At 37.5% G+C, this 72089-nt stretch overlaps 1 long non-coding RNA gene across 1 annotated transcript; it reads left to right on the forward strand.

Moving 5' to 3' along the window:
* The first annotated feature begins 17730 nt into the window (after positions 1-17730).
* On the forward strand, positions 17731-49176 carry LOC131409805 (uncharacterized). The gene is made up of 3 exons (XR_009221023.1): positions 17731-17775; positions 26823-26965; positions 48978-49176. It is a non-coding gene; the product is annotated as an uncharacterized LOC131409805 (long non-coding RNA).
* The last annotated feature ends 22913 nt before the right edge of the window (positions 49177-72089 follow it).

Consider the following 72089-nt stretch of genomic DNA (forward strand, 5'->3'; position numbering starts at 1 on the left):
CTGGGAATTGGTCACCTTGCTTGGCAGTAAGGACTTTGCAGGTGCAATTAAATTAAAGATCTTAAGATGGGGAGCAAATCGTAGATGTAATCCCAGGGTCCTTACAAATGAACAAGGGGGGCAAAGAGTGTGAGGAGGTGTGACCAGGGAAGCAGAGGTTGGGGTGATGCGACTACAGGATTTGAAGAAGGAAGAGAGGCAGCCTCTAGAAACAGGAAAAAATGAGGAAAGGGAGGCTCCTCCAGAGCTGCCAGGAGGAACGCAGCCCTGCCAACAGCTTGATTTCAGCCCCAAGAGACCCATTCCGTACTTACAGTTCTGTACTCTCCAGAACTGTAGGACAACCAATGTGTGGTAATAAGTTTGTGGTAATTTGTTACAGCAGCTATAGAAAACTAATACCATTCGTTAAGTGCTATTTTAATTCACACATGAAATATCTTAAATTTTAATAGCTTTATTAAAGTAATTGTCTTTTAAATTGTTAATTGTTTTATTAATAAAGAACAAATCAACCAAATAACGATTATTAAACATCACATAATTATTACTCAAAATAATTTTGTCACAGATGAGACAGGATGTTAAAGATGTCAAGAATGTATGTACATCACAGAACTGATGCTCAAGTTCGAGATTTCTGTTAGCTCTTCCCTGTTCTATCACATTTATATGCTATATGCTCTGATTTATTAATTTTCAACCCATACTCCCTCTATATTATCTTTTCCACTTAGAACTCTGACTAAACACAATTTTTTAAAAATTTGTGTCCAGTATATTTATATTACAGGGGGAAAAGAGAAAAAGATAACTTGCTTCCATAAAATGAACATGCACTATTATTTCTTGGAGGGCAGAGACCACGCCTTATTCATCCTTCCTCCTGGCACCTAACACAGTGTCTGGCATACAACAGAACAATCAATAAAGTCTGATTAATAAATGAATAATAAAAAAAGCCTGTATTTTGAATGTCCCTGCTCCCCAGATATCTCCTATATAACTCCTAGGTGTCTTTTAACATTCTGCTTCAAAGCTATATGTTTATCAAAATTTTCCTAGGTACCCTCCACCGGGAACTAAGTTCTCTCTTCCCTGAATTGTCATGGCCTATTTGTATCACTATAAAGCTCTTATCATGGCCTGCCACACAGTAACTTTAATTACTTTTATTTCTCTGCTAAATTATAAGCTTTTAATGGTTAAGGTATGCAGTTTATTCACAGCTGTGGTCACCAAAGAACATACAGAATAATTTTCATATGTTACATGATCAATAAATCATCCTTCAGTTTAAGTTGAAGGCACTATCTCATCATTACCTATTTCATTTCTATCAGTTCATGTTTTTAAAGGTGTAAGAATGTCAAACATCTTTACATACACTTTAAAAGCCATACATGAAAGATTATACCTTTACCTCATTACTTTTACTTATTTTACCCTATAATGCATCAAATGAAGAAATTTCCTCCAGGGAACTGATTCTCTGAGATTTCAATAATATATTACACACATTGGTTCATGGCCCTGGATATAAATGACTTATTTTTCCTTTCCTTATCAAAACTGAACAGTTTAAATGAGTCTCTTTGATGTGAATGCATTTTCAACACATTTTCCCTCCTCCTTTAATCTCTCTAAATCTGCACCTTCCCCCTGCCCATATTATATTACTGCACGTCATAGCCTTATTCTCTCCATCTAAGTGGCCTGTTGAGATTTATGGAGACTAAACGGTAACGACTTTAATAAAAGATATGATGTGAAACTGCCTTTGCAATTTAAGAGTTTAGCTCCCACAGTCTTTCCTGGAAACTAAAATAATCTGGAGTCAACCTTATTTCTCCACATACCAAGGAGGCAGACAGTGGAATCTCAGTCAAACTGTCTATATTTCCCTCTGCTTCCAAGACACGCCAGGCTCAAAGCCAGCAACACTACCGCCTGCTTGTGACATGAACACAGTTATGCCCAAGGGCCCCAGGGAGGAGCAACTTTTCCAGAGTCTGTTGGAAAAACATCAACAGAACAACTGTCACAGAGAATAGTCTCCAGCTTGACTCTCTGACATTCCTGTCACAAATAATACACATTACAGTATCTCAGATAAACCAAGTCCAAGATGTTTTACAACAAGTATGTGCTAAATTTTTAAGAAACAGGAAAGGAGTTTTTAAAGCTAACATGAAAGGAATATTTGAGAAAAATGAATTTGGCTGGAGGATCCTGAGGAGAAGATAAGTTCTCTTAGATGAATCTACTCTCTGAAGAAAGAAAATAGTCTCAATGAAATGCAGAAAAGATATCATTAACAAGTATAAAACCTATGCATATATCTTGTCACAAAGTTTATTGTAAATACACACAGTGGTTAAGGAGGTGGTGTAACAGACTGTAAGGATTCATATATTTCAGAGGACATTTATAGATTATTTTTTCTAACGAAACATATGAGAAATAAGATATTTGGAGACTTGAATTGTCTATAAAGAAAACATCACATCTCTCTCCAGTTAATCAGAGTGGGAAGAGAAATAGTAACTCTTAGAGATAGCGGGAGAGACTGTGGTTTATAATACAGACTGTGGTGTGCTGCAGCCCGCTCACACTGGTTTGGGAGTATTAAGGAAATTCTGTAAATATTAAGGAATTTTGTTAAATCATTGGTAGCTTGAAATTATACCACAGAAATTATTTACGCATAATTATTTAGCATATGTTAACTTATGGAGCATTATTTAGCCTCGCGTGAGTTGTTTTCTATACCTGGAAGAAGAAAGTATGTATTTAACTAATTTAGATTAACTTACTTCTTGTTAGCTCTCATTGCAACGGTTTTACTACACAGGTTGGTAGTTGTTCTGTAAATGCTATCATGTGGCTTGCTGTGCCTCTGTTTTGTCTTCTCTACTAGCTTCTAAGGATCTCATAGTCAAGAACTATATTTCCTAGTCTATAGTCCTGTCTAAAAGACCTGCATGTACTACTAGCTGTAAGGCTACAGCTAATGCTTAATTGATGTCAGATAATTAGACACATATTTTTTAAAAATGGTTACTAATACTCTCAAGAAGCAAATAAATATATTATTTTGTGCATCTTGAGTCAAAACCTTAGTTTCAAAAGCAATGTTAATAAAAATGTGCTTTATTATTATATGAGATATACACATACAAACTTACTCTGTTTGGCACATAGCATCCTCATTTACCAGGCTGTTTCCCTCGAAGCAAGGCTGATATTTTGTCTTTTTGACAATTTTGTTTGCTAATCACCAAAGATGGTGCTTTGCTATATTTGTTTATCAATAACTGTTCACTAAATGACATATTAGCTCTCTCTTAATAGCCACAGCAAGAACAAGAGACCAAATATCTAAGTTCCTCAGTTGACATGGGCCGGTTTCTGTGTCCTCAGTTACGGTTTCTTGTTGCTTACTACTAGATCAGAAAAATACTAATAATATTTGTGTGATTTTTTGTATTCAGCAAGCTCTTTTTAGCTTTAATAGTTTATTGATTCTGTTGGGTTTTCTGATGATAGATAATCATATCATCTGAAAATAAGAAGTATTTTTCAGTCCGTGTATATTTTAGCCAGGATCTCCAAACCTGTATGTACAGTTGCAGTGCTAAAGGATGTTACTTTGTTCCTCTTCTTAAAAAAATGCATGTAGCATAATGTTTGCTTAAAATGCTTTAGTAAATACCATTTACCAAGTGAAATGTCCCTTCAGTTTATAATTTTTTGATAATACTTATTGTAAAATTGCTTTTGGACTTTATCACATGTGTTGAGGTAATCATATGATTTTAATAATTTACACCATTTATGCATTAAATTGCATTAACACATTTTCTGGTGAACATCTATGCATTCCAGAAATAAATCCTACTTGGTCACGATATATTGATTTTTAATCTGATGTTGTAGTTAGTTTTCTAATAATTCATTCAGGAATTGTCTGTTTTTAAGTTAAGTAGTCCTATATAGACTGCTCAGACTTTATTAGCTCCCTAGTCAGTATCAAACCCTACATCCTCTTTGCTAATAAAACTCCAATTTATTCAGTGCAGCAATCTTCCTAAGAATTCAAGGGTCTTGGGTAGTTTAAGCCAGCAGATTCCAAACCTTTTTTCTCGGGCCTTTTTCCATTTTTAAAAAGTATTGAGGACCCCGACAAGCTTTTATTTATGTAGGTTAAGTCTACTGAGAAATTTTTAAAACACAAAAATGCTTGAAGATACACTCCATAGCCACCAGATTATTAACATTATAATGGTCACATATCAGGTAGTCTGGAAACTCCACTGTACACTTGTGAAAAAAACGAGAGTGAAAGAGGTAAATAACATCTTAGTATTATTATGAAAATGGTTTTGACCTCTTAGAACTCTCAAAAAGGGGGAGTTCCCAGATCACACCTTGAGAATTGGTGATCAAAGTAAATCAAAATAGTCGTGTTCCTGGTTTTCTGAATCTCCTAGATGTGCCCCTGTGATCAGATTCTAGCCAACAGGAGTTAAGCGGGAGTCAGCTGAGGAGGTTTCTAAGAGAACTCTTATTCAGTGGCAGAGAAGAGGCATATGTCTAGTTTTCCCTTTCTCCTTTTCATTGTCTTAAAGGTGGTTGTGATATACGGAGCTGCAGCAGCCCACTTCCAGCCACGCAGTCACAAGGTGGAACAACCAGAAGATAGGTGTGATACTGTCTTGGAAAGTTTAGTTGATACTGCATGTTAGGTATTACATATAAAGCTGTCTGGATCTGGAGTCTGTTTGCACAGGGTGTCTTCTGATAAGCTTTTCCCCTTAAATTATATTCTTAGCATTTTAACTTCTTTAGAGTTTTCATATATTCAAGTGTTTATTTCTTCTCATACAAATTTTGACATATATTTTGGAAGAAATGTTTTCATTTTATGTAGTTTTAAAATTTATTGCTATTGATTTTTTATCGTGTTTCTTTGAACCTCATTATGTCTGGCATGCTTCTTTTAACCTCATTATATTAGTCCTTTTTTAACATTCTGTATCTTGTTTATTTACATTTTCTTTTTTCCTCATGTGTATTTCCATAGGGTTGCCTAACCTATGACTCTCTTCGTAAAACGAATTTCCAATTTTCTATATCTGTTCCACATTTTTCTCTATTTTATATTTTAGTTTATTTGGTTGCTATTTTCTCATTTCTGAAACATTTGGCTCTTTTGTTTTCAATCTTTCTAAACATAAAGCTGCAAATTTCCCTCTACATACTATTTTACCTGCATCTTATAACTTTTGACATATAGTGCTGTCAATATTATTCATTTTCAATATTTTTAATTTCCCATTTTCTTTAATCCCAAAGTTATTAGCTTTTTTTTCAGTTTCCAAATATATAATATGCTCTTTGTTATCACTTTTTATCTCCAGTTTTATTGTATTATGGATAAAAAAATATATAATATTTTGTCATTGTTTGAGACCTTACTTGCAACCTTAAATATGGTCACTTTTTTGACTAGGCTTTCTGCTTGAAATGAATATATATTTATCTGGTATAAAGATTTTATTAGATTTTTTTATAATTGCTACCCTAGATTTTCTTTGGAATGGTATTTGCCTGTTATGTCTTTTCCATATATTTATTTACAAAGGTATGCTGAATACACAATTTTACTGAACAGAGAATGGCCAAACATAAAAATTAATATATGACCAAGACTGAGGCAAAAGTCAAATATCTCCATCAAATAAAAAAAAGTAATAATCTAATATTTCATCCAAAAAATGACCATTTTATTACAATTTTATTTAATGGTTATATTTGAAAAGTTTAAATGTTTAATGTAGAAACAATCTCTCAGTGCTATTAGCACTTCTGTAGTTACAATACGGCACACTTGGGATACTGAAACAGATGTCTGTCCTCCACTGTGGCTCGTGGAGAAGCAAGAGTGTCTGATGGCAGGTTTTTTCAGCTGTTGATGGTAAAGTTGCCAACAAGTTAATTTACCAAAATAAAAACACATCACATTTTCAAATACAGGTTTAGACAAAGTGGTAACAATATAATTTATGCAATTTCACAAACATAGTTTTCATGCTCTTTTTGAATAAGATTCCTGAATATTTACAAATCTATATTTAATATTGCTGCATATAAAATGTAGGTAAATATGGGGCCGGCCTGGTGGTGCAAGCGGTTAGGTGCATGCACTCTGCTGTGGTGGCCCGGGGTTTGCCGGTTCGCATCCCGGCGTGCACCAATGCACTGCTTGGCAAGCCATGCTGTGGTGGAGCCCCATATAAAGTGGAGGAAGATGGGCACAGATGTTAGCCCGGGGCCAGTCTTCCTCAGCAAAAAAAGAGGAGGTTTGGCAGATGTTAGCACAGGGCTGATCTCCTCACACACACACACAAAAAAAGTAGGTAAATAGATGCTAGATAGATAGATTTAGTTTTTGTTAGTGCCCTTGAGTTGATTCTGACTCCTACTGCCCCTGTGTATAGCAGAGCGGAACCCTGCCTGGTCATTTTGCTGCATGCTCTCACCTTCCAGTGTTATATCAGACAAAGCTCTACTGCTGTTCATGGGGTTTTCATGGCTAATTTTTTGGGAAGTGGGTAGCCAGGTCCTCCTTCCTTGTCTGTCTTAGTCTGGAAGCTCCACTGAAACCTGTGCACCATGGGTGACACTGCTGGAGGATGAAATCCCAGTGGGATAGCTCTCAACATCACAGCAACATGCAGCTGCCACAATATGATAACTGACAGATGGGTGGTGTGGTTCCCTGACTGGGAAATGAACTTGGCTGTGGCAGGGAGAGCGCTGAATCTTACCCACTAGACCACCAAGATAAATAGACAGATGATAGAAAATAAAATCGACTCTGCATCTTCCGTGACATAAAACAACAAGAACACCTGTGCAGCTGGAATCATGACGAAGTAGCTGAACTATCAAGGTGGAGAAATTTCAGCAGATACCAAAAACCAAACTACTTTTTATGTAGGCAACAATTCATTGTTAATAAGTTCTGTCAGGCTAGCATTAAAGAACACATTTCCCTCAAGCAGTCTTTTAGATATGTAAAACGTGATATTTTATCTTGGTTGAAAATCTTATATAAATATATATCAAGACAGCTCCAAAATCTCCAAAATCACTTTCATGTCATGATAGAATTTTCACTCTAAGTTACATCCAGAGCGTCAAAGTGAATATTTACATTTAATAATAAATCTAGATGACATATCTTCTGGTATTTCTGAAATTGTTTTTCTGGGCAGATACAAAGGTAACATACACCATCACATGATCATTATACATGCGCAAGTTCTGGGATGGCAGAATGATACTGAAGTGAGCAGTCATTTATTTGCCCTTCCAGAGTCTGAGAAAAAACCCAATGTCAAATAACAAATTTTGAAAAAAATATCAGAGCTAAAGCTGAACTTAAGTTCATCCTTCATTTCCAGCCTCTCTTCTTCATCCTGTAATTTTAAGTCTGTCTCTCCTGATAAACATATTGTTGCATCCTGCTTTTGATTTAATATCCAATATGAGAGTCTCTGCTTTTTGATTGTTGAATCTAATTTGCATTTGTTTATTGTAATTATTGTTTTATTGGGATTTATTTTTGACATCTGATTTCATGTTTTCTTTTTACCTTTTGTTTTTATTTCTATTTTTCTCCTTTCCTCTCTCCTTTTAGAGATAACATTTGTTTACTAACAGTTTGAATTATACATTTGATTTGAATTCTTGTGATGGCTATTAATAACTTATTAATGCTCATATTTGTGTTTATTCTACCCTTAGTTTGTTGAGCTTTCTCTTCCCACAAAACAAGTATCTTTGCATAGTCTCACCTCCTTCTTTTTCTACCCTCCCTTCCCCCCATGCCCACATACGACTTGTGAATTCTTACTCTCTTATTCTACACTCCTATACCTGGATATTGACATTTTTGAGTCTATCTTCCATACCTTAAAAGGTATTCCTATCTTTCTATCCATTCCTAATGTTCCTAATGCTTTCTGTGAGAATTTCTCAACCTAATCTCCAAGTCACTAACTTCCTTTTAGGCTTTATCCATTCTTCTCAGTTTTTTTTTTTTTAAATAAGAATTTTATTTAGATATAATGCACATACCATACGATTTATTCTTTTTTTTTTTTTTTTTGCTAAGGAAGATTCATCCTGAGCTAACATCTGTTGCCAATCTTCCTCTTTTTGCTTGAGGAAGATCCACCCTGAGCTAACATGTGTGCCAATCTTCTTCTATTTTGTATGTGAGCTGCTGCCACAGCATGGCCACCAATGAGTGGTGTAGGTCCATGCCCAGGAACTAAACCTGGGCCACCAAAATGGAGCGTGCTAAACTTAACCACTAGGCCACAGGGCCAGCCCCACAATTCACCCTTTTAAAGTATACAATTCAACGGCTTTGAGTATGTTCACAGCTGTGCAACCATCACCACAATCTATTTTAAAACATTTTCGTCACCCCCAAAAAGAAACTCTATACCCATTAGAAGTCACTTTCAATTTCCCTCCAACTCCCCAGCCTAGGCATCCATTGAAGTATTTTCTGCCTCTATAGATTTGCCTGTTCTGGCATTTCATATAAATGAAATCATATATGTGGTCTTTTGTGATTGGCTTCTTTTACTTGGTATAATGTTTTCAAGGTTCGTGTTGTAAAATGTATTAATACTTCATTTCTTTTTATCACTGAATAGTATCCCATTGTGTGGGTATACCACATTTTACTTATCCATTCTTCAGTTGATAAGCATTTGTGTTGTTTCCACTTTTTGGCTATTATGAATAGTGCTGCTGTGAATATTCATGTCCAAATTTTTGTATGGACATGTGTGTTTATTTTTCTTAGATATATACCTAGGAGTAGATTGCTGGGCTATATGCAAACTCCGTGTTTAAATGGTCTGCCAGACTCTTGTCCAAAGTGACTCTACCTTTTACATTCCCACCAGCTAAAAATGATGATTCCAATATCTCCACATCCTTACCAATACTTATTATCTGTCTTTTTTATTATAGCATGCTAGTGTCTATGAAGTGGTATCTTGTGACTTTAATTTGCGTTTTCCTGATGTTTAATGATGTTAAGCATTCTTCATGTGCTTACTGGCCATTTGTATATCTTCTTTGGAAAAAAGTATATTTAGATCCTTTGCCCATTTTTTAACTTAGTTATTTGTCTTTGGTTATCGCATTTTAAGAGTTCTTTATATATTCTATCACATGTATGATTTAATAATTAGATATATGTTTTGCAAAAATTTTCTCCCATCCTGTGAGTTGTCTCTTCACTTTTTTGATGCTGTACTTTAACATGATAAACATGAATAAATATTTATTGGATAAATGCATTAACTCATGAACCTACCTAATTATTTATTTCAATTAACGCCTTCTTCATTCGTAAGCTACTATTTTCTTGTAGGCTTGTATTCCTCTGGGTGTATTAGCTACATTGACTGGTTACTAGTTACTTAGGGGAGGAGCCAAACATGGCACAGAGGTTTTGCCCCGACTGTGAGTTAGGGTGTGGATATGAGGAACCCATATCAGGGAAGAGAGTCTCCGCTATTACAATCTGCTCAACCACCTCTCGTCCACTCTTCCCACACTCGAGTCTCACAAGCAAAAATTTTACCCTGTCTCAAGCAAAAATTCCCATACCTTGACTAACATGATATTCTTCTATTAGATTCTATTTTGGTTACATTTAAAATCAATATCACAGCTTTTCTTGAATTGATATTTTCCCAGCATATCTTTTTTGATCCCTGGCATTGTTTTTTGCCCTGAGCTGCTTTTCTCAGTTAAACTTACATAGACAAAGAGTGAGAAGAAGAAAATTCTCAGGAGCTCACCCACTTATTTGCTCTGGGTACTATCTGTTCTCCACCTGAACTGGACCCCAACACTGTGCTGATGTTACCCTATCACTTCTGGCTGGTTCTGCTGTGGTACCATTGTTTTTCTGTCCTACAATAGTGTAGTTACAGGCAATTATTCCCCCAAGGTTAAGTAGGGGAGAGGGAAAGGCACAACTCTAAAGCACTCACCCAGGTGAGGCACCCAATCCACCTCTAACCTCAACTCTCCATGTCCCCACTGCAGATGTGGTCCCAAATGTCTTCTCTCTCCTCATTTGTCTTGGGTTATTGAATCCATCGGTGTCATTCTCTTTTCTATTTCTGGTTTTAGGTTTAAGGGGTAAGCCAGAAGCTGTGCTAGATCCTCTTGTCAGGAATCAGAAGCATTTTTCCTGTTAATTTGTAACCGGAAATTTCCTCATATTTAAAAGATTCTAACTCTGTATCACTGAGTATCCTTGCCACTTTCCCTAAAGGCTTAGTAACATTTAACTAGGTCTAGAAATAACCTTTAAAATACTGTTTTTAAGATGTCACCAGGGATTCACTGAAGACTTGCAATCTAAAATAATTTTATGAATAATGTAGGAGAGAGAGTAAGTGTGAAAAGGAAGGGCTTGGGAGAAAAGTGCGGAGAGAAAGAACAAAATTCGATCAAAGACAGTTTGTGGATAAAATTTTAACTTAAGGTAATATTTTAGGGACAAAGGAAAAAATTGGGGGAGGTAAGGACATTAGATCATAAAAGATTTTTCTGCAGGTTGCCCTTTCAATATACTTCAAATGTTGAGTGTTGCCTACTTTGTTTATGCAGAGTTCTAGTTCTGTTAATGCATTTAGACCAAGCTAGGCAATTATATCATATAAAAAAAAATGAAGCTTATTTCTAATAATTTTTCTTTTGTAGCTGTTTTAAGAATTTTGCAATCTGTAAAAAAATGTTTCAGTAGAAGAATAGGCATTTTCTCATTCAAGTTATAAGTAGTATTTTATGAGTTTATTCTTTCTAATATGTTTTTTAATTTGAAAAAGAGACAGAGTCTCCAGAGAAATCAATCCATCTCAGAGAAGTTTTGTTTTTTTTTCCCTTTCTTTCAATGGCATATAAGGTGCTTGTCAAGAAATTTTGATGCCATTAATATTGAGATAATAGGAACAGTTCTGTAGTTATTTATGTACCATGTTCAAGAAGAGAAGAGAGGGATCTGCCAATTAGAACTTCAGGTTGTCTTTGCCACAGTAGATGATAGATGAGTTTCAGGGCTGTGATTGAGTATTGATAAAACTGACTTAGAAACATCCTGGGGTTTAAAACATAGAATTAAATCTCCCTCTTGGTACAAAGTATACTTGGCTATTTCTATACCTCCCTACTAAGGCAGAATGATTTTCATTCATTGTAAAAACCTTCATGTGGAAGGCATTCATCTTTGGCATCCCTCATATGTTATTTCTGTGATTATTTTCATCTGCTATAAAGTGAACTAACAATCGAAGCTTAATTATAAGGTGAACATTTTGAAAATGGAAACCATTAGGATGTTCCACCCTAAACCACAATCAGTGTCTTTTATTCATATAAGCCAAACTTCTTAAATCTAGTTAACATAGAATAAAATCTTTACATTTTCCAAAACCATGAAATTGTAATAACATAGAAATTTCAAGTAATCTACACATTAAATTCAAGTTATTTTCATTCTTTCTAGCTCCAGATCTAAACATGAATATAAGCTGGTAATGCTGGTTTGTTAGTTGTTTGTTCATAAACTCAATAACTCCCATAAACTCAATAAAATGTTTTTTATTGAACTAGAAGTTCTTCCAAATTTTAAAGATTTGGTAGTGTATGAGACAGTTAGAAGGTCTCTTTCTCATGGAGCTTACATTTGAATGGGAGAGACCGACAATTAGCAAGTAAATAAATAAATGAGATAATTTCAGATCATGATCATAACAATGAAGAGATGAAAACAACAAAATGATATCTTGGTGGGGGTAGGCAGTGGAGTGAGTGGCATTAGATAAGGTATTCTAGGAAAGGGCTCTCTAAAAATGAAATATTACAGCTAAGATTTGAATGATAAGAAGGAGTCAGCCATGTGGAGATCTGAGAAAGAAACATACCAAGCAGTAGGAAAGGCAAGAACAAAAGAGAAGGAAATCAAAGAAAGCAAACAATTAAACAAAAACTTGACACATGATTGAATTCAGTAATTATCTCTTAGTCACAGAACACTGAAGGCATGATCATACGTGTGTGTTTGGCTGGAGAAATCTGTGTTTTTTTTGTGTGTGTGTGTGAGGAAGATCAGCCCTGAGCTAACATCCATGCCAATCCTCCTCTTTCTGCTGAGGAGGACGGGCTCTGAGCTAACATCTATTGCCAGTCTTCTTCCTTTTTTTTCCCCCCAAAGCCCCACTAGATAGTTGTATGTCATAGTTGCACATCCCTTTAGTTGCTGTATGTGGGACACCACCTCAGCATGGCTGGAGAAGCGGTGCGTCGGTGGGCGCCTGGGATCTGAACCCGGGCCGCCAGTAGCGGAGCACACGCACTTAACCGCTAAGCCACTGGGTGGCCCTGGAGCAATCTGTGTTTATGCATATTGCCCAAAAATAATTACTCATAGCTCACCCATTCACTCTTACAATGTTCTGCTTTCAAGAAGAAATGATGTGGTCACTCTGACTATAAATCTGAGATAATTGTAGCTATATATAGGACAATATTGGAAATTTTGAATATTAATTCTACTGTACTTATTAAACTCAGAACTCACAAAACTGCTTTCACTTATTACAATCTATTGTCTTAGGAAAATTCTTTGAATTCAGAACAATCCATTTTATTTATCATCTTTTTCTTGTGATCCTTATACTCTCCTCTGCTAATTATCTAGCTATGTACTCTAAAGCTGCAAAAAAATGAAAACAAAACTAAACACAAAAAAAGTCTTTAAATGCCTCCTACGTTTCTAAATTAGGTTTCCTTCATTATCATTGGTTTCCTCTTAGTCTTTGGAATGTACTTGGGAAGTATGACCATGAAAATAAGAGTGATGGATGAGATTTTTACCATGTTCCTTCATGTGTGCTCATCCATGGGTTTCTCTCCCCGTTTTCTGCAGTCTACACACAGAAAAGTCCTGCGTGGTCTGAAGACAGTTTGGAGGCTGACACCACAGACGTCCCAGGACTGAACACAGAGACGATCAGTTAAAAAGTAGAATGTTTGTCCAGCACAAATGTGCCAGAGGGGCAGTCTTTCAATTTTCAAGCTCTTTTAAACCCTGATTTTTAGGAGAAAAGTGTTGATTTTTTTTAAAAAAAGCATCGTTATATATTCTATATATGCATATAAATGCATATATTATATATATATGGAGTTTCTATCAGACCACAGGTGCAATAAAAGGTAAATGATATTAATTAATTATTTTTATGTTTAAAACACTCAACCATCCTTAGAAACCAAAAAGCATAAATGTTAGAAGACACAGGTCAAACAGGGGATGGGAAACAAAATGTTTCTTGTGGCATTTTAAGGTTTGATTTATATCACCAGCCAAAAAAGCATCACCCACATTTAAATTTTTTTATCTTCTTTTTTTCCCCAGAAAATTCAAGAAATTCAAAGGCACTCAAATGTGCACTTGGCTTAAAGATAGCAAAATCACATAATTTCATAACCTTTTAGCAATCCATTTGTGCATGTGCTGGATATTCAGAGGCTACCTTGAGAATAGGGAGGTGTAATTAATCTAAGAATATAATGTGTTTGTCAAAGGACTAATTGATCTTAGTCTGCATTGATTGAAGTACATTCATCAAAATAACAATTCCTTGAATTCTGGACACTACTGTTTAAGAGGAATATGAACATACAGGAAAAAAATTACTTGCAAAGAGATTTTAAAATATAGTATTTGAAATATTGAAAATATGGTATATAGTGTACTGGAAATACAGTGTGTATCTAAAATTAATCCTTCAGATTGTTCAGCATCTGCTATATATCGGATATTTTGGTTAGCACACTTCTTAAGTTCAATGCTATTCACATAGAGTTTACATATTAAGAAATTAGGAATGTCTTCCCTAGGAAATTAAAATTGTCTTAAACTATATAGAAGACTACTTATGGAAGAGGGATTATATTCACTATGTAATGTCTTAGAACAGAGAATAAGGATCAAGTGACCTAGGCCAGGACTGGAAGGAGGGGGTAAGAGGATCAGCCTGCATTTCACCTTCAGTATCAAGGGTTTGATGGACTCTGTGGAAAATATTACCATTTTTTCATTCATTCAACACACACTTCATTAGGCACTTATACATCAAGATCCTTGGTATATACTAGGAAAAATATTAATGTTCTCACAATTGAGGATTATCTAATTCTTATTTCTAAAATTATGTTCTTGGTTCCCACTAATAAACATCTGATACTAGCCGTGATTATTAGGCTGTGGGTGGTACAGAAGTACATATTTTTATGATCAGTTTTATATAAGCTTCTTGCTATAAATTCACTTTCTTAAAAGCAAAAATACTGAAGTAATGCATATCATCTTCAATTGCTGTGTTGCCCACATTAGAAGTGTCCATATTAAAAGCGTCAAAGGTCCACCAAAAATGAAACCTGTCCAAGAAGGAGCAGGAGGCACCTTGAGTGTTCCTGGGTGTGGCAATTTCTAGGGGCCATTGTTACTCTACCAGGAAGATGTGGTAAATTGGGGTTTCTGATGTGATTTGGTTCTTACCTATTTATCTAAATTACATTCTAAATTACTTAATACATTTCCAGAAATATAAAATCAATGCACTATCTATGCTTAAGCATAGCATTGCTAAATTGTTAATCATGCCCAAACCTAGCCCGTTACTTGACACTAGCAAGAATCAACAGAAAAAATAAGTAGAAAAAACCATTGTACTACCTGAATTGTTCACTAAAAATTACAGACATGCCTGTAGGACTCAAAAAAGTTTTTCCAAAGTCAAATGCTGTTTGGACACTGAGTCCAGCTCCAGGCCAAAATCACATGTGCGATCTTGCTCTTTCAGGGCCAGCTACAGGCCATTAATCACAAGGTTTTCCCTGCAGGCCTCACAGGATTGGGGGTGCAGGGGATAACTCAGCCCCCCTCAAACCCCCAGGGCCAGCCACGCTCATACCTTCATACGCATATCTGCATCCTGCCCAGGCTCCCCCATCAGGAGGGCTACATCTCCAGGGCCTCAGTTGAGCTACTTGTATCCACTTTGACTCAGCACTTTTCCACTCCCAGCCCGTCCCCTCTCCCTCTCCTGGCCCACAGGTCCTGGAAGGCAGGATTCTTTTGTTTGGGGCTCCTCAGCAGTGAGATGCCTTCCCCATCTGTGCTGCATCTACCTAACCTCCCCGCTGTGCTGTTCTATGGGGAAAAAGTGGAAGACCAAGGAGCCAGGAGCCGGTTATTTATTTATTTATTTCTAATTTTAGCAATTCTGATATGTGTTAGTGACATCTTATTGTGGGTTTAATTTGCATTTCCCTTCCCTAATGGCTAATGATTTTGAACATCTTTTCTTGTACCTATTTGCCATTTGTATATCCTCACGCTAACATGTCTCTTGGTGTCCTTTGCCCATTTTTTAATTGGATTGTTGGACTTTTTGTGGTTTCTTTTACTGTTGAGATTTGAGAATTCTTTATATATTCTAGATAATAGTCCTTTGTTAAATGTTTGATTTGCAAATATTTTCTCCCAGTCTGTAGCTTGCCTTCTCATTGTCTTAGCAAGGTCTTTTTCGGAGCAAATGTTTTTCATTTTGAAGCAGTTTATCATTTTTCCCTTTATGGATTCTGCTGAGTGTGTCTAAGATTTCTTTGTCTAGCCCTACATCCTAAAAATTTTCTCCTATTTTTTTTTTATGTTTTATACTTTTACATTTTACAGTTAAGTCTATGATCCATTTTGGGTTAATTTTTTGCATAAGATGTGAGACTTAGGTTAAGATTCCTCTATTTATTTGTGTATTTATTTAGTCTATGAATGTCCAACCGCTCCAGGACCATGTTTTGAAAGACAATCTTTTCTTCAATAAATTGTTTTTGCGCATTTCTCAAATATCAATTGGGCATATTTGTGTGGGGCTACTTAACGGATTTTCTGTTCTTTTCCATCCTTCTATGTGTCTATTTTTCTGCCAGTATAAGCAGTCTTGATTACTGTAGCTATTAATGTCTTTACATTGGGTAGTGATTCTTCCTACTTTATTCTTCTTTTTCAAAATTGTTTTATTCAAGTTCTTTTGTTTTTCCATATAAATTTTAGAATAATCTTGCCAATATCTACAAAAAAATCAAACTTGCTGGGATTTTGATAGGAATTGCCCTAAACCTGTATATCAATTTTCAGAGAACTGACATATTTAGTACTTTGAGTCTTCCAATCCACAAATACAATATGTCTCCTCACTTCTTAGATTTTCTTTGATTTCTTTCATCAGCCTTGGGTAGTTTTCAGGCTACAAGTCCTATACAAGTTTTGCTAGATTTACACCTAGGTATTTAATTTGGGGGCTGATTGTCAATGGAATTATACTGTTAATTTTGGTGTCCGCGTGCTCATTTCTATTATATGGAAATACAACTGATGTTTGTCTTGTTTGCTGTGACCCTACTGAACTCCCTTTATTAGTTGTAGGAGTTTTTTGTAGATTCTTTGGTGTTTTCTGTGTAGACAATCACGTCATCTGAAAATAGGGGCTGTAGCATTCGTCTCCTATCTGTATTATTTTTATTTTCTTTTTTGACTCTCTTACACTGGCTAGAACATCCAACATTATGTTGAATAAGAGTGGCAAAAGTGGACATCCTTGCCTTGTTCCTAATCTTAGAGGGAAAGCATTCGGTCTTTCCCTATTAAGTATAAGGTTAGCTGTAGTGAGTTTTTTTGTGTGCTTGTTTGTCTGTTTTGTAGAAGGACATCATCAAGTTGAGGAAGTTTTCCTATATACTTACTTTTCTGAGAGTTTTTAATCATGAATGGGTATTGAATTTTGTCTAATTATGTTTCTGCCTTAATTGCTATGATCATATAATTTTTCTTCTTTAGCCTGTTAATATAGTGGATTATATTGATTTATTTTTGCATGTTGAACCATCGTTGCATCTCTGGAATAAACCTCACTTGGTCATGACGTATAATGCTTTTTATGTGTTGCTGGATTATATTTGCAAATATTTTTAAGAATTTCTGCATTGATTTCCATGAGGGATATTGGTCTGTAGTTTTCTTTTTTATACTGTTACTCTCTGGTTTTGGTATCAGGGTAATACTAGCTTCATAGAGTGAATACCTTTTCTGTTTTCTGGAAAAGATTGTACAGAATTGTTGTTATTGCCTCTTTAAACTTTGGTAGAATTCTCCAGTGAAACCATCTGGGCATGAAGATTTCTATTTGGGAAATTTTAAAATAATGAATTACATTTCTTTATTGGTTATTGGGCTATACTGCTTTAGCTGTGTCACACAAATTCTAATATATTACGTTTTTATTTTCACTCAGTTCCATGTGTTTTTTGAGTCTTCTTCTTTGACTCATGGATTATTTACAAGTATGCTTAGTTTCCAAATATTTAGAAATTTTCCTATTATCTTTCTGTTACTAACTTCTGGTTTGATTTCATTGTGATCGGAAAACACATTCTGTATGATTCCATTCTTTAATTTTGGTGAAGTTTACTTCTGGGTTGCCAGCACCTTCTGCTCCAAGTCTGCAACACAAAAGGCAAAAAGAAAACCAAGGACATTCACCACTATGTTCTTCCTTAGGTCCTGAGGTCCCTAGCCAGTCTGCCTTCTTCCAGAAATGGAAGGTGAGCCCTTGTTTTATCAATGGCATTTGCTTAGTTATTTGGTTGTGGTGGTGGTGGTGGTGGTGGTGGTTGGCATAAGGAGGAAGTCAAATATGTGTATGTATTTGTGTTGGCTCATACCACTTAATAGATTCCTACATAAATTCCATATGTATTAATAAAGAATTAACTGGAAAAATTCAAAGGATAGCATATCATAAGAAAATATAAATTAACAGAAAATTACAGGATAGGTTAAGAACTTCTAAAAGTGTAAGTGATTGAAAAAATCATAAACAGAAATGTAGATAAATATTACTAGCATTAAAAAATATCTTTACTTTCTACAAAAGAAGCATACAGCGTTAAAAGCAAAAACTCATGTATATGTGTGTTTATAAATAATTATGAGAAGATTAGTAAGGCTTGAACAGACAATTCACAGAAGAGAAAGCATGCAAAGCAAATTATTAAATAATTAAATCTGTAAAAATAGAAATTAAACAACAATGATTTTCCAGATTATTTGTCTTTGAATATTTATTGTGTCACAGATACACTATGTACTATATACCTGATTGGAACTTAAATTAGGCACATTTGATAGAAATTTTACAACAATGATACAGTAACTTTATGACAAGAAATAGCTGTCCAGGTTCTCATTGCTGGGGACCACATTGCCAACATGGCAGTCAACAAGCTTATATATTTCCTTCATCATTTATGATTATTTGCAAGTAGATAAAATGGTTGTGCCCTTTCATATAAACTTCATATTTATTGTGAAGTGAGCCAAAATGTAGTGAAGGTCTATATCCTCTTTCTGAATAATGTTTCAGCCACCTCAGGTGTTGGCAAACTTGCCCTGAAATGCCAGATAGCAAATGTCTTAGGCTTTGTGGGCCACAGGATCTCTGTTGCAACTATTTGACATTGCATTTCTTGGGAAGGAAAAATTCCTCAACTCTCTGATATTCAGTACTTGGGCGCCTGTGAATTAAACTGACAAAAGACAGATTAACAAGAGATAAGAGAGCTCACAGAAAACACGGCTAAACGAGACAGAATTTGAAGCTTATATACCATCTTAATAGGGGAAAAGGTGGAGTAGAAAGGGTATTTATGGGAAAACAATTTACTTTTAGGAAAGATAAATTGGCCCTTAGGAGAATAGATGGGAGGTATGATAGTTTTGTAATAATTTCTGTTTAGCTGATTTCTTATCCCAGTGCAGATTTCTCATCTCTGTTAATAGAAATCCGTCTTCCCTGGTTGTGAACTCTGGGGAGAAGATTCATGACAACTGAATTCTTTTAGGAGGCTCTGCTTTTAGGCAGGTAAGGGTAGTTCAGAAAAAGTCTTTTTTTGCATCACTTGACTCTTAAATATCTTGATGCAAATATCCATAATCAATCCATAAATCAAAATTGGGGTGAGTTTATTATGAGCCAAATTTTGAGGACCATATACCCTGGGGCCTTCATTCCCTAAGGAGGGAAGGGCACCAAAGAAGTGGGGTGTACAGAGCAGTTGTATACCATCAAAGATCGTGTATCATATATGATTGCAATGTCCCTTTTACAATAGTCACAAGATCGCCCTGCCAGATTGCCCTGTCAGCATAGCGATGATGGACACAGCGGGTAGCAGGTCTGCTGTGTCCATGGGCATGGCTGGTGGCAGGTCTATTGTCTTTAGTTGGGTGGTCACAGGATGAGTGCAGCAATCAAATTGTAGCCTAGGGAGAAATGCTTATCCTTAAGGAAATGCCAATGTGGGGGAAGTCGCATCCATAGCTTAAGGGCATTTCTTCTTGTCTTTGGGACATGTTAATTGCTTAAAGCAGAAATACAATGAATGTTCAGAGGCCACAGGCCCCTTTTGGAAAAACAAGGTCAGGCCAAATTAGTTTTACACTAAATGGCTTCCTCATATACTCCAATATGTCCTATTGCTTGCCATTTATTTATCGTTTTCTCCCTTTTCATCTATAATCTTTTGATAGAAAGCATTGATGATCAAAATATTGTCCTTTGGTGCCAGGGTGGTTGCTGCCTGGCCTGAGTCCATCATGTCCCTTGGTGCCAGGCTTTTATCTCATTTATTTTCCCAGTCATCCACGTTGGGGGAAATTAATTGGATATAGTGGACAAGCATAGAGGTATATATATTAACAGAGGAAGCATTTCATGGGTTTTGGATTAATTTTAGGTTGTTGCACAAACATTGTACATGTTCTGTTTTTTCTTTTTTATGACTCCTTATTTTTACATTGTTTACAATTATAGAACAAGTACAGTAACAATGATAATAATTAAACATCTTTGGGGCCAGTCCGGTGGCGCAAGCAGTTAAGTGTGTGCGCTCCACTGCGGCAGCCCAAGGTTCGCTGGTTTGGATCCCGGGCGCACACCAACGCACCACTTGGCAAGCCATGCTGTGGCAGCATCCCATATAGAGTGGAGGAAGATGGGCACAGATGTTAGCCCAGGGCCAATCTTCCTCAGCAAAAAAAAAGAGGAGGATTGGCAGATGTTAGCACAGGACTGATCTTCCTCACACACAAAAAAACATAATAATAATAATAATTAAACATCCTTGAAAAGATTAGTTTAAAATGAGTCCTTAGGCATAGTCCTTATCAGAAAGGAAATTTGTCCAGGGTTATAAGGTCAATCGACCATCTCAAGTTTCATTGCTCCAGCTCACATGCCAGTCTTACAACACTGAGTAAAGAAAACAGCAATTAGTTTAAATATTATGACTAGTACAAGAATTCCAAGAAGTAATAGAAATAGGAATTGCAATCTGGATCAACAAAGGGAATCGATACCAGGAGGGAGGCAACCAAACAACTCAAGACCGGGTGCAGGACCGCTTGAAACATTCACCTGCCTTTTCACGGGCTTTAGCAGAGAGGACACACTGGAAGACTCGTCAGGTATAAATACAGCATTCTGTTTGAATGATTGTACATGTACCACGTTGGGATGCAGTTAAAAGATCTAAGGCCATTCTATTTTGAAGGACAGTCTTTTTCCTTAAAGACATTTTAGTATTTAATAAGGCAATTCCTGATTGACTGTCATTAAGGGCTTCTGTATGTGATATGACATCCTTTAGCCCCAAAGAAGGAAAAAATATAGCCAACTGCTCAGTGGTCATACCAGTGGAACACTGAATGAGCCTGTCTGGCCTTAAAGAGGGGAAGGTTGGCAGCAAGTGTCACAGTGAATCCTTCCCTGCATCCAAGAGAAGCATGGGGTGCAGTGTTTTAGCCAGCCAGCCAGTAGTCAAGGCCAGAGATTTGTTCCATATAACCACTGAGTTCTATTAGGAGCCACCCGGTAAATACCTGGCCTTCGAGATCAGTCTGTTCCAAATCAATCACTTTCTTTAAGTATGATAGTATTCTGAAAATCTTAAATGTAACAATTATAAAATAGGTATATAGTTTAAGCATAACAAAGGTTTAAATGAGGAGATATAAGGTTGGGAGTACAGGCCTGGTCCAGAGTCTTCGGACAGCTCTCTGCAACAGATGCCGTCTTCTCATCCTGGTTTAGAGATATTTGTATTGGCCAGTTGATGTCAGGTACCAGAAATAGGAACCGAAACCCACTCAGGTGGAAAAGCCTCTTCTTAAAACCAGAATTGTGAATCCATAAGTCTATGCCTTTTGATTCTGCAGCGCATGAATTGGTTAAAAGTACCTGGTATGGTCCTTTCCAACAGGGCTGTAAAGAGTATTTTTATTTGATGACTCTTCTGATACATAAATTTTCCAGGTTATAATCCTTAAGATCTGGGAGATCTCTGTAAAAAGAATCAGCTACCAACCTCTCATCATTTTTTTTTAAGTGTCTCAATGAGACCTTGACAATAATTAAGATATTTCCTTTAATCAAAGTTGGTTTATACATTTCTTTGTCTAATTGCGTAAGCTGTCCAGTTATTATCTCGAAGGGAGACAGCCGATGTTTACCAAAGGGTATAGATCTAAGACTGAAGAGCACTAGCGGAAGAGCTTTTGGCCATGAGAGATTGAATGCTTCTGAAAGCTTTGCCAGTTGAGTTTTGATTGTGCTGTTAGTTGTTTCCAGCAGTCCTGAGGATTGGGGATGGTAAGCGCAGTGGAAATCCTGCATCATTGGCCAAATATTGCAAATAGATTTAATTATTTGTCCAGTGAAATGAGTTCCCTGGCCACTATTTAACTCAGCAGGAATTCCCCAAACAGGAATTATTCTCTCTAGTAGTAATTTGTCTAAAGCCCACCCTCTTCTGCAAGGAAAGGCCTCAACCCAATGTGAGAACACACAGATCATTACAAGATATATTTATCCTTGAGATGGATATATCCTTGGATATATTTATCCTTGAGACTTTGTCTGAATGCCACACCTCAAAGGGTCCCTTAGTCAAGGGAAAGTGGCCTTGCAATTCATGAAGCAGTTTCCCTAGATTATATTTTGGGCATATAATACAACCAGTGTAGGCTTTATGAGCCACTGTGGGAGAAAGTTTCCAAAAGCATTGTTTTCCCCACAAAATTATCTTTTCAGGTGCCCACTGGGTTAATTGGTGTATATCCTGGAGCAGTGGCAATTGTGCTCCAATGGGTACTACGAGTTTCTTATTGGGCCCAAACCACATCTGTGAGTTGTTAAAAATTCCCCCTTTTGACTGCTGTATCTGTTTCTCTTCTTCCATGGTGATTTCTTGAGCCTGTAGAAGGAAGTCTTTTACTGGGTTAGCAGAGTTAGTGGGAATTAGCAGGCATTCTCGAGGCTGGACAGCATATCTAGCTTGATAATGTCTTGCTTATCGTTGAAGTAAGACCCATCTGTAAACCAAATTAAATAGAACACAGTCGTGGTCTTTCATCTTGTGATGTTGGAAGCAAGGTAGTAGGGTTAAAACAGTGAGTAATATTTACCTATGCAATATAACCTATAAAGGTTTATCACTTACTTGACAATGCTTCCCATGCATTTTAGCATACCAAACAAGCCTAATTAGTTAAGTACCTCTGTCTTTAGAGAAAATAAATTTCTTTGAGAATTGCCAGGGCCCTTTGAAAATTCTCAAAGAAGAAAGTCAAAAGAAAGATTTTATTTAGGAAATGAATTTTGGGGAGCTTGTCAAAAAATCAAAAGATTTTAAAACACTTGGTCAGACAGAATCAAGGGGTTGCTGACCTTGTTGCAGTGAAACAATGCTTAGTTATTCATTCAGAAAGTGACAACAGAAACAGTCAAGGACAAACAGCATTTAAACAGTCAAAAAACCTTATTAGAGAGGCCTTAGTCTTTTGAACATAGGAAATTACCTTAACAAAACATAGATCTCTGTCCTTTAGATAAAGTTACTCAAAGGTAAAGAAAAACCTTTTTACATAGTAATCTCCTTATCAAGAGCAGACTAAGAGTTTAAGAAAATTATCCTTTTAAAAGAAAGAGAAAACCGAATTATAATTTTTGGTACCAGCTTACTTCTGATATTAAAACTTATTCCCTTAATTAAATTTATTTTAATCCTAGCCAACTTGACCATGTATAAAACTCTTCCCTCAGGGTTCCTCTTCAACAAACTTTCTATAACTTACTTTTTATGTTCAGAATTTGTCCCCTGCTTTTCTTTTTCCTCCTAGTACTTTAGTACAAATTTATCTTTCTTAACCAAACAAAAATTTCCATTCTTCATATCTTGTGAAAACATACATCTTACTCTCCTTGAATACAAACATATTTTTCTTAATTTTTAGTAGCTTTAATCATGTATACTAATTAGACATTTTAACCCTTAGAAACCTTAATTTCTAAGTAAAAACTAAGTAAGCAATTATAAACTTTCTTTTACATTAGCATTTTGTGGCTTGGCAAATATATGAATATCTTTTGTAATTTTTAAAAATACGTTACTTCATAGTACATACTTAATAAAACACAAGACATGTTTACCAATAGAGCCAAAACACCTTTTAGTTTTCCTGTAATAAGAAGCCAAAAGTAGCTAAGCTTATATTTAGCAATCAATGTCTAATATCTTATTTGGAAATGATCTAGATACTCAATGAAGTTTTATCATTTAATTTAACCTAGGAAAACTTCAAAGTTGCATGCTACCAAAGAGATTTTGGAAGCTATTTTAAAAGTACATACACAATAACACATAATTATTGTTAAAAGTTCACTCAACACTCATCTTTTTTTACATCTATTTAGTTACTTGTTCTCAATAATTATTTAGATTGTCTACAAGACTTCATGAGACACTAGATAATATTAGCCATCATTTAAGTTATTATTTTTGTTAACCAGTTTTGTAGTAGAAATAACATCAGCTTATCTGACGAATAAAGGCTGCGTGTCTGCGTTATATCCGATGCTGAAAACCAACAAGCTTAACTAAGCTTTTATTTACCAAAGATTATTTCATATCACGTTAACTTGAAAAACATTTGGGTTAGCTTCATTTAGAAATAACTTTTGTAAGCGCTTACTTCAAGTAAATTGAATAGAGCTCTTAATTTTGACCATACCCTCTGGAAGTAAAAAATCACACATATATAACATACACATAGACACACACATAAAGAACAGACAGATGCCATAAAGATTTTATAGCCGCTGTTTTAGAAAATTCAGCAGTTTCCATCTGCAAAAGCTTCTTTCACCCCCCTTTTTATCAGTCTTAGGCCCCCTGTTGTTTTAAGCACTTGCACAAGTCTCTGGAGTTCAGAGGGGAGGCCGCCCAGCCAGGAACTGGTCGAGCAAGCTCGATTTCCTGCTTTTCTTTTAGTTTTGTTTTGCTAGAATGTCTGAACAGTTTCTAGGGACTGTGTAGTGGGTCAGAAGTGTGCTGCTTGTGAGTGTTACTCCCTAAAAAAGGGTTGTAATCACTCTCCTACATGCCTCAGTTTTTCCCTCCAGCAGCCTGGTACCACTGTGGGGGTTCAGAGCGCAGGTGACAAACCCTCATATGCGCATCCCCAGATGAACCTGTAATTAATTAACGTGAATGATAGTGGAGTTCCCTATGGGACCACTGCACGTCGTGAGGATCACCTCTGACACTCCCGCTGAGGTTTTTTGCAGTCACCTGAAAAACGACTTTTGGCTGGAAGGAGCAATGTCCCTTTGCTTTGGAGCTTAACAAATTCAGTCTTTCATTTCTCTATCAAGCAGTTTGTTCAGACGTTATAAACACAATTCTTTCTAATTTTAAAGCCAAATTAAAGCCTGCCTCATTCACTCCAAAAGTTGCCCCTAGGCTCCCCTGGCCTAGGAAATTCCCCCTAGGCTCCCCTGGCCTAGGAAATTCCCCCTAGGCTCCTCTGCCTTAGGAAATCCCCCCGTAGGTTCCTCTGACCTACGGTATGTACTGGTACCCCCTTAAGAGACCTAGTCTTAAGCCTTGAAAACAGCTCAAATAAACTCTAGACCATCGACTTAAAATAAGGAGGTCTGGGTTTCAGGAGAACTCACCAGGGGCACCTGAAGAATTCAGTGATCCAGGGGGGCTCAATGGGCCCCTATTTGTACCAAATACCGGTTCAGTGTAGATTCCAGGTGGTCTCCGGTGGGTTTCTCTGAAATCCTGCCACGACTACGCAAAGAAATGTCAACTCAAATAATCCATAATCAATCTATAAATCAAAATTGGCGTGAGTTTATTATGAGCCAAATTTTGAGGACCATATAGCCTGGGGCCTTCATTCCCCAAGGAAGGAAGGGCACCAAAGAAGTGGGGCATACAGAGTGGTTATATACCGTCAAAGAGCATGTATCACATGTGATTGCAATGTCTATTTTACAATAGTCACAGATTGCCCTGTTAGCATAGCGATGATGGACAGAGTGGGTAACAGGTCTGCTGTGTCCATAGGCGTGGCTGGTGGCAGGTCTATTGTCTCAAGTTGGGTGGTCACAGATGAAGGCAGCAATCAAATCCTAGCCTAGGGAGAAATGCTTATCCTTAAGGAAATGTCAATGTGGGGGAAGTTGCATCCATATCTTAAGGGCATTTGTTCTTGTCTTTGAGACATGTTAATTGCTTAAAGCAGATATACAATGACTGCTCAGAGGCCACAGGCCCCTTTTGGAAAAACAAGGTCAGGCTGAATTAGTTTTACACCAAATGGCTTCCTCATATGCTCCAATATATCCTATTGCTTGCCATTTATTTATCAAATGTCTTTAGCTCAAAATAATCCTTGCACCACAGTGGTATGTTCTGGAAACTTTTACAATTTTATCATGAAAGCAGTCATAGATAATATGTAAATGAACAGGGATCACCATGTTCCAATAAATCTTTATTTATAAAAAAAGGTATCAGCTAGGGGGCCAAAGTTTGCAGATCCTTGTTCTAGACTTCCTCTATAATTTCAGGACACACGCATTAAATATAGATAATGCAGTTAAGATGAGTTTTGTTAACAAAGAAGGAGCTTTACTTAATTTCCTATATTTAGTTTGTCAAGGGCCTACAACATTGTATTTCCATAGGATTTATGATGCCATTTTCAAAAGAGTGGAAAACAATAGCACATAATGTTTAGACAATTGGATAATAATTGTCTATTTGAAAGAACATGACTTCGAAAGCAGACGACATAGCTCAGATTACTGGCTCTGCCATTTACTAGTTGTGGGTCCAGGGAAAATAATGTTTCTAAGCCTCAGTTTCTTTATATATAAAAGAGAAAGAATAATATCTATTTAATAAGGTTATTGTGAAAATTAAATGGAAAATACATACAAGGAGTTAACACACTCCCCAGCATGTAGGCACCTTTAAATAACTAATGGCTAAGTTATGGTTTATTGTTTATTATTTATTATTAAATAGAAGTTTTATTGGACAGACAATGGAGAAATGGGCATTTGGGTTCTGCTAACATTCCTGTAATAGATTTGACATTTGCACCTTGAAGCATTCAGTTTTAATGATAGTAATTACCACTGAAAAACAACAAGCTGTAAATTTTATAACCAGAAATATATCCATATTATTTTGTTTAGGATTCTGAACAAAAAACTTCTTCTCAACTCTCTTAGATTCAGTCCTTAAGATGAAAGTACTGAAATGGTACTGATGAAATCAGCACAGTGACGCCGATTCTTCATGAGACAGGCGCAAGTGGCAGTTTGGAAACATCATCTGAAAGAAGCAGAAGAGTCTAAACCAGTGTCACCATAAGGTCAGGAGCGTGCGTCTTGTGTCCTTTTTCTGGACGGCTTGGTTTTATCTAGCGTGACTAGTGACCAAATAAGAAGACTGCATTAAGTAGATTACAATATAATGAATAAACTGCTATCAAGCGTGGGAGAAGCTGATGACATCACAGTCTCCAAACATCCTCTAACAGTCAAAAATGCTTTATTCATCCTTATCTCTCATCAGGGGGCCCTGACAACCCTAATGACATGTGGGTTTCTTTCAAACCAGTGGCTTTTGGACAGGGCTGAGAGGTTTTTTTCTCCAAATGGTTCACAGCTCCAGTTAGGAACAAAATTAGCCACTATTAGGGGATGGATGATTCTTTTCACAGAAGACTTCTTCTGAGTATATTTGAATTGCAAATGTCAAATCCCCTGAAGAAAATGAAGGCAAAAGAAATAAATAGTGCGAGTTTTCTTAAGAGCAGCAGTAATTCATTATCAAGCAATTAGCCTTGCAATAAACTTCCATTTCTCAGTTTAGAATATATCAGTCAATATTGGAAATGTAATTATGGTAAAGGTTGAAGACGCAGTGCAGTACTCAAATGTTAACCATTTACAAACAATTTGTCTTTAATGACAGACAGGAGAGCATCTAATTACATTCAGCTTTTCAAGACAGGTTGACTATTTGCCAAACAACACTCCATTTGATTGCCTTTAAAGTGCGGCCCTGGGATGAAAAAGGGAAAATAGGATTTTTGGCTTCAGGTAATTAATTTTCCTGCTGTTCCTTTCGTAGGCCCTGATGAAGACCCTCTGAAGTCTTCATTACCAATAGGTATTTGTCAAGGCCAAAAAATAACGCAGAGACCAAGTCCTTCAAATAGCAGTTTCCGTTATCGTTGCTCTGTGAAATCTTCGAAATGACTAATGATGGCCTGAAAGGTGCAGGGCAAAGCGCGCTGCCTGAAATGAGGCAAGCCACCAGCAGGCTGGCAGAGGACTGCCAGGAAGGAAAGCAACGCTGAACTGCAGGTGGAGAGACAGGGAGTGTTTGACAGACTCTCTCAACAAAGGCTCATTCTTCAAAGCTTTGTGGGAGAGTGTGAGGAAAAAAATGAAAGTATGAAAAGTAAAGATAAGTGAAAAAAAGTTATCGCATATTTTAAAATACATACATGACGATAGGAACTCATTGTTGACTGTGAATGGGCCCATATTTAGCAGCGTTTGCCTTGAAATACGAATAAGGTGAAATCAATCACGGAGTTGTCTGCTCTGTTTGTCTCAGAGATCAGTAGGTGTATTTCTTGCTCTTCTTTTTCTCCTAAGAGTCTATCATTTACAGAATCTATTCGAAGAGAACTCACAAGTGCGGCATTCATGGACTCTTGATAAGCTGTCTGAATCATGTGCCATTGTGCCTTGGATTCCCTCAAGCCCCTTCTTGTATTAAGGTGCATGAAGAGACTTGGAATTCCTGATTTGCCTTTGTGAAGACTTCTCTGCCCAGTTTCTACAGCGTCCTAGTCGAGACAAGTTTTCTTAGAGCTGGTAATGAGCTCTCTAATTCTGACACATTTTAGGGTCTCATATTCTTATATCTTTTTCAGAACATTCAGAAAAGAACCAGCATTAATGGAATGCTCACTGTGCGCTACATTATCATTTTCTCACTTTAACCCCCCAGCATTTATGATGGTGAAGGGATAATTTTAATTAGTCCTCTCTTGGTCTCAGTTCCTAGTAGTCTACACTTGGTTTACTTAAACCGTTACATAAACCACCCTCCCAGCAATGATTTTAACACTTGGTGCAAATATTCTTCCAGCAAACTCATTAGGCAAAATCGAGACCTTAGAGCAATGGAATCATCTGCTTTCTCCAGGGCCTCACTCTGCAGCTTATTCCGTCTGTGGTATGTTCAATCAATGTGTCTTAAAACTTGCTTAAAACTTTCTCCTCTTCTCAACATGCAAACACTCTACAGCCTCTGCCACTTATAATTGTTAAAAAAAAAAAACAACAAGACAACGGGCTCAAAATGGATTCATTTATGATAAGCCCCAATGTCACCAAACCAAGACTTAATTACAGTTTCAGGCCTCCCAGAAATGGAATCTTAAACCAGTCAACCAGGAGTTGCCTGATCAGCACTGGTTAGGTCATCTGCCTGATAGGACCCTGCCATCTCCTAAGGAAAGTAACCTTGCAATCATCAACCTGCTTTTTTGTCAAGTATAACTTCCTTGTTCCCACTCCCTTCTCTGTAAAAGTCTTTCATTTTGTACAGCTCCTCTGAGGTCCTTTCCATCTGCTGGATTGGATGCTGCCTGATTTGAATCAATTTTTGCTCAAATAAACTCTTAAAATTTTTAATATGGCTCAGTTTATCTTTTAACATAATAAACCTTCTTTGATCTTACATTCTCCTCTAACCATCATCTCATCTCTCCTTCCCCTAAAAGCCTATACATCAGGAAGAGTGTTAAACACTGTCACCAGTGCCTCACCTGCCATTTAATTAGCCCACTGAAATCTGATTCTGTGCCTCTCTATCACAGTGATTACAGCTCACATCATCTCTGACCTCCCAGTCACTAAATCCAACGGAGAGTTTTCATTCCTTGCTTCAGCTGACCTCTCTGCAGCTCTAAATAGCCCTTCTCTCTTGGGTTCCAAGATCCACTTTCTCCCTGTTTCCCAACCTTGATGGCGGTTCCATCTCAGTCTCCTCCTCTGGATGTTCTTTCTGCATTAATAACTTGCATTCTGATATTTCTTAAAATCAATCCTTGACTCTTCACTTTCCTTATTTTGACCTCTTCCTGAGATTTCCTATGTTCCCTAATGTCATCCATATCTATGATTGAAGCCAGGTCTCATTGGGGCTCCAGACACAGGTTTTAAACTTGAATTACAGACCCAGGAAATCTCTTCTTGGATTTCCTATTCTTCCCACCCTTCCCTCCAAAAACATTTTTCTCCTTTATTATTCACAAACCTGATTAATGGCACCATCATCTACCCGTGAGCTTGTCTGGTAATGGCTGAAAGCTTAGAGATGGTGATGACTTGGCTTGGCTTGTACTTTTCTCTGGTTTACTCATGAAGCCACGGTAGGAAGTGCAAAGGATACATGTGGTAGATATGGTTACTTATTTCTTCCCTGTTCTCATGAGAAGAAGTGCTCAAAGTTTGATGTTCTTGATGACCCACAGAGAAGAAGATGTCTGCCAGGTCAGAGAAACACAGAACTCTGGGCTCACCTACTGCTGCATCAGTATTCTGAAGCAAATTTTCATATAAGTCTGCTGAACCACCCAGGCCTTCAGGCCTTGAGACTGTTCCAGCACTAAATGATCCTCCTTGATTTATGCCTCTGCTACCAGGCCCAAGGAGCTTTCCCTTCTTGTCCTCTTAGGAGCTGTTTGTGGGCAAGCCTAGTCATGGCCCACCACAACCCAATTACCCAAGTCAGAAAATTTGGAGTTATCCTTGCTTTTTCCCTCTACCTCACCTCTTATATTCAAGTAATGATTAAGTCTGGCCACTTTTATTCATAAATTTCTTTTATCTCTCCATTCCTCTCTATTTCTAGTGCTATTGCCACCATCATCTCTCAGAGGAGATACTGCAAAATCTGCAACCTAGTCTCTAAAACGGTCAGCATTAGCATCCTACACTGTAAATACAGTACTGCCTCACTTCTCCTCACAAATCCTTCAAGGACTCCTCATGCATTCAGGATAAACTCCAACCTCCATAACATAGCAACAAGCCCAACGTAAGCTGAGTCCTATTGCGCTCTGAAATCTCCTTTATCATTTGTCTTTCTTCTCCTCCTCCTCCAAAGGATTTCCAATTCCTCAAGCGTGTACTGTTTTCGTAAAAGCCTCCATGCCTTCAAATAGGCGTGGAATACTGTCCTTTTCTCTCCCACCTTCACCACTCCCCTCTTCACCATGATGTTTACTCATCTGAAAAACTCAGTTCAGGTCTACCCACAGACCCCACCTGCAAATCTTGGATTCTATTTTCAGAACACATCCAGACTCCAACTGCTTCTCACACTAGTTCAAGTCACCGTGACCTTTCAAATAGATTACTGCAATCTCCATCTAACTAGTCCCTTGACTTCTGCCCTTGCTTGCCCTGTGGTGTATTCTCCCACAGAGCAGCGAGAAGGACACTTGAAATTCTCAAGATAATATTACTCCTCTGCTTATAACCAACCCATCAACAGGCTTACTCAGAGGAAAAGCAAAAATTCTCACAATGGCCTTCATAGCCTACATGATCTGGTCTCCAGTTACCTCTCTGATCTCACGTCACATGTTTCTCCCACTCTCTCATATTATGTAGGCAATACTGGCTCCTTTACTATTCCAAAAACACACTTTCACCTTAGGACATGTTTCCTTTGCCCAATCACTCTACTCTCAGATTATATATACATTATAATCTGAGAGTATATATAATATACTCTGTGTATATATCATCTCAGATTATATATACACATACATATATGTAAATATGTATAAATCTGATGTGTACACATATATATATATGATCCATAAGATCAATATATAAGGCTCATTCCCTTATTCCATTCAAATGCTACCTTATGGAAGACACGTCATCTGACGACCCCAACTAAAAGAACAACCTTCCTCCAACATTCTCCATCTTCTTATCCTACTTAATTATTTTTTTCATAACATCATCCAATATGTCCTATATTTTGTTTTTTCTGCTGTACCCCAATAGAATATAACCTCTGAGAGGAGGGACCTTCATTGTATTGTTCACTGCTATGTCCCTGAAACAGGGGATAATGAATAAATGAGTGAATAGGGCCGGCCCCGTGGCTTAGCGGTTAAGTGCGTGCGCTCCGCTGCTGGCGGCCCGGGTTCGGAACCCCAGGTGCACACCGATGCACCACTTCTCTGGCCATGCTGAGGCCACGTCCCACATACAGCAACTAGGATGATGTGCAGCTATGACATACAACTATCTACTGGGGCTTTGGGGGGAAAATAAATAAATAAAATTAAAATAAATAAATAAATGAATGAATAGATGGATAGATGAATCTATTGTCTTCCATTTTGTGTCCTCCAGTCACTATAGATTCCAAGAAAAATGTGTTATCACTTTTTTATGATTCTAAAGATAGTTTGCTCCCAATTTAGAGCATTTGGAACCGAAGGATATTGCATTCCCTAAATTACTATTACCCAGTAACTTGTAAATACATGTTCATTCATTCGTTTGTTCGCTTCAAAGAGCTTACATTTCAGGTGGATGCCATGTTGGGAGACCATTAACACCATATAGTACCTTGCAGAACAGAGGCAATCCTTAAATATCACATTTGCTTTTATTCTCTTGCGTAAACCAATTTCATTTTAGAGATAACTCTGAATAACAAAAATAAGACAGTTAAACATTCTAGTGTATTAGTTTCCTAGCACTGCTCTGACAAAGGACCACAAACTGGGTGGCTTAAAACAAAAGAAAATTATTCTCTCACAGTTCCGGGGGCTAAAAGTCTGAAATCAAGATGTTGGCAGTGCCATGCTCCCTCTGAAGCCCCTAGAGAAGGATCTTTCCTTGTCCTTTCCAGCTTCTGGTAGCTCCAGGTGTTCCTCGTCTTGTAGCAGCAAAACTCCAGTCTTTGCCTCTGCCTTCATGGCCATCTTCCCTCTGTATCTGTCTCTCCTCTTCTTATAAGGTTACCAGTCATATTGGATTAAGGGCCCACCCTACTCTGGCGTGATCTCACTTTAACCAATTACATCTGCAACAACCCTGTTTCCAAGCCCTGTTTCCATATTCTGAGGTATTGGGAGTCAGGACATGTTTTGGGGGACACAATTCCACCCATAGCACTAGGGAAACAAAACCTTATATTTCCTGCCTTGGAAGTTGCTACTTTATTCATTTCATAGACATTTATTCCGCAATTCTTTTTTGTTAGACACAGTGCTAGATTCTGAGCAATAACAATGCATTAGACCTAATTCTTACCTGAAAGGAGATATAGAAACTGTCAACCTACAAAACCAGAAACCAGTGTAAGAGGCAAACTGTTCATTTGGGATCAAGAATTATAATTCAGGGAGCACAGTTTCAGGTAGAAACCCAAATAGTTCTTGCTAGGGAGTAATAGTCAGGGGCTTTTAAGGGCAAAGAGGGAAGTAGTATTACAAAGAATTTTAATTGGAGTTGGAGGCAGAGAGTGAGTGTTGGCTAAACATTGATTGACTATTGATTCTATCTTTAGAAAGTCCACAATCATTGGTCTTTGTGGTCAGGATGTCCATTCTCCTGCTGACTTCTCAAAGAATCGCTCGTAAAACAATTGCCATTTTGGCCCAGTCCAAAGGTTTGGCCCAGCCCAAGGTTCAAGACAGCAAGGCAGTTCCTCTGGAAAGGCAGCTCTGACTGCATTTTACATTTGGTAATATGAACTTGAATTTCAAGTTTTTCTATGCATTATAAAAAATGTAATCTCCTTTTGAATTACTGGATTCTGTAGTAAGAAAGAATTGGGGGAAAATCCTTGTTTACCAGAGTCCACAGTTTTTACTAAACACAATATTTTCTCAAGATTCTGTTTGTCTCAAAGATATCTCAGAAATAATAGTTTTATATAAATGGACATGTGAAAACCATAAGGAATAAATTTATGTATACGTGAAAGTATACATGCTATAACTTTATCTTTTTAAATATATATATGTGAAATTCTATAATACATTGACCTCTAGAAGCCACCTAACAAACGGCAGAGAGAACTTTTGCTAAAATTGTTAAGCATAAGCATAAAATCCTGTCTTTGAGGAAAAACATTTCCTCTACCCTCTTAGGTTGAGCTCTTCTTGGATACTTGCAAATTAAAATGACACAAGACAGATTAGCAAGAGAAAAGACAGATTTTAATCACCTGTGTACGTAAGGGAGTTCACCAAGAAAGGTGACTCAAAGTGGTGGCTAGAATTTAGGGCACATGGGCGAAGGGGATGGGGAGAAAGACACTTATGGGAAAACGAATTATTAGAAGGGAGGCATAGAGAAAGGCACTTAGGGGAAAACAAATGACTTTTTAGTAAGATAAATGGGCTCTTAGGAGAACAGATGGGAGATCTGATAGTTTTGTGACAATGTCTTTTAGGTGTGCTGTCCACTTGTCATTGTGTGTCTCTGGTGTTAAGACTCATCTTCCCCAGTTGCCCTCAGGGAGAGGATTTATGACCATTGAGTTCCTTTGTGAGGCTCTGCTTTTAGGCAGATAAAGGATTTCAGGAACTCAAATGCCTTCAGCTCAAAATAATAGTTATGCCACAGTGGCATATTCTGGATCCCTTCAACAGGAGAATAGAAAGATGGGTACAGGGTCTTAACAGAAAAGCAGAGACAATGGGATCCTCACTCTGTGCTGAGCACCCTAAGGCTCAGAATAATCATCTAATCTTTCTGTGCTCTCCCTCTGTAATGGGGTGGCTACCACATCCAGAGGAGTGTTTAAGGATGGATAGGTTTCACCTCCAAGTTATAACTCAGAGAATAATGGGCGAGGAGCTTTTGTTCTTGCCTCTCTCTTCCTTTATTTCTCTTTGCTTTTCATAGGGAAGAATAATAACAGGCTTAAATTAGCCAAAATCCTCTTTGCCTCAGTTATTTTCTAACTAGCTTTGCAGTTCAAAAAAAATCTACTCCTGATAGTTAAGGAATTTTCATTAGGACTTTGAAATCCAAATACAACAATACAGCCTTTTGCGTGCTTAGGAACTAGGGAGACCCAGAGCATCCAGGGCGTCTGCAGTGAGCCAGGAGTATTAGGTCAGGAGAGGGATGGAGCACAAGGCGTTCACCTGGAGAGACTACCTCCAGTACCTCTGGACCGGAGGAGGGGGAGCCTTCAGACAAGGTGGCCACAGAGCCGGTGTGGCCAGTGGGGAGGGTGAAGGTGCCTGCACAATTGGTCATTACAGTCCCTCCTCACAGGCTGATTATGATACCGCTAATGTCAAACATTCTTTTAAGTTATCCATACTAAACATATGTGATGCAAATTGTAATCTGAAAGTTTTTTTCTATAAAATTATTAAAAATGCATTTCTCCTTCTTTCAATGCCATCTTGCTCTCTCTATTTCTAACATAAATCTGTGGTTGTAGCTTCTATTCACTTCTATTCTTTTCTATTTTTTACTCACTTTTATATACAGATGAGAGGTTTTAAAGGCATTTTCATTTGCTGGATATAAAAACTGAAGTGTAACTGAAATCCTTAGAAAAGCAAACTATGTCTATCACGCACCATTACGTTCTACATTGTTTGTGATTACTGGGCTCCGACTTAACAAAAGGCTTCTTTAGAAACCAAGGGCAAGGTCCCACCTTTTTGAGAGAATCTATTATACAAAACAAAACACATGCGAGTTGGAAAAAAAAAAAAAACCAAAGAAAGAAATATCTGACCCATTTTTAGCATGCTAACATAAAGCAGCAGCACCATCTCTCAGGAGATTTCAAACAATGGCACAAAGACAACCCAAATGTAAAGGTGATTTGAGGTGAACTGTTGGTGTGTCTCATAGCCTTTAATTAGTTAATTCATTAGTTATTGCCCAGTTTAAACTCAAAACACATTTCATGTATGCAAAATATACAAAATACACATGCAAGTGTGCATACGTGTGTGTGTGCATATACATATATACTCTGTAAGATGGGGTATACACAAGCGCACATAACGCACATACAATATAAAGCCATGTTAAGGTGAGTCTAAAAACACACATTAGAAGGACTTTTTCACATGCTAAGCATGGGCTCTCAGGTTTCTGATGGCAGCAAAGGAAATATGATCAGTTACAAGATTCACAGTGGCCAAGCGCTTATAAAGCTATTTCAATTAACGTATTATCTCTATTTTGAACAAACAAATAAATAACCTCATAGAGCCCATGACTAATCAGACTTGTACTGATTGTATTATCCAGCATATCCTGCAAGTTTCTATGTACTACCATTGAAATGGGAAGGCAGTGACTAAAAGTTAACGTGAGAATTACTGAGCATAAGCATGGATATATCCCGGCTGTTGTCGCAAATTCTAAAACGCTGATGATTGCAGTCTTCATTTGAGTCCTTTTCAGAAAATAGGGCTTTGCAAAAAAAGAATATATAACACATAAATATAATTATTTAACTTGTAATCTGGATTAAAATAAGAAGAATGGGGGGGTTGTTTGTTTTTACAAGCAAAACTTTTTGATATTATTGGTAATCTTACTTTTTCAGCAATCTCCTCTAAATGTCCGGTTTACATTTATCTCCTCAAAAAGACCTAGCATGAATGACTTCACAAAAATGATCCTTGACCCAGTCCCTTATGCTATCCTGGCCTATGTCAGTGTTTTAAAGATATGATTTTAGGTGACAAGAAATAAGTGAAAACTGACAACCCAAGCCAAAACATCCTATTTACACTACGTATGAACTTCCTCTTGTCGTAATTGTCCCCAGCATTTGGAAGAGGTGCCATTAGGACCACAGTCCAAAGAGTTACACTCTTAGTATAAATATGCTTAGCTGCTACAACATCTATTGTAGAGGCTGGTTAGAATCAGCACTATTAATTTTAGAGAAAGCACAAAACACAGTCCTTATTGTCTTGCTTTGGTTCTACATTAAAAGTGAGGTATTTTATTCAGCAATTTTCCATCTAGTCATGACACAACGGGACTCATGATGGGTGATGGACAGGTGGATGATTGAGTTGTTTTTGAGATCAGAACTGCTTAGCGGAAGAGTTATGGAGCAAAGCAGCCAATAAAACCGTCTACAAAGAATAATGGACAGTGATGACAGAGCTATAAGCACAGCAGGAAACATTTTTAGCTCCCTTTCCTGTCATGAGGCTGCACTTTCCTCTGCATTAGCAAGGGTTGGGTCAACACCTGCAATATAATGCATTTTAAATCTCAAATGCAAGATCACCCTCCTCAAGAGAAAAATGGTCTATCAGACTCCGCCTTCAGATTTGCGGAGCCGCTGTGATTGTGTAACTACCTAACAAAACACATGGGGCTAGGCATCAGAAGGAGAATATAAGATAGATTATGACAAATTCTTAGCATCTGGTAAGCCCAACTTGTTTACATACAGAAATAAAAAGATCTAATCAGAATGACAGAACCTTACTTTTCCTTCAACCGCAAACATAGAAAATGTGCTGAGTGAGCACATTTTATGCCGGACTCCTAAATTCAGTTTCATTTCCACCATCTATTTCCAAGTAGTCATTGAAGATAAGTGGAGAAGAGTAATTGGAGTGCAAGAGAAGGCCTGGCTTGAACCTCAGCTGCTGGTACTCTTGGGCGTCACTTGGAAACTTGAAGAGAAGAGAAGCCTAATTTTATGAGAGACTGAAAATTTCCTGGGAAATAACTCAGGCCTAGAGAAACTAACCAACCCCTTTTCATTGGAGGGCAAGAGCAAAGAAAGTCAATCATAAAGATTGCCCCAATAGACATGTAGCTAAGTGGAGCATCCCACAAATAAAAACAAAATTCTGTCTTTCTAAGAACTTGATAAGACACAGGCAGACTAGATTGGGACATAAGAGCTCCCTGGACTGGTTTTATCTGTTGCTTCTTCAAACAGGTCTAAAACATTTTTGCATTCAGTGTATATTTAATGGGGACAAGAAGAAATTGATTTTTTATTTAATGTCATTTAAAAAACAGGTTCACTTATTATTTCATTTTCATTGTCTGAATCAGACCTGGTATTCTGGAAATAGTACAAACCATCTCACTTTCCTTTGTACATATTCTTCTTTATACTCTTGTGATCTTCCAAAACTTCTTGGGGGGCACATTAAGCCATTTACTACTTAGACAATAAAAGAAGAAAATTAGTTTCAGTAAACAGCACCATGCCATGTATTATTATTTTTAGGTTTTCAGTTAACTTGACCACTGGCTTTCGACAAACCAAGATGTGTGACCTTGCAGAAACAATCAACAGAAATAGATCTGTGTTAGCGAGATGCTGCTGTTGTTGCTGTATTGTGGTGCTATTTGGTTTGTTTTTCAGCTTCTAGCCCAAGGCCCTGTCCATATCACAGGGAGTAAATATCACAACACGCCAGCAATGCTTCATTTCTGTTACGTATGGGCAGCAGAGCTAGCCCCTAGCTGGCCTACTCTTTCGTCAGACTCTTCGCTAGGACAGACGTAGCCCTGCTTGGTGCCCTCTATTTTAGAGCAATCTTTCAAGATGAGAGACCAATTAGTCCCCAACTTTGCCTTAGAGCACTACCGCGTTAGGGGCTATCTCATTCCATTTTCCCCATTGATGTGACTTTCTTCCTCTGGCCTCTCTATCCTTTCCTTAGTTCTTCCTTTCCACAGAAAAAGGATTGACTGGTCTGACTGGTGAGATGAGGAGGATCTGGTGCCCATTGTTCCGTTGGTCCAGGTTCCTCAATTAGTTAGCGGCCCATGCCCTGGGGCCTCTCTCTCTGCTCCTGCTACCCAGGCTCAGTGGGCATGAGACTGTGATTTCCCCTTGCAGCAGATCTGTGGACACAATCTGCGTACACTGTATTCCTAAAAGGACTTTTCCAAGACCAGAACTCAGGCAACAGCTATTAGGAAGTCCATGTACAATCACAAACCCAAGCTGTGTTTTCTAATCCACCTCCACTGACGACGAAGCTGATATTTTAGTCTACATTTATCTAGCTCCTATGTCTATCTTCAAATGACTCGAAACTTAGGGGGAATGGGGAGCGTGTACTATATTGGCTCTATTTAAACTCTGAAATCACAGCTTGGCCACCTCCAAAGCTCCAGGGCACTGTTCCCAGAGAAGACGGTGGACCTGGCAGGTTCCCAGGACCTCGCCCAGGGAGGCCAGCACAGGAGGAAAAGTAAGAAATTGTGGGTAGCATTTGGCAGCTGATTGAGAATGTTTATGAGAATGTGAGACATTCCTTGGAAGCTCACAGAAAAACTCAGAAGAGAAAATTCAGGAGGAAGTGTGGCAAACACGTGAGCCGTGGGATCAAAACACTTCAAGTCGTTGTTACGTATGGGATCTCAGACTAGGGAAACCTGGGGAAATGCAGGTTACCTGTCGTATAGCAAGTCAGTTGTTATAAGCAACCTATTTCTTCAAAGCAATTTATTTCTGGTTTATGTCATTTAATACAAGAATATATCTGTGAGGTACACAGGATAACCATAATTTCCCTATTTCCCATATAGGAAACAGAGGCATAGAAGGCTAGAATTTACCCTATATTCTGTAGCTGGCAAGGGGTGGGAAAAGATTTAAAAATATATATGTTCTCTAATTTCTAGACTGATCTAATAATACATTACTTAGAATTCTTCAAGCCTACAAATTCTCCTTCACAGAAATATTTATAGAGAATTTTGCAGGAATATAAAGTTATTTAGACGTAACTGGATTCAAAAATAGAGAAATACTTCAGAGCTTAGTAACTGTGATGGGCAGACTTTAAGATGGCCCCCAATGATCACTGACTCCTGATATTCACACCTTGTGTAATCTTCTCCATTTGAGTGTGGACAGCACCTGTGACTTGCCTCTAGCCAACAGAATATGGCATGGTGATGGGTGTCACTTTTGTCATTATGTTACGTAGGACTGTAGTTTCCATCTTCTAGCAGACACTCATTATTGGCTCTGTGTCTTGCTGGCTTTAATGAAACAAACTGCCATGTGAAAAGGCCTACGTGGCAAAGAACTGAAGAAGACCTCCAGTTGACAGCCAGCAAGGGATTGAATCCTGCCGACAACGTGAGCTTGGAAGTGGATCCTTCCTTAGTCCAGCCTCTGATGAGATGCCATCCCTGGTGGACACCTTGTTTGCAGCCTCGTGAGCCTAAAGCAGGGGCCTCAGCGAAGCCGTGCCCTGATTCCTGACCACAGAAACTGTTAGGAAATAAACGTGTATTATTTTAAACTGCTTAGTTTGTGATAATTTATTTCGCAACAGTAGATAACTAAAATAGTAATTGATCCATTTTTTTTCAATAAAACAACAGGAATCCTCTTATAAAGGTAAAAGCTACAAACAGGTCTGACATTACATTTGCTCTCATCATCCTGTTTCATAAGCTACCCTAACTTCTACCAGGTAATATAATAAGTACATGTGCCTGGTGATCTTGCACGGCAGACATAGTCATCTTACTGTTATCTCTTACTTCCCTGACAGAATTTAATGCTCAGTTGTCTACTACCAGGCACTGTAAGGCCAAAATCATTTATTACAGAGTGTTTAAGAATATTTCTGTATTAACAAGTCCTGTGACATAAACATTAATGGAAAGCATAACTCAGTCTCAAGGTACCTTATGGAAGATTTATCCTGAACTACTTTACCAAGGCCTGGAGACAGGTGATCAAAATCCTCCTCTGATGATGTATGCGGCCCAGGACTGTTGTGGCAGAAGAAGGAAGGGAGGGAAAGAAAAACAAAGACGTCAACTCTCCTACATTGTTCCCAGGCAGCTTCTCACTTAGGGCATCTATTTTATCAAATGTCTTTTATTCCTCTTTCTCCCCATGCAAGTATTGGAAATGAGGAAGAAATTGGTTTAATGATTTCTGAGAAATCAGCTGAATTCTAATGTTGTTTGGTCACACCCAGTTGCAAAAATGTCAAGTGCATTTCCATTTCGAGTGCTTGCTTAAACAGCCGTGCAAAAGGGGAACACCCGGAAATCAGCATACATCATGAGAGAGTTTTGAATTTTTTTCAGTACACACTTGCATTAATCCACTCTGTTACTCTTGAAAATAATGCATTTTTCCAGCACATCGTTCCTTAAATGAGGGTGATCCATCACCACCGGAGATTCACCAGTGAGGTGCATTAATAAAAGCAGACAACTTCAGTTGTGTTTTCTTTGGGAAGCTTTGCTCCTCATGAGTACAACTTTTGGTTGCTTATGCCAAAAATCCAACCCAGATGTTTCTGCAACTTTTATTTTCCTTGCTAGGACATTTCCCTAGATAATAGTCTATCACAACTCTCATTCTACTCTTCATTAAGGAGTTGTTCATCTCAAAATATTCTATGTCATATAGTGGGATGGGGTTTTCTCACTTCTGAAAACTGAAGAATTAAACATGCCGTAGCAACTGGACTAGACATTCTGCTCCCTAACTCAGAACTCTAATGTGATTAAAAGACACGCACATTCAAGCAACCATTTGAATAGTAATTGGCGAGGCTCAGGTGTGGAATTTAGATAAATTTCACATTTTTATCACATATTTTTCAAATTTTAAATATTTCTGGATCATTTGCTTCCTGCAAATGGGTAATAATGGGCTATATAGGAGAACTGAATATTTAAATTTCGGTATTTAATTAGATTAAGAATTAGCTAAGTGATGTTTTATTGAATGAAATTATATGGTATTTTTTCTCCTAATCAAAACCTATTTTTTTGCCATTCCAAAATGTGTATAAGTACATCACATATTTAGGCAGCATTACTGACTGTGGGGTTTAATCTCTAAATATTGCTACTGTGTTTTAGAATCTGGACTTCCCATAGGGTGGGGTGAACTCTCTAGCGTAGCTACATTTTAGCTTTATTGAAAAGAAGATTTCATCTTCTCGTATTCCACACTAAAACTAAATATAATGATTTAAGTGAGTGTCTACGCTTGCAGTGTTGCATCAAATATTCAATCACCTCAATAATACTGAAAATAAAAATTTCTTAATCTACAAATCATAATATATAATCAGTGCTCAATTATATAATATGTTTATGAAATTTAGAGAAATATAAAAATATAACAATAAAATATATAGAAACTCCCTAGAGCTAATCACCTTTTTTGATGTTATTCTCGGTAATTAGATATGAGGGAATTTAATCAGGTAAAAACAATTGATAATAGATGTTAATGTGTTGATTAATCATAGCAATATACTTACATGATAGATCCACAGGGCTATGCATCATTTGAAACATACCTTACAAAAAATTCTCAGTAGAAACTGTGCTGAGTATCTAATTGTGTGAAGTTGACAAGAGATGGGAAGGGTTTTAAAAGAAAAGAATGACCATAAGACCCAGATGTAAGATCAGGGAGAGTCATGTGTCTTTATATAAAGAAAAGCTGGCCTGAAGAAAGAAATGGTACATCCCAATCAGCTGAGGAAGTAGGCACAAAGAAAGTACTGAAGAAATGAATTAGAAGCCTCAAAGGCAAACACTAAATACGAAAAAGGAACATGGTGTGAAACAAAGGAAGAGAGGGGGAACAGATAAATTTACATGCTTGATTTTTTCCTTATAATTTCCTAAGTTTGGCTTTGAATTTTATAGTGTCCCAGAGCAACAGAGTTCAAATTAGTAATATAGGAATAATAATTTTTAATCACCAACTGGAGTTAGTATGTAGAAAGCCACAAGTGAGTATCACTCCTTCCAAAGAAGTTGACGAACCTGGGTAAGCTGCAAAATCAGTTTAAAAAAATCAGAGAATTAGGTATGCAAAGAAACCACAATGAACTAAAATCCTGAAAGCTATGAGCACTTGAGCAGCTGCTGTCACCACTAACAGTGGGATGAGAAGAGGAGGAATCTTCCAGAGATAAGGACAAGACATGTAGTAATCGGACCAACCTTTAATGAACTTTCACAGCAGTCTGTAGACCAGTGTGACGGGTGAGAATCACATGCCATCTCAGCCACAGAGGGACTCTGCACTCACTAGCCAAATCTTTCCCCAAGCGTTCACCACGATGGGGTACCCTGAAGCCTGGAGACATAGCGGGAGAGTTGAGAGAGATTCTCTCTGAGTACATGGGTCTTTCCCATGGGCAAAGCAGCCATCGCTGAAAGCAGGTCTGGGGAGGGAGTGATGGAAGAAATTCATAGAGGTCCTCTGGGCTTCGCCGGCTGGACTGCAGCAGAATGCCAAAGGCTGGGCCAGGGTGGGAGGATAGAGAGAAATCCCTAGAAACTCTGGCCCTTCCCCAAGTGTACTGCAGTAGGCCTCCAAAACCTGAGGTCTGGGCTGCAGGATAGACAGAGATCTCCCAAGGAGCAGGACCAGAGAGCAAAGAGAACTCCAAAATGGCCCAGAAAGCTGGAAGCTGGAAGTAAGAGAAAAAAATCACCAGACTCCTGCCACTGCTCAGATCCGAAGCCTTGCTAAAGGGAGGCATTTTAAGTTAGGTCTTCAAAGTGCTTTAAAAGTCAGTGATGAGCTGCATTTAACTAAAGCTGCAAGAAAAGTCAGATGGAGGTCAAATATAGACTAGGCATATTTAGCCCTCATCACTAATGGCTGACACAAGAAGAACATCCCTTTAAAGAGATAAATGTTATTTACCTTGGTTTCTTACGTACAAAGTCTGTCATAAAAAACAATAATAATATTAATAACAGACACAAAGAAATAAGCAATATGACCTTTGTTGAAGAGAGGAAACAATTGATGGAAATAGAACTAGAATTGGCCACAGTGCTGGAATTATCAGACAGGGACTTTAAAATAACTGGGAGAGATACACCTAATGGCAAAGGTGGACAACACGCATGCACAAATGACAAATTTTAGCATAGAGATGGACACTATAAAAATAAAGAAAATGAAAAATACGATATAAGAAATAATTTTTTTCTTCTTAACAGAAGACTGGACACAACAAAGGAATCAATGAATTTGAAGACGCGTGGATAGAAATTATTTAAAGTATAACCCAAAGAGAAAAAGAAAAGCACAGAACACCTGAGATCTGTGGAGCAACATCAAATGGTAATATATGTGTAATTGAGGTCCCAGAAGGAGGGAAAATAGAAATTGGGCCAGGAGAATTATTTGAACAGATTACAGCTGAGATTTTTTTCCAATTTATTAAAACATATCAATCCATAGATTGAGAAAGCTCAACAAACCCTAAGCCGGATAAATGCAAAGAAAACCATAACTGGTTTCATCATAGACAAACTGATGAAAACCACATATAAAGAAACAGCTAAAGGAAAAAGAATCATCACATAGAGATATATTGGTAGCTGACTTTTCATCAGAAAAAATGTGGACCAAATACAATAGAATGACATCTTTAAAGTGCTGAAAGAAAAACAAAAAAGAACTGTCAAACTGGAATTCCATACTGAGTGAAAATATTCCTCAAAAATGAAGGCAAAAGAAAGACATTTTCAGACAGATAGAAGCTAAGCAAATTCCTCACTAGCAGACCTGTACTGGATGGAATGTTAATAGATGTTCTTCAGGAATCGATACCATAGGGTAGTCAGATATGCAGAAACCAATAAGGGGACCAGATAGGGTAAAAATATGAGTAAGTATAAAATATCTTTTTATTTTATTCAAGTACACATATACAAATTCTGTGTCCAGCAAGACTATCGGTGCCATTTTGCTAATAGCATTTGTTCACTTCGTGTCTCTGTGTCACATTTTAATAATTCTCTCAATATTTCAAACTTTTTCACTGTTATATTTGTTATGGTGATCTGTGATCAGTGATCTTTGCTGTTACCATTGTAATTGTTTTGGGGCACCACAAACCGCACCCATATAAGACGATGAACTTAATAGATGTTGTGTGTGTTCTGACTGCTCCACCTACTGGCCAATCCCCTCCTCTCTCCCTCTCTTCAGGCCTCCCTATTCCCTGAGACACAACATTATGTCTACTACGGCCTCTAAATGTTCAAAGGAAAGGAAGAGTTTCATGTCTCTCACTTTAAATCAAAAGCTAGAAATGATGAAGCTTAGTGAGGAAGGCACGTTGAAAACTGAGATAGGCTGAAAGCTAGGCCTCTTGTGCCAAACAATTAGCTAAATTGTGAATGTAAAGGAAAAGTTCTAAAGGAAATTAAAAGTGCTACTCCAGTGAACACATGAATGGTAGTAAAGCAAAACAGCCTTATTGCTGATACAGAGAAAGTTTGAGTGGTCTGGATAGAAGATCAAATAAGCCACAACATTACCTTAAGCCAAAGCCTAATCCAGAGCAAGGCCCTAATTCTTTTCAATTCCATGAATGCTGAGAGAGGTGAGGAAGATGCAGAAGAGAAATTTGAAACTATCGGAGGCTAGGTCATAAGGTTTAAGGAGAGAAGCAATCTCCATAACACAACAGTGCAAGGTGAAGCAGCAAGTCTTGATGTAGAAGCTACAGCAGGTTATCCAGAAGATCTAGCTAAGATAATTAATGAAGGTGACTACATCAAACAACAGATTTTCGATGTAGGTGAAACAGCTTTGTACTGGAAGAAAATGCCGTCTAGGACTTTCATAGCTAAAGAGGAGAAGCCAATACCTAGCTTCAAATCTTCAAAGGACAGGCAGGCTGACCTGTTAGGGGCTAATGTAGCTGGTGACTTTAAGTTGAAGCCAATGCTCATTTACCATTCCAAAAATCCTAGAGCCCTTAAGAACCATGCTAAATCTACTCTGCCTGTGCTCTATAAATGGAACAACAAGGCCTAGATGACAGCACATCTGTTTACAACACGATTTACTGAATATTTTAAGCCACCTGTTGAGACCTACTGCTCAGAAGAAGATTTCTTTCAAAATATTACTGCTCATTGACAATGTACCTGGTCACCCAAGAGCTCTGATGGAGACGTACAATGAGATTAATGCTGTTTTCATGCCTGCTAACACAACATCCATTCTACAGCATGTGGATCAAAGAGTAATTTTAACTTTCAAGTCTTAGTATTTGAGAAATACATTTCATATGGCTATAGCTGCCACATATAGTGATTTTTCTGATGGATCTGGGCAAAATAAATTGAAAACCTCTGTAAAGGATTCACCATTCTAGATTAAGAACATTTGTGATTCATGAAAAGTGGTCAAAACATCAACATTAACAGGAGTTTGGGAGAAATTGTTTCCAACTCTCAGGGATGACGTTGAGAGGTTCAAGACGTCAAGTGGAGGAAGTAACTTACAGATGTGGTGGAAATAGCAAGAGAACTAGAATTAGAAGTGGATCCTGAAGACGTGACTGAATTGCTGCAATCTCATGATAAGACTTTAACAGATGAGGAGTTCCTTCTTAAGGATGAGCAAAGAAAGTGGTTTCTTGAGATGGAAACTATTCCTGGTGAAGATGCTGTTAAGATTGTTGAAATGACAACAAAGGATTTAGAATGTTACATAAACTTAGTTGATAAGGCAGTGGCAGGGTTTGATAGGACTGAATCCAATTTTGAAAGAAGTTCTGCAGTAGGTAAAACGCCATCAAACAGCATCTCACGCTACAGAGAAGTCGTTCATGAAAGAAAGGGCCAATTGATGCGGCAAGCTTCACTGTAGTCTTATTTTAAGAAATTGCCACAGCCACCAAAACTTCAGCACCCACCACCCTGACCCGTCAGCAGCCGTCAACATCGAGGCAAGACCCTCCACCAGCAGGAAGATTACAACTCACTGAAGACTCTGATGACGGTTAGCATTGTTTAACAATAAAGTTGTTTTTTTTTTTTTTTAAAACAACTCAGATTTATTGTTTTACAGTTCTGTAGGTTAGCAGTCTGACATGGGTCTCTTTGGGCTAAAATCAAGGTGTTGGCAGAACTAGGTTCTAACAATAAAGTATTTTTTATTTAAGGTACATACATTGTTTTTTTAGACATAATGCTGTTGCATATTTAATAGACTACAGTATAGTGTAGACATAACTTTTATGTGCACTGGGAAACGAAAAAATTCATGTGACTCGCTTTATTGTGATTGGCTTTATTGTGGTAGTCTGGAAACAAACCTGCAATATCTTGGAGGTGTGCCTGTATAGAAGTAAAATATATTACAATAAGATCATGGAATTATACTGTTGTACTTTTTGACATTGTTATAAAGTAGTATAAATAGAAGCAAATATGAAAATGATAGATGAAATCAATCATAATATATTAAATTAAAATGGACTAATCACTCCCCGTAAAAGGCAGAGGTTGTTAAACTGGATTAAAAAAGAAAAAATGGATTCCATTATATATTGTTTCCAAGAAACACAGTTTAAATATTAACAAAGATGTTGAAAATAAAAGCATGGAAATATGCACTCTGCAAACACTAAGCACAGGAAACTGTCGTGGCTACATTAACATCGGAGTAAATTTCAAGACAATGATTTTACTAGAACTAAAGACATTTCATAAAGATAAAAGAGTGAATTCATTAAGAAGATCTAACAATTTTAAATATACAAGTACATAAAAACAAAGCTTTCAAGTACATGAAGCACAACTTAAACACTAAAGGGAGAAATAGATAAAATTCACATACAGTTGGATATTTTAAGAACATTTTCTCAGCGATTGAAAGGACAAGTAGATAAAATATTGGTGTCACAGAAGACTTGAACAATAGCATCTATTAAGCTGGCCTGATTGATTGATATCTCTAGAACACTACACCCAACAGCTATAGATAACTCACACCTTTTGTAAGCATACCTAGAATATTCACCAAGAGGGACAATATGCTGGGGCATAAAACAAGTCTCAGTACATTTCAAAGGATCAAAATAATATAGAATAGTGTTTATGACCACAATAAGGTTAATTAGAAATTAATAACAATAAAATATCAAGAACATCAGAAAATATTTGGAAATAAAAACACAATTTTAAATGGCCCATCATCAAGATGCAGAACCAAATCAGTCTGGCAAACTTCCAGATGTTATCAGGACACAAGATTACAAATATAGAGCTATACAGTTGAGTGGACCCCCTTTAAGAGCACAAGGAACTGATTAGTCCTTCTAATGTGATATAGAAATATTCTTTAGGTTTCATGATCACTGATAGTTAATTTCCACTCCTCAGGGTCTTGATCAACTCTGTCATTCAGTTCTGTCTGAAATATCTGGAAATATTCTTTTACAGTTTCTCCCCAACTCCCCATTTTATTCTCCATTCTCAGCAAAATAGTTTATAGCATTACCAGAATAGTGCAGGAGTCAGAGGTGGTAAAAACATCTAGTTCCCCTAGGAGTCTGCAATGCTAAAGTTATCGTTCTAACAACAGGAATTTTACAAGGGAAGGTTAGGCTCTGGGAATGAATGTTATTAATGGAGTCAACTCAACATCACAGTTGCAATTTAAATAATGGAATGTTGGCATAGTTAAAAGATAAGTTCTCTAGTATTATTAAACGTCTTGTAATCAAGCAAGAAAAACGAATGTAAAGAATGGGATATTATACAAAAATAGAACATAAAAGCCATAATGATTGTTCAATAGGTAAGTGCAGCTGCATGAAACTAATGTGCATAAAAATATTTTACTTTGACCTCTTTTAAGAAGACGTTTTGGAAATTGATAAAGTGTACCAAAATCAAAAGATTTTACATCTGATTGTAATACCTGCATCAATAGAGTAATATCTGATCACAAATATTTTCTGTTAAATTGCTAGTAAGTATTGGGCCTATTTTGCAGATGTAATTAAATTTTCTCCCCTCTTTGGAAGATGTTTTTGCTCTTCAGATTGTTTCTCTAATCAAAGTAACCTTGTTGTTCTATTTTATAAAAGTAATGCATAGATATTATTAAATATATCATATATAGAAACGTCTAAACTGAGGAAATGTATAAAGGAGATAATGAAGTTGCTCCTGAAGTCACCCTAGAGATCATCACTGTTTAACAGTCAATAAATATCCATTCAGACTTGTTTATGTACATAAACAAAAATTAGATATATATATGTAGATATGTGTGTGTGTAGAGCATTTATTAAATGTGCATGGAATTATAAGTATATATACATACATATTGTCCTATAATCTGATTTATTCACATTAATTATGCAATGCAGCTATATTTAATAATGTGCTATAGATAATAAAATCCAACTTTTATAATAGCTATATGCTGGGCATCTTTCCCAGCACTTGATATAAATTAACTCATTTTATCTTTATAATAACCAGTGTGTTATATACAATTATTATACTCATTTACAGGTAAGAAAAATGAAGAGCAACGACATCAAGTAAATTGTCCAAGTTACATCACTAAGAAGTGGAACAACAGAGCACTTCATCCTCTTTAACAGTTGCCTGGCAGCCCGATGTACAGACGCACCTTGGTTTATTTAATTTCACATATGGATGAACATTTAAGCTACTTCTACTATTACAATTGATGTTGTAATAATCATTCTTGTACATATATTTTTGTATATTTGTCCATAGGATAATTTCCTAGGGTAAATAGACTAGCTGGACTCTAGGAAACTGGGAGGTGGAGGGGTACATAGGCATGTATATATATATGCATGTATATACATAATAAAATAAATAAAAGAAATACAGTTTTTGTTTTTTGAAAGATTATTGGTAACAGTATGTATGGAGAAATATATACTTTGATGATAAATTTCATACATACATATAGATATGTTACACATGTGTGTATATATATTCTTACAAATAGATTTTATACACACAAACACCTATATATATATCATGTAAGTATTGTGTATGTATCATGTGCATACCACATATATGTATAAATGTATGTATATATAAACATGAAATTTTACATCACAGTGTATATTTCTCCGTACATCCCCATTACCAATAATCTTTGCAAAAAACCCACCAATTTGTGTTTCTTTTACTATTAGTGATATTACACATCTTTTCATAAAGTTTGTTAGCTATTTGTTTTTCCTTTCCCAAGAATATTTGATCCTGTGTTTGCCTCTGCTCTGGGGGACTACTGTTCCACATTTGTGCTTCGGTGACTATGCTTCTAGGCTACTCAGCGCCCCCAAAGGAAAGCACGTGTTCCCTATAACTCATCTATAGTTAAAATAAAAGTGCCTGAGAGTTGACCTCTGTGGGAAGAACACCTGCCTGGAATGCGAGGCGAATAGATGCATAAACCCCATGTGAGATGCGCCTGCCTCTATTTGTAATGCAAAGTTTGTTAATAAGAGCCAGCTGTCTCACAGAGCCAGCGAGTTCCTGCTCAGAACATGTTTACTAAAAGGCCCTCTCCAAATGACAACCAACTGGGCAAGTATCCTCAAGCTGTTTTTAGATGAGAGAAAAGAAGGAAAAATGGGATTAAAGATACATTTTATAGAATTCCTGCTGAACAACTCCAGGAAGCTTTCCAATAAATTTAAGGTGGTACTCAATAAAGCAAAAACTTAATTCTACTCAGAAATTGCTTTCAAGAGCTCATGAAAAGGCTAAACAGTTCTTATGACCCTTAGTATTCTTCATTTTTCCTTCATTTGGACCATTTCATCAAAGCAACTTCTAATCAGTCAGTAATGATGCAGATCTCTTTACTCGTTCAAAATATATATCAATTATCCATTTTTCTGTCTCATGAAAAGAGTTTAAATATCATTGTTCCTAGATCTAAAAATGAATGCCTTGAAATGACTTTTTCAAAATATAATGTTACTTTCCCCCACTGTGTGTGTTTGTGTGTATGTGTGTGTCTTTTCAAGCACTTTAGACAAAAAATAACATACATTTCATCTAGAAATATTTAGGAGGCCAATAGGAAGCTTTATTACTCATAGAAGGAAAATTATGAAAGAGAAATTAAGCAAGTTGTTTAGTGTGTGGATTGTAATTTGGAATATTCTGAGAAACAGGACCTAATTGGAAGAGAGCCTTCAGGAGGAATTCCATGCCAACTCAACCAGCATTTTATTTATTTGGAAGTCACAAATTTTGAACAGTCTAAACTAGTGATTTCCAACCTGTGGAAACTTTGCAGAATCCTATGGCTATACTGAGTTATTGCACAAAGTTGAATAAGATCCAAATGCAAACCGAAATATAGTAAAACAGAGTTGTTGCCTTACATTTGAAGGCTTCTTGCAAATCAGTACAAAAAAATGATGGTCCAAAGGAAAAAGTAGTGAGCAAAAAATACAAGTAGGGAATAGATTTTATAAAATACCAGGAGCCAGGACATGGAATTTTTTTTTTTTTATAATTTTATTTATTTATTTTTCCCCCAAAGCCCCAGTAGATAGTTGTACGTCATAGCTGCACATCCTTCTAGTCACTGTATGTAGGATGCGGCCTCAGCCTGGCCGGAGAAGCGGTGCGTCAGTGCACACCCGGGATCGGAACCGGGGCCGCCAGCAGCGGAGCGCGCGCATTTAACCGCTAAGCCATCGGGCTGGCCCCTGGGACATGGAATTTTGATATGTTGCCTTTCATTTGGAAGGACTGAATGACAGAGTGCTGAGAGCACCGGCGCCTGAGTGAGATGGACTCGGGTTCCAGCCTGAGTCTCCTTGTCTTTATTTATAAGAGGAAAATAGCAGTAGTTCTTACCTTACAGTGTTCTGTGGGAATTGAAAAAGAGAATGCCTTGGTGCTTGGTGGCTAATAATGAGATAGCATTCTTCGTTTATTATTTAGTCAAAGAATTGAATGATACTATTCAATGTTTGCATGATGTTGAGAAATAAACATACCACATTATATGTAGAAGTCCAAACGGAATCATCTTGCTACACTGGAAGAAAAGTTGGCAATATGAATTGACAAGGTAAGTAATTCCACATGTAGAATCCATAATAAAGAAATAGAAAAATAATGAAAAGTATATGTACAAGGTTGTTTGCTAAAAATTTCCTTATAGTAGCAAAAAATAATTCTAAACATATAAAATGTATAACTTTGTATATGTATATAATGGAGTGTAACACAGTCATAAAAAATAATATGGTGGACTGATTTAATTACATGAAAAGATGTTCGTACATGTGGATTGTTTTTTTTTTTTCAAGATTTTTATTCATTTATATTTTTCCCCTCAAAGCCCCAGTGATAGTTGTATGTCATAGCTGCACATCCTTCTAGTTGCTGTATGTGGGACGCGGCCTCAGCATGGCCGGAGAAGCGGTGCGTCGGTGCGAGCCCGGGATCCGAACCCCGGGCCACCAGCAGCGGAGCATGAACACTTAACCTCTAAGCCACGGGGCCAGCCCTGGATTGTTTTAATCCACATAGAGTAGTCCTGTTTTCTAAGAAGTTCTAAAATATACACATTTTTAAAGTACAGAAGAATATGTATGAAAAATTTTGTGAGTTATTTCTAAATAGTGAAATTTGAGTTGATGTATTATTTTATTACTTTCGTAATTGTTCCATAATCAATGCATTTTACTCATCTACATTTGGAACAGTGTATGAGAAGTACGGATGGAAGAGAAGTATTACACAGTTCCTGATTACAGTAACAACACCTTTGCCGTGTAAAGCAGTACATATTAATGCCTATTTACATGGATCATATAATTCCCTCACAATAGCAGGTAAACTAAACCTTAATGAATTGCTACTTCTTAATAAATTCTTAACTTTTAATCGTCTTGCCCTTGATAGGGTGAGCTATGGTAAAGATGGAGAAAAGTTTTTTCAAATCTGAACTCTAGTCCTAGGTCCACCTTTCCTCTTGTGAAAAAAAAGTCTGAGCATTTCTCATATTTTTAAAAATGTTACGAGACACATTGGTCAGGTAGCAAAGAGTAAAACTTTACATCAATAATTTTGCTAAAGTTTCCTAACACATTTTTTACTCAAAAACATAGAAATCAATGCTACATCACTCTTCCATTTATTGATCCAAGAAATGTTTATGGAATACCTACTGTGTGCCCTGTACAGACCCAGAGTTGAAGCTTAAGTGTAAAAGATGACTGGACACGTCTGTTGATATCTAAAACAAAAGTGTCACTAACGATTTGTCAACGCAAAATAACTAATAATCATTCAATAGATAAGAGAAATAAAGTGAGTTTACTTGAGCCAGAGTGGGGATTATAATCCAGGAAGCCTTTAGAAAGCGTTCTGGAGAAGCATGGTTTACAGTCCTGTCTTATATCTTTTTAGAACAAAGAATATACATTAAACGCACCCAGGATACATTTTCATCAAAGTTTCAAAGAGGTTTTCAATCGCAAATTAACAGGTCAATGTGACCGTGATGTCAGGAAAGGGACTAATCCGGGTGTTACCAATAGGGCGTGGGGTGTTACCAATAGGGAGTTACCAATAGGATGTAGGAGGGGAAGTATGCATTCTTACCTTAAGCGAGTGTATTCTTTACCTTAATGGTTAAGCAGATGTGCAATGTAAGTTTGATAAGTCATAAATCAGGCTTTTTAGTTCAAGCCGAATCAGTTTTGAACCAGAATAGTTACCCCATATACCTTAATATGTGAAAATCTGTCAGATTAAAAGAATTAGGTAATGAAAGGAAGAAATTACTAGTATTTTGAAGCATTTCGAAGAAAAAAATAATAAAATTTTTATCCAAGGATTGATATTTCTCTAAGCTCATTTAATGGTATTGTTTTTCTTTTCCTATGTTGGCCTTTATTTCCAACTGATAAACTTTTTTTTTTTTAATTTTTTTTTATTTATTTCTCTTTCCCCTCAAAGCCCCAGCAGATAGCTGTATGTCATAGCTGCGCATCCCTCCAGTCGCTGTATGTGGGACGCGGCCTCAGCATGGTCGGACAAGGCGGTGTGTTGGTGCGAGCCCGGGATCTGAACCCGGGCCGCCAGTAGCAAAGTGCGAGCACTTTACCGCTAAGCCACGGGGCCGGCCCCCAACTGATAAACTTTTAACTACTAGATTTGATTTGAATATTATAGAAAAGATTACCACGATAGCATTTCCATTACTCCTATACAGAGTGGAAAGTAGAGATGGAACTGTCATAGTACCTGGTTAATCATAGAGGAACTACTTCACATACGTCAGAATCCCTTTCTAAGGGTGTTATGTATAATTTCAGTACACCAACAAAATACTATTTTATCTAATCATGACTGGCTGAGCTAGAATTTGTGAATACAGGGACAATGACTTTTCTTAGTGAATTTGTTGCTTTCTTGATAAAATGCAGATTGTGAAGAGAAATGAACAACCACAGGAGGCTCCATTCAAGTTTGCTAAGTCAATTCATTTAAATTCGACAAATGTTTATTGAACACCCACTGGGTGCCAAATCTTGGTGCTAGAGTGATTGATTTATAATGGTTTGGATGGTTATCAATTAACAGAGTTTAAAATATTTTCATTGCTATATGTGTGGTTGGGTGGGGTTCTGAGATAATTAACATATTAAAATCCTGTAAATTCCTAGAGAAATGATACAGAAAGATAAACAAATGTTATTCTCTGTACTCATAACTATCATTTCTTTTGTAACAACCTATTTGTTAGAAAATTGTGCTTTAAAAACAAATATGGAAAATTCATAGTGGATAACGAATGCAAGTGGAAATCAAGTTTGCAAATTGAGACTTTACAAAAATCCTGGCAAATCAACATCTGTTCCTAGAAAGTTACTCAGACATGCTAATAAATAAAGAAAGATAAAGTTATACATAAAATCATGAGGCTAAATGAGCCTTCAGGATGAGGATCTTTATTTTTTATCTTCTCAGAAAAACTATATCAAATCCTTCACAGATTTGGCTATTCTATTCATGCAAACCTCCAAGAGAAGAGATTCTCTTTTTTTAAGCTGTGACAGGACATTCATTTATTCATTAAAGTAATATTTATTGAATGCTGCGGCAGGCCACTTGATTTCTCTTCATGTGGTCAAAACCCATTAAGCTTACCAGTTAGTTGCCAATTTCTAGTTTTTTATTGCTGAATTTCCTTTTCACATCTCACAGATTATTCTACAATATTTCACGCCTCTGTGCCTCTCTTGCTCTTCAGTCTACTCTTAAAACTCTCCCATGATTCTTTTAATATGAGCAAAGTCAAAGAATCTAGAGTTTAACTAGTGCATAGTCTTAGTAGATAAACTCTTATAGTAGCAGAAGCAAAAAAACAAGGAATCCAAGATTTTTATTTTAGACCCAGTTTTGTCACACCAATTGTTTATCTGAATTCTAGTCACTGGCGAAGGAAACTGCCAACATAGGATGCTTGGTTAGCTCAGTTCTGGGACGTGAGGTTGGACTTCTATAAAGTGAGGTACCAGGAGTGGTGAAAAGCAAGAAAAGTAATTCCAATAGGTGGTCCTCAGAGATAGCCACTGACAGCTTTGCCTGCCCATTTGCTTCCCATGAAGCCACGCGGCTTAGAAAACAGATCTGCTCTCAGGGCTAGGCATGTCGCAATGAGGGGTTGTGCTTTATAGTGGCACAATGAAATATTGGGCATCTCTTTGCATACGTTTTCAAATAATGATGAGGGAAACGTGATAGAGACAGATTCATTATCTATGAATATCTCTGCCTCCTTGCCTACCATAATTCCCTCCCTTCCCCCAACGGGAAAATATAGCTTCTTAGGTATTTTATAAATGAAGAAACAGGATACAGGGAGAGGGTGCAGACAAGAGTAGAGGACTTGTTTCAGAGGCTAAATCAATCAATGTAACAAAGAGCTGGGAATAGAGGAAGAAATTGAGAAAAAGACTACCATATGATCCAGCTATTCCACTGTTGGGTATTTATCCAAAGAACTTGAAAACACCAATTTGCAAAGGTAAATGCACCCCTGTGTTCATTGCAGCGTTATTCACAATAGCCAAGACTTGGAAGCAACCTAAGTGCCCGTCAAGGGATGAATGGATAAAGAAGATGTGGTATATATACACAATGGAATACTACTCAGCCATAAGAAATGATGAAATCCAGCCATTTGTGACAATGTGGATGGACATTGAGGGTATAATGCAAAGTGAAATAAGTCAGAGGGAGAAGGTCAAATACCGTATGATTTCCTTCATTAAGTAGTAGATAATAACAACAATAAACAAACACATAGGGACAGAGATTGGATTGGTGGTTACCAGAGGGGAAGGGGGGAGGGAGGAGGGTGAAAGGGATAATTCAGTACATGTGTGTGGTGATGGGTTGTAATTAGTATTTTGGTGGTGAACATGATGTAATCTATGCAGCAATAGAAGTACAATGATGTACACCTGAAATTTTTACAATGTTATAAACCAATGTTACTGCAATAAACAAAAAATTAAAAAAAAAAAAAAAGAAAACTTGAGATGGGAAGAATGATTGGTGTGAGGTGTGAGAGATTCCAAGTGAGCTACAGTGAATGAACAGGTTCTTTGGGATGTCGCCCGGGGCTCTTCAGGGGACCTGAGTAAAGGAGGAAGTTCTTTTTTCTTCCGTGGGTTGTCTGTCCTCCAGCACTTCTCTAAACGTGACTGTGCAGACGCGGAAGCCCAGTGTCCCAGGGTTTGTGGGCTGTAATGTAATACTCAGTTTATCTGTATTTCTCCTTCTCTAGATTTTGAACTTATTAAAGGCAGTTCTGTTTTATTCATCTTTGACTTCTGGCCATCATTGAATGATTGTGGGATTATTTCAACATTTATCTAGGATTCTACTTTAGCATTTCCAATACTAAGCTTTCATTACAGTATTTTAATTATCACTTTCTCTGGAAAGCATTAATATGTTTGTGTTACCGTGACTAGATTAGATAGATAGATAGATAGATAGATAGATAGATAGATAGATAGATAGATAAATAGAGACATAGGCATACATATATTCAACCTATGTCTCAAAGGTATATATGTTAAAGGCACAATCAGAATATTAGACTTTATTCTTGAGAAATATTGCAAAGATGTGATGATTTTGTGCCTGAGAAAACTTGTCTTCTACCTCTGAAGGTATACAACTTGGCAGCTACTGTTTGAACAAAGATATATATATTCTGATATTGAGGATTTAAAACATTTTAAAATATCTTTTAAGTTTTATTATATTCTAAGTCTAGAATATCACCTAAGAAAATAATTTTTAATTCAGAAAACAAATTTATGTGCAAAGATATTCATTGAGCATTGTTTTTTGATAATGAAAAACTGGAAATATCCAAAATATCCTAGAAAGAGAATAATATAGGTAAATTGTTATAGTCTTAAAACAAAACAGTTGGAAAATATTTTAAGTTATGATGTTGCTGAAAAATGCAAGATTAAACTAATATACATATATATAAAATTAATTTTAAAGTACAGATAGAAAATGATTAGAAAGTAATACAGTTGAATGTGAATAATGGGTTTTTTAGTGTTCTTTAGACTGGGTTATTTTTTCTTTCCTTTTACATTTCCGTATTAACTACATTTCTATAATTGTATAACTTTCAAAATAACTTTAAAATCTTATTATGAAGGAATAATTAGAATACTATTTCTACAATTCTATTAATAAAATTTCTTCAAATTTCTCACGTGCCCAGTAAATTAGCATGCACATCTACCAGTCAATCAACATATATTGAGTACGTTCTGTATATGAGACAGTGTATTAGATGCTGGGCATACAAAGGCTAGGCTTTTCGTGTCAGGAATCTCTCCTATGTTACTTTTTAAAATAAGGAAAAATGACTTATATGACAAGATAATCACATGTATTTTGGGAATTTTTACTAAGATATTAAAATGTTGTGTACTACCTTTTTGTATATGTTGGGGATTAAAAATATACGTAAAATTCACAATAAAATATATTAGCTACAATTAAGTTCCAAATAATACTTTAGAAGTAAGCCAGCCTAGGGCCGGCCCCGTGGCTTAGCGGTTAAGTGCGTGTGCTCCACTATCAGCGGTCCGGGTTCGGATCCTGGGCGCGCACTGTCGCACTGCTTGTCCAGCCATGCTGAGGCCGCGTCCCACATACAGCGACTAGAAGGATGTGCAGCTATGACATACAACTATCTACTGGGCTTTGGGGGAAAAATAAATAAATAAAATTATAAAAAAAAAAAAAAAGAAGTAAGCCAGCCTAAAAACATGTAATGAAAAGCATGCTTATACTACCCCTTCCCTCCAAAACAAGAATCAAACTAAAAGACACAAAGAATTTAAGAAACAAAAAGACAAGAAACCAAAGTCGACTTTGGAGTTTAATCCATCTCTGAGTTTCTTTCACTATCTGCCTTCACTCCTTAGGTCTCATCCAGTTCAGTGGATTAAGTCTTCAGATTCATGTCTCCAGATCTAGGATATCTAGTCTAGATCACTCCCTTAAATTTCAGACATGTATCCAACTAGCTCTTCCTTCTCTTCACTTGGATATCTAATAGACATCTCAAACCTAACATTTTCAAAACTGGCTTCCCAAGAGTTTCCTCCAAATCTCTTCCTCTTACAGTCTTCAGTTCTGTTTTCCCAGAGGCTCAGGCCAAAATCCCGAGAGTCTCCCTTATCTTCTCTTTTTCTTTTCTTTCATACCCATATCTGATCTGCCAGCAAATCCTATTGGCTCTACCTTCAAAATATTTCCAGATTCTGGCCAGTTCTCTCTACTTCCAATGCTACCCTCACCTGAATCGTGATCTCCCTGTTTCTGTCCTTAGTCTCTTCTCATTCTCTTCTCAAAACAGACACCAGATCTGAGATCTGGTCAAAATCTAAGTCAAATGCCTCATCTCTGTTCAAAACTCTCCACTGATTTCCCATCTCCATCAGAGTAAAAGCCACAGGCCTGGCGAGGCCCTCCAGGGCTCGCGGTGATTTGCCTCTCCTCCCCTCTGACTTCGTCTTCTGTTCACCTCGTGCTGGTTCCCTCTGCTCCACCACACTGCTCTAACTGCTATTCCTTAAACAACAAGCTCCCGTTTCAGGGAATTGGTAGTGTGCTGGGTTCTTTCCCTTAATAGCCACAGGCTCACCCCCACTCTTCCTTTTGACACTCCCTCAAATGCTCCTTTCTCCATAAGACCTGCTCTGGCCACCTGTCCAAAATTGCAACCCCACCTCCCACACTGAAATTCCTCAACCCCCTCCCTGCTTTATTTTCCTACCTAACACTTTTATTTAATTATTTTAATATCTTACACTCTCCCATCCCCAACATAAGCTTCATGAGGGCAGGTATTTTTGTCTGTTTTGTTCATTGCTACATCTCCAGTGCCTAATAGAGATGCTTGGCACATAGTTGATACATAACAAATATTTGTAAAATTAATGACTGAATGACCCATGGGATGATGGTGGTAACTTGGGTAGAAATCTGAGCAGATTCAAAAGAGGATCTAAAGAAAGAAATATGCTTGTTTAAGAACTGGGGAATATAGCTGACTTTTTTCTCCCATCAAATGGATTAATGGACAGTGAAAATAAATCAGTATTGCCCAATTTGTGTTGTTCCACTTTCTCTACCCCAGCCTCATTGTAAAACTGGCTCATATCTTCAGAGACTGAATTGCTTCGGGTTGGTCAGTTTCTGGCAATCTTGCCACAACGTAGTTACTCTCCCAGCTCATGCTCCCAGCTGATGCATGAGTTAGAGAGGGGGCTCTTCACAGTATCTGGACATGGGGGCGAAGTTTTCAATGTCTTTGAATTTACATTAAAGAGTTAAATTGCTGAACAGGATGAACACAATCATTGGAATCATTTACATTTGCAGTTACTTTGAGCTAGAAAGGCTTTTGGAAAAGATATAGTATATTCAGTGTTGAGGGATCTAACTTTTTCAGTAACTGGCTAAAGATGGAAACAAATAATTACAAAATTAGATAATAGAAGTTACACTTAGTTTTATATTTCAACAAGATCACTTGATAGCATTTTTTTACTATGTTTTATACAAATCGTCTGTTAGATATAGTAAAGCTCGAGCAAACATAAATACGACCTCCTATTTCTATCTCTGAGGCCCAAATGACAATGATTCAGAAGTGCCATATCCAGAATATAATTCACAGATAATTACGTTCCATATTTGTAAGGAATCTAGTACATAAATCCTTAAATGGAGCAGTTTAGTCAACTTTAAAAGAATGAACAGCTGAATGGAATTGTAATGATATAATGTAGAAGCATAAAAATTGAAAGAGTATAGTCACCATGTAAATTTTCTCCGTTTCATATTTATGTTCTCTCCTCTATTTATTGTATCATATATCAAAAGATTCAGCTTCCTTGGAAACCGGTTTTTATAAGAATAGCCCCCGTGATACAGCCATGCTAAATCTGGAGTGGGACCTGAAGGATACACGACCTCCTACACACGCCAGATGGCCTCGTATGATTCCTTCAATCGTTTTGAAATGCAAAGGAGCTCTGTGGACATCAGTCAAATGGTGACATGTGAATGTTCACTAATCTAAGGTTTTCTTGGCTGAAGAATGAGTCTGGATAAATGTGCACATTTGGAAAACAGTGGAGTCCTGGCCTCCACCAGGCAGCCCTGTGAAATAGTTGGTGTGAGTCACGAATAATCTGGTGAGCTCCCACACAAAAGCAAATCATGTCATACCTTGAACCAACCCTTCATCTTGAGTGTCAAATTAAAGTGGTTAATATATCCATTGGTCTTAGAAATCGCTTGATAACTGTCGATCAGACTGGATTATTTAACTTGCCACTGAATTGCCCCCTTCAATTACTTTGCCATGATCAGTAAAAGGCTCTCTCCATTTTATAAGGGGTATCTAAGGCTATTGTTCATGATGGGACGTATGAAGCATTTTGTATTACCTTGCTTAAAAGATACTTGTTTCATAAGATTCTGATATATAATTTTTAAGATATTCTTCTGTCTGTTGCTAATAACTACTTTAGGTGTACTGTGAGTAACCATTTAAGAATATTCATATTTATCTCTCTATCACATATTTTTGGCCTTCCTTCATCTCATTCAAGCATATTCTTTTATTAGAGAAATAAAAATTCTTAGCTTATTTCACAGAGAAAGTCTTTCCCTCTTTATCTATAAGAATAATTCAGATGTGTAGAACGTTTACACTTTACAAAGAAGCCGTATGCCAGGGAACTCTTAAAGCCAAAGTGCATCTTTGCATGGCATCGGTTTTACTCAGGAGTGAATAAAAAATAAAATTTTATTAAAGCTAATGCAATATATTAAGGAGTAGAATTGAAAAGTTATATGTATTTTTCGTTTAAAAAAACTAGTAAATCAAAGAAATTTTGTGTTTGTGTGGCTGGTCCAGAATAAGCCCCAGAGTCCCAGCGCTACATATCCACAGCCCCAGGACCTTAAGACATACTTAGGAGAATCTGTGAGACACGTCGAACACATTAAGTTCATGCTAACAGTTGTGTGTGGTAGGCAGGGAGGAAGTTTAACAGCTGCATTTTATAGGAGACGAAGCTGAGGCTGAAAGAATTCCGTGATTTGCCAAAATGATTATTAAGTTTGAGACCTGATCCCAGGTCTTTGAATTACAAGTCTGAATCTCTTTCTTGAATTTCATGTTCATTTTAATAATAGTGGTGAAGGACAAAGAATTATAAAGAAAAAGGTAACGAAAACATAGACAAAAATAGACCTAAAACATCAAATCAGGAATTAACTTTCTTCTCCAATTCTAATATATACTTTCTCTGATTTATAAAAATTCTATTCAATAAATTTCTCAGTACAACACTTTTAATATGGTTCAATTGCCAAAATGATCTAGTGTCTATTTGTATCAAGAAATGTCTGTCTATCTACCTATGTATCTGTCTAGTTATCTATATGTCTATGATGAGTGAAGTACAAAAACAAAAAGCTAAAAGGAAATATTCTCTGACCACAATAATGACTACAATAAAACTGTTCTCTGCAAGACAGCCGTGGCCTGGTGTGATCTGTATCGTATGCTGCAACATGAACCAACACAGTATATCAGCCAAAGGATCTCAGCAGCATATGCAGCTGTTAATTGACAAAAATAAATTCAGCTGGTACATGAACTCATACCACGAACCACATTTTATATTCCAACAATTTATGTGAAACTGAATGGGGCCCACATGGCATAAGAAAACAATGGTTGTTAGAAAAATTGCCCCCTCCACCGCCGTTTGATTTGTATGTTTAAATACTCCCGTGGTTTCATACTTCATGCAGACAAAGTCATTACTTGAAGGAAAATCAATGAAGAAACAGAAAGAAAAAAATGTTGAGGAGTTCAACTATTTTGTAATGTCGACTAAATAAATATATATAGAGAGATTCAGTTCAATTCAATTTTAGAGAAGGAATTATTTAAAATGTGAGCTTTATGTTTGGTATTTCTTAAAATAGATAGAAATTTTTGAAATTGAAATTTCCAAAAACTTGTGTTATGGATTAATAAAGAATGACTTCAAATGAAATGTGTAATCAGTGAAACCTCTTTACATGGCATGCATTGCATCTGTTTGACAGGTTGATTTATTGTACAGAGTCCATGTAAAACAGATATTATTTTTGCCCCAATACCAACTTTCACTCTTGCCTGAGAATAAGGAGGATACATTTTTTTAAATAAAAATGAAAAATATATAAAATAAGTAATTTGTGTTGTCTCACTTTACTAAATATGCTACATGTATTCTGTACTTAATTCTCACAAAAAAACTGTTAGATAAATCATTTTATTTGCATTTTCTATAAGAGTAATTCAAGATTTTCAGCAGTTAAACAACTAGCCCCAAATTGCACATTAGAACTGGTATTTAGTCCCAGGTCCATGTAAATACTCCAAAGTCAGTGCTCTTAACCAATGCTTACCATATTTGCCTCTAAATGAGTATAGGAATTAAAAAAAAAAAATTGGGGCCGGCCCAGTGATGTAGTGGTTAAGTTAGCACACTCCACTTCAGTGGCCCGGGGTTTGCAGGTTCGGATCCTGGGCACAGACCTAGGCACCATTCATCAAGCCATGCTGTGGCAGCATCCCACATACAAAATAGGGGAGGATGGGCAAGGATGTTAGCTCAGGGCCAATCTTCCTCAGCAAAAAGAGGAAAGATTGGCAGCAGACGTTAGCTCGGGGCCAATCTTCCTCACCAAAAAAAAAAAAAAAATCAACCCAAGCCTGGTTATCTTTTCATTTTCTAAGCATAGAAAAACAACATAAAATCAGGAAATCTTTTTTTCGTTTTTTTTTTTTTGTGAGGAAGATCAGCCCTGAGCTAACATCCGTGCTAATCCTCCTCTTTTTGCTGAGGAAGACCGGCTCTGAGCTAACATCTATTGCCAATCCTCCTCTTTTTTTTTCCCTAAAGCCCCAGTAGATAGTTGTACATCATAGTTGCACATCCTTCTAGTTGCTGTATGTGGGACGCGGCCTCAGCATGGCCAGAGAAGCAGTGTGTCGGTGCGCGCCCAGGACAAAACCCGGGCCGCCAATAGCCGACCGTGGGCACTTAACCGCTAAGCCATGGGGCCGGCCCAGGAAATCTTTAACTAGGTGTGACAGACAGACCCTAAGATGACCCCAATGCTCCCTGCCTTCTGGCATTCATGCCCTTGCATAATCCCCTCCCCTTGAGTGTGGGTGGGACCTGTGACTTGTTTCTAACCAATAGGACATGAAAAGGTGATGGGATGCCACCCCTGTGATTACATCCCAGTATATAAATCTTGCTAGCCAACTTGCTTTATAGCTTCTCCTTGCTGGCTTGAGGAAGTAAGCAGCTATGTTGAGAAAGCCCACATGCGAGGAATCACTGGTGGTCTGGAGGACCTGAGGGAAGCCTCAGATGAGAGCTGACAGCCAGTAAAATGTCATGGCCCTCAGTCACACAGCCACAAGGAAATGAACTCTGCCACAGCCTCTACGAGCTTAACAGCAGGTATATTCCCAGGAAGCCAGATGAAAACACAGTTGAGCCAACACCTTGATTGCAGCCCTGGTTCATCTTGAGCAGAGAACCCAGTCCTGTGCCAGGACTCCTGACCCTCAGAGGCTATGAGATAGTAAATGTGAGTTGTCTTAACCACTAAGTTTATGGAAATTTTTTATGGAGAAGTATTAGAACTAATGCTCTGGATGAGGAGCAAGATCGGCAGGAATATTTCAGAAAGGAAAAAGGATGTCTCTACTTCAGTTCACTTGCATCTGAACTGTATCTGTGTGCATTCTCCATCCCTGAGATGCCCCCTCTAGACTTCTGGAGTTACCTCAGGGATCTTGACCTTGAGGCTTGGAGCAAATCTCAAAGTGAATAGTGCTCAGAGTGCGGTCACGTGAAGTGGACAGAAATTTTGCTTTCTCTCAAGTTAAAGGTTTTTTATTCTGCAAGTGAGAAATCATCTCCTGAGTCATTATTATTCAACATCAAATATGCAATATTTGCATGAGATTTGCTAATGCACCAGGAAAAAAATAACAGTATTCTTCTATTTTTCTTGTTGTCCCTTGGTATTCTTGGGTGCCCTTTATAAAAAGTCAAGACACACCCAGGGAAAAAGAACTGAATTTCAGAAACTTTGGAGTTATGTTGCTTAATTTCAAAAACTATCAAATTTCAGGAAACCATCTGAAGGGAAATGTGAAAATGTTTGGAAATGATATCATTTTGGTTGCTGTTAAATTCTGAATAGTGTTTGGAAGAAATTTAGATGTATTTACAAGCACTGCAGTGTTTCCTGATTTATTACTTGTACAGTCTCAATCACTACCATAAAAAGTCACCACAAACTTAGCAGTTTAAACACCACAAACTTATATTCTCACAGGTCTATAGGTCAGAAGTCCGGTAGGCTTGGCTGGTTCCCTTACTCTGGGTCTCACAAGGCCAAAACCAAGGTGTCATCAGGGCTGTGTTTTCTCTGGAGGTTCTAGGGCAGAGTCCATTTCCAGATTCTTTTGGATTCCATCCATTGGTAGAGCTCAATTCCATGGGGATGTGCTACTGAGGTCCCTGCTTCCGTGCTGGCTGTTGGCTGAGCGCCATTCTCAGCAACTAGAGGTGAGCACGTTCCTGTGCTCGTGACCACCTTCCTCTGTCTTCAAAGCCAGTAAGAGGGGCTCAGGCACTTCTCTCGTTTCAAATTTCTCTCCCTCGTCTACCCACTGCCTTTCTCTTCTGCTGCATCTCTCTGACTACAGCTAGAGAAATTTTTGTTTTTAAGGGCTCATCTGATTGGATTGAGCACACCTGGATAATCCAGGCTCATCGCCCTCTCTCAAGTACCACAATCATAATCACATCTGCCAAGTCGCTTTTGCTATGTAACCATGACATATTCACAGGTTCTGGGGATCAGGGAATGGGCATCTTTGGGGGCCATTATTCTGCGTACCACACTATTCTTCAGATAAGTTAAATTATAATTTAATAATAGACAGCTGTATAGAGCCACAAACATCTTTAAATTGGGGAAATAGTGTCTTTTTTTTTAATTTTATTTTAGTGAGGAAGATCGGCCCTGAGCTAACACCCATGCCACTTCTCCTCTTTTTGCTGAGGAAGACTGGCCTTGGGTTAACATCTGTGCCCATCTTCCTCCACTTTACATGGGGTGCTGCCACAGCATGGCTTGACAAGCGGTGCCTCGGTGCCTGCCGGGATCTGAACCCTGGCCACCAGCAGTGGAGCATGCGCACTTAACCACTATGCCACGGGGTCGGCCCCGGAAATAGTGTCTTAAAGAAGGTTTTGGTTATGTGATTTCTGTGATCTTCGTTAAGAATTGATCCAATCAGCTTGGAGAAGGGCATCAATCTTGATTACACATAATAATAAAATTTCAAAGCAGAAAAGCATATAACTTCTTATATCACTTTCTTTTCTTCCCTGTGTAGAGGCCCATTTGAAAGGCTCTCTGTAGTCCCCAAACTTCATAAACTTTTTATTCTATGTTTTTAGTATCTAGTTGTCTGACAATGACATGTTCTTTTATTTTTCACTCTTTACTCTGAAAGTTTACTTCATTGACTCTTTTTTTCAATCGTGATAAAATTTAAAATTTTAATCATTTTTAAGTGTATAATTCAGTGTTATAAAGTACATGCACAATGTTGTGTATTGTAGGGGAGGAAGAAATTTTCCTCTACCCTTCTAGGTTCCTCTGAGTGGTCTAAGAATTAAATTGACATGAGACAGATTAACAGGAAAAAATCAGACTTTAATAATATGTGTACATGGGAGACACCCAGGAAAACTGAGTAACTCACCAGAAGGCCAAAGCCACCACCTTAAATACCATCTTCAGCTACAGATAAAGAGCATGTTGAGGGTAATGATTTGGGACTTCAAAGGGGAGGAAGGCAATTCACATGGAAATGGAAAAGCAAATGTTTGATAAGCAAATGTTTGCCATGCTTTGCAGAGACAATGGGACGTGGAGAGGACTCTGTTCTCTAGGCTCTGCCGAGTCTCCCCCGCCACACTTAGCCCATGTTCTTTGTAGATATCACTGGTAACAGCTCCGTTCCTGTTGCAAGACATTTGTCTAAATTCTTTTAGGCAGTTCAGGGGGAGGTAATAAGAAAAACTTTTGAGTCTTTTGTTTCTTAAAAATAACCAGCCTAAGGGCTGGCCCGGTGGCGCAAGCAGTTAAGTTCGTGCGCTCTACTTTGGAAGTCCGAGCGAGGTTCATCAGTTTGGATTCCAGGCACGCACCGACACACTACTTGTCACACCATGCTGTGGCGGCATCCCATATAAAGCAGAGGAAGATGGGCACAGATGTTAGCTCAGGGCCAATCTTCCTAGGCCAAAAAAAAAAAAAAAGAGGCTCAGTATTAGATGTTAGCTTGGGACTGATCTCCCCCACAAAAGAATAAGTAAAAAATAAATAACCAGGCTAAAATAATTATCATGTTAAAGAAACACACTTTGGGGTGGCAAATTTTGTTACCCTTTGTTATCCTTCACGATTATCTATTTCCAGAACTTTTTCATCATTTCAAATAGAAACTCTGTACCCATTAAGAAATAACTCCCCATTGCTCCCTCCTCCCAGCTCCTGGTAACAATTTCTGTAGTTAAGAATTTACCTATTCTAGATGTCTCATATAAGTACAATCATACAATAGTTTTCCTTTTGTGTCTAGCTTATTTCAGTTAACATAATGTTTTCAAGGTCCATCCACGTTGTAGCGTGTATCAGAACTTCGTTCTTTTTGATTTCTGAATACTATTCCATTGTATGTATATATCACATTTGTTTATGCAATCATCTGTTGATGGACACTTGGGTTGCTTCCACCTTCTGGCTTTTGTGAATAATGCTGCTATGAACATGAATGTACAAATATCTCTTTGAGACCCTATTTGCAAATCTTGCAGGTATATACTGAGAAGTAGAATTGCTGGATCATGTGATAATCCTATTTTTAATTTTTTGAGGAACCACCGTACTGTTTTCCATAGCAAATGGGCCATTCTGTATGCCACAAAGTTTCAATTGTGCATAAGGGTTTCAATTTCTCCACGTCCTCACCAATACTTGTTATTTTCTGGGTTTTGTTGTTGTTTTCGTTGTTTTGTGTGTTTTTTGGATAGTAGCTACCCTACTGAGTGTGAGGTGGTATCTCATTGTGGTTTTGATTTGCATTTCCCTAATTATTAGTGATGCTGACTATCTTTTCATGCATTTATCAACCATTTGTATATCTTCTTTGGAGAAATGTCTATGTAAGTACTTTGCCCATTTTTTAATTGGGTTGTTTGTTTTTGTTGTTGCTGCCATTAAGTTGTAAGAGTTCTTTATTCTCAATATTAAACCCATATCAGATATATAATTTGCAAAAATTTTCTCCCATTCCGTGTGTTGTCTTTTCACTCTCTTCAAAGGTTTTTAATTTTGATTAAGTCCAATTTATCTATTTTTTCTTTTGTTGACTGTGATTTTGGTGTCATATTTGAAAACTCTTTGCCAAATTCAAGGTCATAAAGGAGCTGGCCCCATGGTCTAGTGGTTCGGCTTGGCATGCTCCACTTTGGCGGCCTGGGTTCATGGGTTCAGATGTCAGGCACAGACCTACACTACTTGTCAGCCATGCTGTGGCAGCAACCCACATACAAAATAGAGGAAGATTGGCACAGATGTTAGCTCAGGGCTAATCTTCCTCAAGCAAAAAAAAGGAGGATTGGCAACAAATGTTAGCTCAGGGCAAATCTTCCTCAACAACAACAAAAAAATTCAAGGTCACAAAGATTTTCCTCTATACTTTTTTCTTAAGAGTTTTATAGTATTAGCTCTTAAATTTAGGTTTTTCACTGACTCTTAAGTTTACAGTTTACTCTTCTGTTTTTCAAGATTTTAATTCAGAGAGCAAAAAGTGTTCACATTTTTTTTTAATGGCTTGGCAGCAGAAAGGATTTCACCTCTGTTTCAAATGGAAATCTAGGAAATGAACAATATTTGACTGCTTGGTATTGTGTGTTATTTATTTTAATAAATGCAATATAGAATGAAGATACAGATACTTTAAAACTATGACCACTGGCCTTTTATTCATATGGTTTAAAAATGCACATGTGGAAATCTAAGGAGCTAAATTTTCTTCTGCTCAGTAAGAAAGTTGTTAAATTTTCATATTTACTATTGTGTAATAAAGGATTTGGGTATTGTCTTTGAGTGTTGTCACATTTTGATTCTGAGAGGGTAACACATCCCTGGAAACTGCATTTGGAACTCTCCCAAATTTGTATCTCTCCTTTCGGCTGGTTCTGGTTTGTACCTGTTGCTATAATAAAGCAAATTGTAAGTATGGTGCTTTCAGTAAGTTCTTTGAGTCTTTCTTGTAAATTACTGAACCTGAGGGGAGTCATGGGAACCCCTGAATTTGTAGCCAGCTGATCAGAATTGAGGGTGCTCTGGGGACCCCCAAACTTGCAGCTGGTGTCTGAAGTGAGGGCAGTCTTGTGGAGGACTGTACACTTAACCTCAAATTTGCCAACTCCAGTACCCATTCAAATAAATACTGTTTGACTAAGGCAATAGCCATCAGCCTTTGGGCCAGGATATCTTAGCGCCACCCTCCTTGCCCCAAGCAACTGAAATTTCACCATTAGAAAGATACAACTAAAAACCACATATCTTCGGGGATGTCCTTTAAAATTCAAGTGTATCTGTGATTGGTAACAGATTAAAGTGTTTTTAATCACTCACATCTAAGGCCACTTAATCTATTAGATCAGTAAATGCAAACTGTAATCACAGTGTGAAGGAATAAGAGTTTCAGGAAAGGATAGTAAGCTGAGACAATTTTCAAGGTCGGGATTTCATGAGGAGCCCAGAGAGCATCATGTGCTCTGGAGATGTAAGTGGAAAAATGAGATTGTAAAGAGAAGGGGCAAGATACTGTAAGAGCAGGCAGGAGTGTCCCCAAAGGAAACCACCAACTTCATTATTTTGCCTGAGACTAACTATATATTTTGAAATAAAAATCACTAGTCTCAAAATCCTCAGAAGATGCAATGCATATTTATTTTCCTTTTATAAAACAGCCTTCCTAAGGGGCCGGCCTGATGATGTAGTGGTTAAGTTCTCGTGCTCTGCTTTGGCGGCCCAGGGTTTGCAGGTTCGGATCCCAGGCACAGACCTACACACCGCTCATCAAGCCATGCTGTGGCACTCTCCTATATACAAAGTAGAGGAAGCAAAAAGAGGAAGATTGGCAACAGATGTTAGCTCAGGGCCAATCTTCCTCACACAGACACACAAAAAGCCTTCCTAAACTCATCGCCCTTAAGATAGATAACAAAAAAATATCAGAGTAGTCCCAAGCCATAAACCAACAATAAAACACAATGACCTTCATTTGTTGTTGTGGGTACTTGATGAATTATAGATAAATGAACTGAATAACTGTGAAGCAGACTCATGTGATCCACTAAAGGGGCTTCTGAGTTGTGAAATCCATGCACTAAATATTCATTGATCAGTACCTGTAGTTCAGCCTTGTACTAAGTGTTATAGGGTATTCAAAAGAAAGATCACTGGGGCCGGCCTCGTGGCGCAAGCGGCTAAGTACGTGCGCTCCACTGTGGTGGCCCGGGTTTCACCGGTTCGGATCCTGGGCACGCACCGACGCACCGCATGTCAGGCCATGCTGTGGCGGCATCCCATAAAGTAGAGGAAGATGGGCATGGATGTTAGCCCAGGCCAGTCTTCCTCGGCAAAAAGAGGAGGATTGGCAGATGTTAACTCAGGGCCGATCTTCCTCACACACAAAAAAAACAAAAACCAGATTATCTTTAGGAATCTTATAATTACTTTGGGAAGACATTTCACATTTTAGTAATAAAGGCAATGTACTAAAAAATAATTCATTCCAGGGCCGGCCCCGTGGCTTAGGGGTTGGGTGTGCGCTCTCCGCTGATGGTGGCCGGGGTTCGGATACTGGGCGCGCACTGACGCACCGCTTCTCCGGCCATGCTGAGGCTGCGTCCCACATACAGCAACTAGAAGGATGTGCAACTATGACATACAACTATCTACTGGGGCTTTGGGGGAAAAATTAAAAAATTAAAAAAAAAAATAATTCATTCTGAAAATGATGAAGAGGATGAACAAGCACAGAAACATGTGAGAGTCACTAGTTCTTTCAGGATGGGTGTTTCAGGAAAGGTTTTTCATATGGTTATTTCTGAGAAGGAATTTACAGATGAATAGCAGTTTTACAGGCAGATCATGGCAGGATGTGTATTTCAGGTGGACCAAACAAAATATGGTATGTTTGACAACCAGAGGTAGTAGAAGCATAGATTAAAAGCATAGATTACTAGCCAGGGGGTATCTAGCCACACAATAACAGGTAAACCCTGTGACCTTTCCGGAGGTGTGGAAAGGTTTAATCAAGGAAGTTCTCCTCTGCCCTCCTAAGAAGCTTGGGCTTCATCGGGTAGTGGAAGCCAAATAAATGGTTATTGGAAATAATGATAACTGTTAAAAATAAAGTAGAACTCTGACTTTAGTGTGGAAGACAATTAGACGGGAGTGGAATAGAGGCAGGGAGACAAGTTAGGGGTTTATTGCAATACTCTTGCTAAATGATGATGAGTATTTAATAGCTGATATTACAAGAGCAGGTTGAGGGCAGTGGGAGAAAGGGAGAGAAACTAAAGGTGTATAATGATTCTTTCTCAGGTATTAGGTGCATGGTGATGCTACCAGTCATAAAAAGGAATATGAAAAAATGATGTAATTATTATTATTGAGGGAGGAGGTGAGAGTGGTTTGTAATTAGCTCAATTTTAACGTGGTGTTTCAGGTATCTGTAGAAAATTCAAGTGTACATGTTCATAGGAGAGATAGAGATATAAGCAAAGAACTCAGGAAAAAAATTGCATCCTGATTTACATCACTGAGAGTTATTACCATGTCAGGTCTAGTTGAAACTCTGGGAGTAGATGAAGTCACTCAAAGAAAGTAGATGCAATAAACTGAAGACAGGAAAAGAAATAAAAAACCATAATCCTCGGGAACACAAATCCCAAATGAGATGGAAAAGACAGAATCCAGTAAAGGAGAATAATATAGAATGATCTGAAAAGTAGAAGGAAAATAAGGAGAGAGTGGGGTGGCAGCCAAAGGAAAAGCTTTTCACAAAGGAATGGTGGCCGACAATTCAATCACCACAGGAAGATCATATGAGAAATTGAAAATTGTCAATTGGATTTGAGTGTTAGAAGGTTATGAGTAACCTTCTGTAACACAGGTTCAGTTACATCCTGAGGGTTTTAAAGCCTGACCTGCATGACTTAAAGAGGGAGGAAGTGGAGATATCATCCGTCAGCTTGGCTGGGAAGGCCAGGGGAAGGGAAAGAGCTTGCTGAAAGGGTGCGCAGTGAGAGGCCTTAACGGGTGTAGCTTTAACAGGTGTACATGCTAAAGAAAAGGACCCACTGGTAAGTGTGAAGGACAGATTCATGGAAATAAAGGACAATTAATGGAAGAGAAAGGAGATGGAGTCAAGGGTTCAAGTGGAAAATTAAACCTTACAATTAAAGTAAACACAGGTGTGCTGAATGGGAGAAAGAGAGATGACTCTGGGCTTGAGGTATCTGAGAGAAGTTCCTGGAGGTGTCAAGGCTTGTCCAAGACCTTGAAGGTAGATCAAAATGAATGAGAGAGAAGAGGCGAGCGTTCCAGACAGGGAAACAATATGAGCATAGTCACGCAAACTGCTCATCTATTTTAAGAGAAGTTTCATGGTACAAGGTTCTAGACGTACAAATTGAAACTGAGAAATGGTTTTATTTTTTTCTAGAATTACTCTCCTGAATTAAACTATAAAATTTTGATAGCCAATAGAATGGACTAGCCATATCACCATGTATTTCTTATTTTATTAGCGTATAAGAGACTGAGCATCAAAGAGATCATAAGCCCCCAAAATAT

This window comes from Diceros bicornis, chromosome 8 (assembly GCF_020826845.1).
Source record: "Diceros bicornis minor isolate mBicDic1 chromosome 8, mDicBic1.mat.cur, whole genome shotgun sequence".
NCBI classification, from domain to species: Eukaryota; Metazoa; Chordata; class Mammalia; order Perissodactyla; family Rhinocerotidae; genus Diceros; species Diceros bicornis.